This window comes from Nicotiana tomentosiformis, chromosome 7, assembly GCF_000390325.3.
Source record: "Nicotiana tomentosiformis chromosome 7, ASM39032v3, whole genome shotgun sequence".
NCBI classification, from domain to species: Eukaryota; Viridiplantae; Streptophyta; class Magnoliopsida; order Solanales; family Solanaceae; genus Nicotiana; species Nicotiana tomentosiformis.
The window spans coordinates 109,267,852-109,339,940 of NC_090818.1; the positions used below are offsets into that span (position 1 = coordinate 109,267,852).

General features: G+C 38.1%; 1 protein-coding gene and 1 long non-coding RNA gene across 2 annotated transcripts; both read right to left on the reverse strand.

Annotated features, from left to right (window-relative positions):
* Positions 1–30,463: 30,463 nt before the first annotated feature.
* On the reverse strand, positions 30,464–33,478 carry LOC104120370 (tropinone reductase 1-like). Its single transcript, XM_009632122.3, has 5 exons — positions 33,194–33,478; positions 32,861–33,068; positions 32,071–32,287; positions 31,229–31,341; positions 30,464–30,876 (listed from the first exon to the last, which is right to left on the reverse strand). The coding sequence occupies exons 1-5, from the start codon at positions 33,262–33,264 to the stop codon at positions 30,694–30,696; spliced, it is 792 nt and encodes a 263-aa protein (XP_009630417.1). The 5' UTR covers positions 33,265–33,478; the 3' UTR covers positions 30,464–30,693.
* Positions 33,479–37,223: 3,745 nt separating this feature from the next.
* On the reverse strand, positions 37,224–38,620 carry LOC104120371 (uncharacterized). The gene is made up of 3 exons (XR_691633.4): positions 38,444–38,620; positions 38,185–38,238; positions 37,224–37,468 (listed from the first exon to the last, which is right to left on the reverse strand). It is a non-coding gene; the product is annotated as an uncharacterized lncRNA (long non-coding RNA).
* Between the last annotated feature and the right edge of the window lie 33,469 nt (positions 38,621–72,089).

Consider the following 72,089-nt stretch of genomic DNA (forward strand, 5'->3'; position numbering starts at 1 on the left):
ACGTAGCAATTTGGTATAGGAATGAGACAATATAAGAAAAACAGAGAAACATGAAAAACAATTAAATTGGCGGCCCATAAGTACTCGTCACCTCACATATACGCCGCTCACATGAATTTTACTTAGCAAATAATCTAAGGTTCCTAATTCCTTCAAGTCAGGGTTAGACACAACACTTACCTCGCTCCGAAGGCCACTTAATTCTCAATCACAGCTTTCCCTTTGGAATTCACCTCCAAACCACTCGTATCTATTCAAAAATGACTCAATAATATCAAATATTGCTAAAGGAATCAATTATATTGAATAAATTAAATTTTCCAATTTTTTCCTCCAAAAAGTCGAAAAATCGACCCCAGGCCTGCTTGGTCAAAACCCGAGGTTTGGACCAAAATCTTTTTACCCATTCACCCCGAGCCCGAATATGTAATTAGTTTTGGAATCCGACCTCAAATTGAGGTCTAAATTCCCAAATTCCCGAAATTCCTATTTTCTACCCTAACCCCTAATTCTACCGTGAAAACTCTAGATTTTAGGTTAAAAATTCAAGAATGTAATGGGTAAATGAAAAACAATAGTTTAGAATCTCTTACCAATAATTTGGGTAAGGAATGACTCTTGAAAAATCGCCCCTCACCGTTTGGTTTTTGAGAAAAATGAGTTTTTGGCAAAAATCCCGTTTTGGATTCTGTTAAGTGCTGGGCGACAGTGTTCATCGCGTTCGCGGGAGCACTGTCACGTTCTCGAAGTGTATGGGCTGCCAAGCCTTCGCGTTCGCAAGGCAGTGCTCGTGTTCGAGTAGGCTACCCTTCCCTGGTCTTCACATTCGCGAGACATTGCTCGCGTTCGCGATGAATAAAAGGCTGACTCCCCCTCCCCCAGTGTCTAACACTACGCGTTCGCGATGGGCTTGTCGCGTTCGCGAAGGGTAACGCCCCCATCGCTTCGCGTTCGCGACCAAGCCTTCGCGTTCTCAAAGAAGAAATCCTCAGCTGCCCAGTTTACTCTTCGCGTTCACGAGATTAACTTCGCGAACACGAAGAAGGACATGCCAGAACACAGACTCTGCAGAAAAACCAGATTTCCAAAGTCCAAAACATCCTGTGGCCTATCCGAAACTCACCCGAGTCCTCGAGGCTCCAAACCAAACAGGCACACAAGTCTAAAAACATCATACAAATTTGCTCGCATGATCAAATCGCCAAAATAACACCTAGAATTCTAAATTTAGCACCAAATCAAATGAAATTCTCAAGAACACTTTAAAACTTCTAATTTCTCAACTGGACGTCCGAATCACGTCAAACCAACTCCATTTCTCACCACATTTCACAGACAAGTCTTAAATATCATAATGAACTTGTATCGGGTTCCGGAACCAGAATACGGACCCGGCACTAACAATGCCAACCATCAATAAATTCTTAAAAATAATTAATTTTCAAACTTTTAAATTTCATCAAAAATTCATAACTCAAGCTAGGGACCTCCAAATTTGATTCCGGCCATACGCCCATGTCCCATAATTTGATACGGACCTACTGGGACCGTCAAAGCACGGATCCAGACCCGTTTACCAAAAATGTTGACCGAAGTCAAATAAAATTAACTTTTTAGGCAAAAATTCTTATTTTTATTAGTTTTCAACATAAAAGCTTTCCAGAAACCTGCCCGGACTGTGCATGCAAATCAAGGAGGGTAAAAATGAGATTTTTAAGGCTGAAGAGCGCAGATTCGAGTTCTAAAACATAAAATGACATTTTGGGTCATCACACCAGTACTTGATGGGTGCAAAAGCTATTGTCCACACGGATTATGCGGTGCTTTGTTATTTTATGAGAAAAAGGACTCCAAATCTCGATTGATGAGATGGATACTCTTGTTGAAAGAATTGGATATTGACATCCAAGATAGGAAAGACAGTGAAAACCAAGTGGCGGACCACTTGTCTCGTTTGAAGAAGGACGGGAGGCCGCATGATGGCTTTGAAATCAATGACTCTTTCCCTGATGAGAAACTCTTGGCAATTTCAATTAAAGAGGTGCCATGGTTCGCGGATTTAACAAATTTTCTTGTGTTGAATCATTCTGGATGATTTTTCTTCAAGCTAAAGGAAGAAGCTCAAATGGTATTGTCAAGATTATTATTGGGATGAACTATACCTTTTCTGGATTTGTACGAATGGGGTGATTAGAAGATGTGTACCGGAAGAAGAGCAAGGTGAAATTCTTGGGGCTTGTCATTCTTCGCCATATGGTGGAGCAAGAATAATGGCCACAGTGCTTAGTTACAGTTTCTCTTGGCCTTCTCTTTATAAGGATGCATGTGAGTTAGTGAAAAGATGTGATGAATGTCAACGAGTAGGTGGAATCTCAAAGAAAAATGAAATGCCTCTCACAAACATTTTGGAGATTTATATCTTCGATGTGTAGGGTATTGACTTCATAGGGCCTTTTGCGAGCTCTTGTGGAAATACCTACATCTTGGTCGCGGTGGATTATGTGTCCAAATGGGTTGAGGCCGTTGCTCTATCCAACAATGAAGCAAGAAGTGTGGTGGATTTCTTGAATAAGAATACTTTCACAAGGTTTGGTACTCCACGTGCAATCATAAGCAATGGGGGGTCATACTTTTGCAATAAGGCTTTTGAAATTTTACTTAGCAGGTATGGTGTTACTCACAAAGTCACGACTCCCTATCAGCCACAAGCTAGTGGGCAAGTGAAAGTCTCTAACCGGGAGATAGAGAGTATCTTGTCCAAAAGAGTGAATGCTAATCGGACCGATTGGTCTAAGAAGATTGATGATAAATTATGGGCTTATCGTACGGCTCACAAAATGCCTATCGGAATGTCACCATACCGGTTGGTGTTCAGAAAATATTGTCATCTTCTGGTGGAACTAGAGCACAAGGCAATGTGGGCTCTAAAGAAGTTGAATCTTGATTGGGATATAGCCGCTAATTTAAGGGTTGCACATTTGAATGAATTGGACAAGTTCCGGTACCATGCTTATGCGAGTTCGTCTTTGTACAAAGAAAAGATGAAATATCTTCATGACAAATACATTTGGAACAAAGATTTGAAGGTGGGCGATCTTGTATTGTTATTTAACTCAAGGTTGAGGATGTTTCCCGGGAAGCTAAAATCCAAGTGGAGTGATCCTTTTGAAATTCTGGGTGTGACACATTTTAGTTAATTAGACTTGAAGAACAAAAATAATGCAGTAATTCGAGTCAATGGTCACCGGGTGAAGTACTACTTGGGAAAGTTTGGAGATAGTCATGTGGTGGCGGTCCTTCACTTCATTTGAAAGTTTTCTGCATCGTGCCGCAGCGTTAAATCAAGCGCTTCTTGTGAGGCAACCTGTGTTTCTTTTCCTTTTTCTTTTGTAGCTAGGTGTTATTTGTGTTCTAACTTGATTTGAAGTATGCTACAGGGATGAGTGTGACTTACAAGAATTGTTGACGAAAATATGGTTAAGTGTTCAAAAGAATATGGATCGCACATTTTTATGTGCCATAGCAGATGAGCATTGCGGTCGCACATTTCTCTTGCAGATCGCATATTTGAAACACCAAAAATACCAACACTCTTATTTTTAAGCTTGTCAGTGCAGAGGTCGATCTGCAATTGTATGTGAAATCTGCAGCCACACCTAAAAATGTGCGGACCGCAGATTAGGTTCTGAGAATTTTCATCCAGGTGGTAGGGTGCAGACTACACATGAAAATGTGCTGCCACACTAATCTTTTCTCCCTTCTCAAAATTGTTGGTATAAATAGAACAGTAGACCTCATTTTACCTTTTTTCCACTTTGAATAAAACACTATTACTCTATCAATTCTTCTTGGAGATTTCAACTGTCCACACACATAACCACCTAGGTTAATCACTCAGTGCAACACTCACTCTAACTGGTATGCTTTAATTTCATGATAACTTTTATGTTAGTTTAATTTGTAGATTTGTTTTGCTTGATTTTAGGCCACCTGTTATTAGAGTTCCATTATGTGTCCATGTGGGGTAGATATGAACTGGGTAAACTTCATACATGCTCTACTGGGATTGGGTTAGTGAAATTTCATGTTTTTACAATGTTGCCATGCCTATTTGTGCAAGAAATTGAAAAGTATTAGAATAAAATGTTATATGCTCGTAATTATTTGAATTCTATGGCTGCACATGAATTGCGGTCCGCAGATTCTGATATTTTGAAGCTTAAGTGAGGCGGCAATCTGCGGCCGCAGATCAAATTGTGCGGATCGCAGATTTCCTCTTGATGCCGCAGTTTGGCCATTTTTCTATCATAAGAGAGTTCACAATTTTGGGACTCAGAAGTGCAGTCGTGATATGAAATGTACGGACCACACTTCCCTTCTGTGGCCACACAACAGAAATGTGTGGACCGAAAGTTCCCATTTGCGGCTGTAGGTCAAATTGTGAGGACCTCAAATCCCTTACCCTGCAGGCATGAATCAACTTCATAACTCCACTGTATCCAATTGTTTCTCCCTTACCTATATGACTCATGTATGTGTTTGAACAATGAATTGCAACTAACAATCTTCTCTGCTTGATACAAATAATGGTTTGATCAAGAGGCCAAGGCAACACTTCAAAAGGACTAGGTGAATCTTCCCGGGGTCAAGGTAAAGGTTCCTTGCCCATTGGCCAGCCCAAGACAATCAGAAAGAAAACAACCGCCGGTAGAGGGAGAGGTGTAGACCTTTCCGAGTCTAGCTCCTATGTCCTGTCTAGGGAGGTGTCAGAGGGCAACCCAGCCTCTGTTCAGGAGGAGCAGACGACCACACAATCAAGGTTGCAGGGGAGATACTATCTAGTCAAGCTAGTCTTCATCTCACAGCACCTCCGAGGGATCGAAGAGTTCTAGTCAAGCTGCAGAGCCATCAACTACACTAGTCCCTGAGGCACATGTTACATATGACATCACCGATGATGGCAGAGGGGGAGATGCTGTAGTTATAGGGCTTGAAATATCAATGAAGAAAGAGGTTTGGGAGGATTGTTTTATCAGCTTGGCCGCCTTCACTAGCTTTCGTATGTGGTGGCGTATGTGGTGGTCAGTGAGATCATTGACTCTTGAGCGCTAGATCTTGTTGATAGATTTGGAGAAATACAACCCAGCTATTATGTGACAATTCAGGGCACGAAAGGGGTGGATTTGGTTCATCAGAGGGAATCTCATCCTCTATTCAGGAGGAGCGTACAACCACAGAATCGAGGCCGCAGAGGAGATACTAGCTCAGGTATGAGCTGTTTTCATCTCACAGCATCTCTGAGGGATCAAAGAGTCTAGTCAAGCTTATGAGCCATCAGCTACACTAGTCCCTGGGGCACATGTTACACATGACATCCCCGATGATGGCAGAGGGGAAAATGCTACAGTCATAGGGCTTGAGAGATCAAAGAATAAAGAGGTTTGGGAGGATTATTTTGTCAGCTTGGCCACCTTCACTAGCTTTTGTATGTGGTGGCCAGTGAGGTCATTGAATCTTGAGCTCCAGTTCTTGTTGATAGATTTGGAGAAATACAACCCAGCTTTTATGAGACAATTCAGGTCATGAAAGGGGTGGATTTGGTTCGTCTGAGAATTTTATGCCAATGTTTCTCATATTAAGAAAGGGACGTAGGTGACCAAAGTACGCAACCTCAATGTGAGGTTTGATCAACATATGGTAAATGCGTATTTGGGCTTCGAGGATGTTGAGCCAAAGGAGTATTTGGAGACGTGCGCACTGAAGGATGAAGTCCGACCTTGATTGGCTGAGATTCTAGCACCACCAAAGCCATCACCACTATAGATTACTATTGGGGTTCCCATTCAGTGGAGTACTTTGACCTTTGAGGCAAAAGTGTGGCAGACCTTTGTTTGTAGTAGGTTGGATCCATGCTAGAATGAGACTCGCCTTCCAATTCCTCGAGAAGTTCTTATGGCTTCCATTATGGTCGGGTACCCAATCAATGTCGGTGCTGTGATGTCGGCCAATATTTCAGTGATTGCACGATAGGACAGCTCGGCCTACCCTTATCCCAACACTATCACAGAGTACCTTAATGATGCAAAGGTAGAGCCGAGAGATTTTGATGCCAAGGTAAAGCCGAAGGATCTATTTGACTGGTATTCTCTGATGGAGACGAGCAACCCAAAGAAGAAAGTCCAGCCTTCTACCACTACAGGCCAGTCTGATGAGCCAATAGTGGTAGCTTCTGAGGCAGCTGATCTTCCATCCACATCTACTGAGCCTTCTACCAGTGCCACTGCTATGCCTCCACCATCATCTTTAGCTCCTACCACAACCCCTAGAGTTGATCTAAAGTCGGTGCCCGTACCCACAGTTCCTCTATCTGCTCTGTGAATCTCTTAGATATTGGCGAGTCTCAACAACTGGATGTAAACAACTACTTCTAAGCTGCCTGACTTGTCTAGTACTGTTGCAGCACAGTCCACTTTTCAGGCACCATAGGCTCATTCTTACATTGATAAGACACTGAAGAAGATTTTGGAGAACTAGAAGACGATCATGGACACCTTGGTACAACACAGGTCAGTTATTGAGGAGTTAGGAAAGGAAGTAAAGAAGATGAGGAAGTCCTAGGTAAGCAAGAAATCAGTGGACAAGCTCCGGCGGTAGGTGACTAGACTTGATACAATTGGAGATCTTCCTTTTGATATGCTGCTTGACCCGCACCAGTCCACCATAGATCCTTCAGCACCATCTGCACCGGTAGCACCAGTTGGCTAGTCTAACGAGCTAGACCTTCCAGCCGACACTGCTGAGGCATTGCGTGCGATGTTCGAAAACCCAGCTACGAATAGATTTGATGATGATGAGATTCAATTTGCTTACCCCGAGGGAGATGACATTACTGGTGACACTAAGAAGTCCAAGGATCTTTAGGGAGTTTTCTTCACCCTCTCCTCATTTACTCTTATTTTTCTAAGCTTTGGGGACAATGCTTACTTTTATTCGGGGGTGGAGTTTATTTGATACATTGGTACACTTTGATACATTTGGTTTGAAATAATTTGATGATACTCTTTCTTTTCTTATTTGTATTTATCTAGCTTATCTCTATTTTCTTATGTATATTTATATCTCTTTAGTAATTTTTGCTTATTAGCTTCTTTAATTTTTCCATATTATTTCTTGTTTTGTTAAGTAGCTTCTTTTTATGCTTTAGTTGACAGTAAGCCTTTGATTTTCTTAACGCCACGGTTCTTTCCAAAAGTAGTTGTTGTATGAACCGGGTGACTCGTCCCAACAATGGATGACATGACAACCTTCTTAAGGGAATGAGTCCGTTTTTGTGTTTAGGTAATAATAGTAGTAGTAATGAATAAAAATACCTAATCAAGTCATTCTCGAAGATTTAATCGTGCTTCAATTGGTACCAACATTCTTAATTATGTGTTTATGGTTAGAGACAAGGTTTTTGAAAGAAATAGCTCTAGTTAGTGACTTTGTGACTCTTGAGTTGACTTTGGTAATCATCAAGTGGTTTAATTGGACCGTAGTGATCTTTAAACTTGAATGTGGTCGTTGTAGGATCTCGACTCTATCCTCTTTTATAATATAGTTGCCTGAGGGGTGAGATGAATTGTTACTAGTCCAAGTATCCGTGCAAAGGGTCTAGAACTTGCCCAAAATGTGTTTCAAGGCGAAATCCTATGTTTTGCTTGGTTTGAGAGGTGATTGCATGCTTTCCTTGGCCCGTTTGAGCTTTCTATTGCCAACAAATGTCATTATCTCTAGTCAACCCTTTGAGCCGCCAGCTTTTCTCATTTGATAACCATGTTATAAGCCTTAACCCATTTTGTCGTGACCCTCGGTTGGCACCCGGACTTTCCTTAACACTCTTATGAAACAAGTAGCTTAAAACATAAGTTTGGGGGAGAGATAAAGAATTTGAAAAGGGCATTAAGGCACAAAATGAGAAAAGGAATGATCTTTATGAAAAAAGAAGGCAAGAAAAGAAAAGAACAAAAAGACAAATACAAAGCTTGAATAAGTTGAAGGGTTGATGGATTCAAAAAGAGGTAATGATCCCTAGCATGAGCAATTAAAAAGAGAGAACGAGAATGAAATAAACAAGAACAGAGTGATGTTAAGTCTCTCTAGTCCCCAATAAAAAGGAAATGCCTCTAAGGATTGGTAATTGTGAGCCGAGAAATAAAAATATGGAGTGCTTAAGGAAAGGTGTAACCACTTACCTATATGGTATCCTACCCTAATCCAAAAGCCTTCCTTATAACCCGAAAGAAGTCCTACTTGATTTTGAACCAAGTGAGCTTACATTAGTGGCGATCTACATGAGGGGCAAGCCTATGGTACTTGAAGCCGTACTTGTGACATTCTCTTATGAGAGATGAGTGGAAATTTCATGAATCTTAAGTTTGAGTGTTAATTTCTTAAATGAGCTTGGCAAATGAAAAGTAGGAGTGGAAGAGTTTGGAGTCCACCATGACCTATATGATAGAACAAGAGTCCTAAGTCAATTCTTGAAGCTCTAATGTCATATTAGAACTATGTATGCATGAATATTTGACTTGTCACCTTGTTGATAATATATGAGTAGTTGATAAGTGGGGATTTTGACTACTTATTAGCACATTTTTGGTTTTATTTTAGTCTGAAAGTATTGATTTACGTTCCCCAAACTAATGAAATTGTGCAAATTGCAGAAATGTTGGAAGTTTGGTATACCATGATGAAATCCGACTCAAAAAGGAGTGTTCCAAAACACAAGGCATTAAAGGGCGCAGAGGCAAAGAAATGCGGTCCGCAGAAGATGCGACTACAGAATTCCATATGCGACTGCAAACCAAGAAACAGAACCCAACAGGATTTTGACTAATGTGCGGCCGCAGAACAGGGCTTTCACTAACAAATAATTCAAAGTTCAGAGAATAAGCAAAAAGACCAAGTCCTGATGCCTTGCTAAAGTGCGGACCGCAGAAGAATAGTGAGGCCATAAAAGTTGCTTCGCAGCCGCAATCCAGATATGTGCGGCTGCAAAACCCACTCTCCTGTCAGCTGAAGAAATTTGCGGAGCACACATGGAATTGTGCGACCGCAGAACCTCCCAAGTGACATTTTTTATAGCAATTTTTGGCCCACTATAAATAGACAAGTTCCACAATTTTAGGTCAAGTTTTGAAGAAAAAAGTTGTTGTAGCTGTTACCTTTTTCCATTTTAGGAAATTTATGATTATTTTAGTATTTAAACATTATACTTCATCGATTTAACCTTTTATTATTGGTTTTATTTGTATTTCTTCTTTATTTTCTTCAATACCCACTATGGGTAGCTAGATTCTTGCTCTGGTTATGACCCAACCCTAGTATGTAAACCTTAAGGGTATTTAATTTAATGCTTATTTATGATTGAGTGTTGATTATTTAGCCTAGTTCATGCTTCAATTTTAGAATTAATGGTTGCAAACATTGATTCATGCATTTTTGACTTAGTCTCTACTTGAGAAAGAGAGACCTAGTCTAGGATAACTTGGCTAATAAGAAATTGGGTTAATTGAGAGTTCGATTAGACTAATTAAAGGGTTCAAACTAGAGATAGTAAGAACCCGACTTGAGCTCATATCAACTATTTTGTTTGATACCCATTTGGGCTTGAGAGAGCCAAATTGGGCAAAATCACTATTTGACCGAGAGGTATTGAGTGGGTAATGTAGAATTGAGAGCTATAATGCACCCCAATCAACAAAACAACTATTAACGTATTTAATAGAGTAATAGTATAAGTAGAAATCAAAATTCTTTGTGGAAGTGCAAATTTAGTTAATCCATTCGCTTTCTTCAAGTATATACTCCTAACACCCCTTATAACTCTCTGTGGATTCGACCCCGACTCATAGTTGGGTAATTTATATTGCACACGACCATATCATATCTCTTATTAAGGTGTGTTGTGGACGTCATCAATTTTTGGCGCCATTGTCGAGGAGTTAAAATGGTACAACGTTGGCGACAAACAATGATCTCGGAACCCGTTGAGGTACAACGTTAGCGCCATGTGTACGTCGAGGATGATCAAGTTGAGGAGGTACCTCTTGAACCTCAAGCCAACCGAAGAGGTTGTGTGCCTTAAGATAACGTACCCGCTCCACCCTCACTTCCTCCACGAGCGGCTTCACACTGGGTGTTACCCGATGAAGGATATGCTAGTGCAATAGCCCCTCCTATATTAGGGTGAGAAACTTCCAAATCACCAATGTGATGCTCACTTTGCTTGAGCAACGGGATTTCTTCACCGATGCTCCAACTCAAAATGTGTATAAACATTTGAGGGGGTTTGTGGATACTTGTTGGGGGAGAAAACAAGCAAATGTATCCGATGATGCATTGAGGCTAAGGCTTTTTCCCTTCTCTCTATGGGGGAAAGATTTAGATTGGTTGGAATGATTACCGAACCATTCCATTTATACTTGGGATGAGTTGGCGGAAATATTTATTGCTAAGTTATTCTCTCCCGGGCACATGGCTACACTTCGAGATGAGATTTAGGCATTCAAGCAAGATCTAAATGAACCACTACACGAAATATGGGAGCGATATAGAACTATGGTCAAGGAATGTCCCAACAACGATATGATGGAAAACGTGATTCAACAAACCTTCTATCGTGAGATTAACACAACCAACCAATGTGTAGTAAACCAACTTGCCGATGAGAACTTTATGATTATGCCTTATGCGAAGGCGTGTGAGATTTTGGTCAAGCCAATGCCGAATTGACTACAACCATGAATCAACTAGAAAAGGCTCAACTTCATCAAGTGCAAAATCCTAACCAAGTCAATACTATGGAATTAGCGAACATGATAGTGAACAAGAGAAGTACCAAGGATCCACAAGTGCAAAATCGAGTGGAGAACTATGTGCAAGAAAATAGTGGATTTGAGCAAGATGATTCCTATAATGAACAAGGAGAGGAAGTGCAATATATGAACAATTTTCAAGGGCAAAGAAACAACTTTCAAGGACCAAACCAACAACAATGGCGACCTCAAAACAATCAAGGCAATTTGAGTTCTAATAATTAAGGAAATTGGAGTGATAGCAATAATCAAGGGAATTGGTATAACAGCAATAATCAAGGAAATTAGAGTGGAAATAATTAAGGAAATTTAGGGGGGGGGGGGTAGAATGAAAACGAATGAAATAACAATCAAGGCAACCGGGGGTCGGGTTTTTAAAGGCCCCCGATGTATCAACAACCGAGCAACCCGCCTCCTTATACTTCCCATGGTTCAATTTCTTCAAATAATGAGATGGGGCGTATTGAAAATATGTTCAAGAAAATAATAGAAAAGAATGTTGATTCGGATGCCCAACTTGCCTCACACAACACATCAATCCGCAACTTTGAAATTCAAATAAGGCAAATCTCTCAAGCTCAAAATTCTCGTTCTAAGGGGGCACTACCAAGTGACACGGTAGTAAACCCAAAGGGTGGAAACAACACGGGACATGACATGGACGTTACCTCAATAAGTGAAAAAGGTGGGAATGCACCTGTCACGGCCCAAATCGAAGGGCCATGACTAGTGCCCGAGTCCTTCCTGTCGAACACCCCTAAGCATGCGTTTAAGATATAAACATGAATTAAGGGTAGGTCATAGACAATATCTGTCAATAAACTGTTGAATTACATGAATAACAAATGTGAGGAAAACATGTCCAAAATACATATATTCATATACATGCAGAATACAGTAGGGCGAGCCGGCAAGACTACTATAGACAACTACATACCCAAGACTGGAAGCCGACAAGGCCACATACTATCCAACTATACATAACTGCCAACAGACCTCTAATAGAGTGTACAACTGTACAAGGACGGGACTGGGCCCCGTCATACCCATATATATATATACAAACACATCATACCAAAACTCAAAGCAGGTTTGGATCAAATGGAGCATACCAACTCTCGCTGAGTCCTAAGAAGGGGGACCGTCAGCCTGTCTACCTGTACCTGCGGGCATGAAATGCAGGCCCCAGGAAATAGGGGCATCAGTACGAATAATGTACTGAGTATATAAGGCATGAAAATCATTACATAAAAGATATAAAAGAAACGTGGAGTAAAGAATACCACCTGTAAGTCTAAACAACTTTGTGAATCCTGAAACATTTATAATATCATGTACGAGCTTATAAATGTCGTATCATGCATAGGTATAGGTGTACATAACATCATCAAGCCTCTGAGATCATCCCATCATATCATCTCGGCCTCTGTGGGCGAAATCATCAACGTATACCAACTGATCAGGTGGTGGTGCGTATATAACGTTGTAACCTTTTCCCATATCCTATATACATATAATATATGTGTATATAACGCCATATGGTCATGGGTCAATGTACATGCATAAATTAGTGAAATGCATAAGATGTAAGTTAAAAAGAGTTCTCGGAATGTCATAAGATCAATATATCTTTAGATAAACTTTATCAACTACGTATTTTGCTGACACCCATGAACAGAAGATGTAATAATAAGACACATGAGAATCAAGAACATAGGCACCCCTAATGCTTATATGAATAGAGGTATTTATGAAAGTTGTGCATTTGCTCGTTTTGTGTGTATCGTATGAATCATGCCAAAAGGAAAGAAGGGATAGCCTTAACATCCCTGAGCCGATTCTCTTGGCAATCCCTCTAACACACGACAATCGCAACAAAACATGTGATAACAAGATTGAAGTAGGGAAAAATTCGTATGATATTCTTGAGAAAGGTTATACCGGGCTCCCTTAGAATTACAAATCTCATTGCTATTACGCTATGTAGTCTCGTATGAAATTTTGCTGAAGGTTTTTTTCCATTACTTTGTAGAGATACAAGCATCTCCCTTAAGCGAATTAGAGAGGTCTTTGGTTGTGGGTCCCACTTGATAAGAATTCCTTTGCCAAACTCCCCTAAATGTGACACCTAGCTACCTAAGCCAATGAGTTATTGTTTGGTTTTTATCAAATAACTCCTTGCTTCCACGCTGGGGGGTGATGTTCCCACCCAATACTTATCCCCCCAATTTCCAATTGATTTATTAATTTCCCACTTAAGTCAATAATTAACCTATTACCAACATAATTAGGTAATATCTTAATTTACTTAAAATACTAATTACTTTTAACATACTTTATACACCTTATTATCATGGTCATGTGGTACCTTGTATGGCACTAGTCCATAAATACAGGGTATTATAGCTTGGACCGTGTTTTATCCCAAATTGACGACCTACCAACTAAACTCATCTTCTTTGATTTATTTACCCTATAGCATTCACGACACTTACTTATCGCCTGTTATAAATAGCATAAATGCTTATAATCTTAAAATTAATCTCATTCCCGAGTCTACGTTGATTAACTTACGAGAAAACTTTAACGTACAAAATGCGGGATGTAACATCATTCCCCCCTTAGAAACATCCATCTTCGAATGTTTAACTCCCCAGGATCTATATAAATTTTGACAGAGTCGCCTTTGTAACAGTACTACTATCAACCCTTCCTGTAGAAAACTCAATAATTCTATGCCACATATTGCAATAATCATCAACCACGACAATGGTCTCAAACGACCAATGAAAATAATTAACACAAGAATCCATACTCGTACCTTAAGGTTGTGTTGTCTCAGTTGGATCCTTCTCTAGAAGAGCAAACAATTGAGGATATTTAGACTTCATGTCTTCTTCAGCTTCCCAAGTCATTTCTTCCACATTATTGTTTCTCCAGAGTGCTTTCACCGAAACTACGTCTTTAGTCCTCAATCTCTGAACATGTCTATCTGGTATAGCAATAGAAGCTTCCTCATATGAGAACTGCTCTGTGACCTGAACATCATCAAATGACACGATTCTAGAAGGATCTCCGATACATATACGGAGCATAGACACATGAAAGATTGGATGTACAGACTCCAACTTAGAAGGCAAGTCTAACTCATATGCTACCTGGCCTACCTTGCGTATGATATTATATGGTCCAATGTACCGATGGCTAAGTTTTCCTTTATTACCGAATCTCATAACGCCTTTCATCGGTGATACCTTTAGGAATACCTAGTTGCCAACCTGAAACTCTAAGTCTCATTTTCGATTATCCGCATAAGACTTCTGACGGCTTTGAGCTGCTAATAGCCTTTCCTGTATAAGCTTAATATTCTCGATTGCCCATTGTACCAACTCTAGTCCTACTAACTTAGTTTCCCCAATATCGAACCATCCTATAGGCGACCTACACTTCTGTCCATAAAAAGCTTCGTATGGAGCCATCTGAATACTGGAATGATAGTTATTATTATACGCAAACTCAATAAGCGAAAGATGATCATCCCATCTACCATTAAGGTCTATCACACAAGTCCGTAACATATCCTCCAGTGGATGAATAGTATGCTCAGCCTGTCCGTCTGTTTGGGGATGAAATGTTGTACTAAGACTTACCTGAGTCCCCAATTCTTTTTGAAAGGACCTCCAAAAATTAGCTGTAAACTGAGCACCTCTATTCGAGATAATAGATATAGGGACACCATGAAGTCGTACTATTTCCTTAATATAAAGCCTTGCATAATCCTCTGCGGAATATATAGTCCTATCGGGTAGAAAATGGGCTGATTTTGTAAGTCTATCAACAATCACCCATATAAAATTGAACTTACGCTGGGTACGAGGTAAACCTATGATGAAATCCATTTGATTACTTCCCACTTCCAAGTCGAAATTTCTATAGTCTGCAACAATCCACTGAGTTTTTGATGCTCAATCTTAACCTGCTGATAGTTAGGGAACTGAGCAACAAACTCCGCTATATCCTTTTTCATTCCGTTCCACCAATATATTTCCCTGATATCATGATACATCTTTGTTGCTCCTGAATGGATAGAATGACGAGAATAGTGAGTTTCTTCCATAACTTGCCGACGCAGCCCTACAACATTAGGGACACATAATCATCCTCGATATCTGAGGACCCTATCTCCTGTAATCTCAAATGGTGTCTTCTCCTTCTAAGGGGTTGTATCCCTATAATGAGCTAACACATGATCCTCGTACTGGCATTCCTTCACTTCAGTTACTAAAGAGGATATTGTCGTATCCTAAACAGTAATTCTAGTATCACATGAGTCCAGTAATCGAACTCTAAGACTAGCTAGCTGATAAATCTCATGGGCAATTCCACTCTTCCCTGGCTGTAAATATGACAGGCTACCCATAGATCTACGGTTGAGGGCGTCGGCTACTACATTCACCTTCCCCAGATGGTATAAAATATCAACGTCATAGTCTTTCAGTAGCTCCAACCATCTCCTTTGACATAAATTCAATTCCTTTTTCTTCAAGATATACTGAAGGCTTTTATGATCCGTATAGATATCAACATGAATGCCATACAAATAGTGCCTCCACATCTTTAGTGCATGAATCACCGTGACTAACTCTAAATCATGGGTTGGGTAATTATTCTCGTGCTTTCTTACTTGTCTAGAAGAATAAGCTACAACCTTACCATGCTGCATCAGTACACAACCCAATCCAACGCCCGAATCATCACAATAGATAGCATAAACATTGGTTCCCTCTGGAGTGTTAGAACTGGTGATGAAGTTAATTTGTCCTTCAATGCCTGGAAACTCTGTTTGCAAGCATCAATCCACTTAAACATAGCTCCCTTCTGAGTCAATTTGTCAATGGCGCTGAAAGAGAAGAAAATCCCTCTACAAATCTCCTGTAATAACCTGTCAAACCGAGAAAGCTACGAACCTCCGTTGGTGTCGTGGGTCTAGGACAAGTCTTTACTGCCTCAATCTTTTGTTTATCAACCCAGATACATTCACCCAAAATAATGTGCCTAAGGAAAGCTACATAATTCAACCAGAATTCACATTTAGAGAATTTTGCATACAACTTCCCTTTTTGTAAAACTCTGAGCACAATACGCAAATGATCTGCATGCCCAGTCTCTAAATGTGAATTCTGGTTGTGTGTCAACCCAGATACATTCACCCAAAATAATGTGCCCAAGGAAAGCTACATAATTCAACCAGAATTCACATTTAGAGAATTTTGCATACAACTTCCCTTTTTGTAAAACTCTGAGCACAATACACAAATGATCTGCATGCCCAGTCTATATATCATCGATAAATACAATCACGAATAGATCTAGAAAAGGTATGAACACACGGTTCATCAAATCCATGAATACTGCAGGGGCATTGGTCAAACCGAATGACATAACACGAAACTCAAAGTGTTTGTATATGGTCCTGAACGCTGTCTTCGAAATATCTTTCTCCTTAACCCTTACCTGATAGTACCCGGACCTTAAGTCTATCTTCGAGAAACATTTGGCACCTTGCAACTAATTAAATAAATCATCAATCATCGGGAGTGGGTACTTATTCTTGATCGTCACCTTATTCAACTGTCTATAGTCAATACACATCCACAAGGAACCATCTTTCTTCCTCACAAATAACACAGGTGCTCCCCACGGTGATGTACTAGGTCTGATAAACCATTTTTCAAGCAAGTCCCTTAGTTATTACTTCAACTCTCTCAGCTCTTAAGGTGCCATTCTATAGGGAGGAATAGATATTGGCTGAGTATATGGTAATAGGTCAATAGAAAACTCAATTTCTCGCTCTGGCAGAAGACCCAGAAGCTCATCAGGAAATTCGTTAACCACATGGATAGATTGAATGGTTGGTGACTATACTTTCACATCCTGAACCCAAACTAAGTGATAAATATAGCCCTTTCTGATCATCTTCCTTGCCTTGAGATAGAAAATAAATCTGCCTCTCGGCAATGCCGTATGTCCATTCCAAAACAGGATCCCTTGGAAATTGGAATCAGACCATATTTGATCTATAATCAATGTTGGCATAACAAGAAGCCAACCAATCCATACCCATTATAACATCAAATTCTACCATATCTAACTCGATTAGGTCTGCTACTGTAGATCGACTATGAACTACTACTATACAACCTCTATATACCTGCCTAACTATCACTGGATCCCCAACAGGTGTGGACACCTCAAAAGGTTTAACCAACTCAGGTTTTATTCCAAACTTACTAGCAACCAACAGAGTAACATATGATAAGGTGGAACTTGGGTCAATCAGTGCATATATATCATATGAGGAGACTGATAATATACCTGTAACAACATAAGGTGATGATTCCTGATCCTGTCGTCCTGCTAATGCATATATGCGGTTCTGAGGACCACTCAAGCTAAATGCTCTACCTTTGCCTCTACCACAGCCGATTGGTGCTTGTGAACCTTGCCTAGGGGGCCGTACTGATGTTGATGAACCAACTACAGATCCTGCTGGCTGAAATATACTTGCACCACCTCTCATCGGACAATCTCTCATAACGTGACCTGGATAACCACAAGTACAACAAACACCCAACCCCATACAGCATTGCCTGGCATGATGCTTACCATACTGAGCACATCGTGGCAAGGGAGGCCTCGTCTGACTTGACTCGCCCCAATACTGAGAACTTGAGGCCTTGGAATTTGGACTGGGCCCTGAATATGTGGAATAATCAAATCTCTTACCGGCAAACTGAGGGAGTGCGCTAGCCGATGGGTGGGTTGGATACCTCGGGTATTATTGTCTCTGACCAACTCAAAAATCACCAGAAGGGCCTGAAGTTCTCACTCTCTTACTGTGACCCCTATCATGCTCACGATCGGCCCTCTGCTTCTTCTTATGCTCCTCTACACCCTGAGCGTATGCATGAATATGAGAAATATCTATGCCTGGTTGAAGTTAGACCGGCATACAATCGTTAAGCAAGTGTGGCTCCAACCCCATCAGGAACCGGTGAACCCGATCCTCCATCTTAGATACAATAGTGGGAGCATACCTGGCCAACAAATCAAACTAAACACTGTACTCTCGAATGCTCATGTTACCCTGCCAAAGGGTCAAGAACCTATCAACTCTGGCCCTTCTAAGCTCTAGTGGCAGATAATGATGAATAAAAGCCTCTGTAAACTCTTGCTATGCCGCTGGAGGGGCATCCTCACCGCTGGACAACTCCCAAGACTCGTACCAATTAACTGCAACATCTTGAAGTCTATAGGAAGCTAGCTCAACTGACTCAGTCACAGTGGCCTTCATTACCCTCAAAGTCCTCTGCATCCTATCGATAAATACCTGAGGGTCCTCGTTTGGATCTGCTCCAGTGAATATCGAGGGTCTAAATTAATGAAATCATGAACCCACGCACTGATGGCCCTATCTGCATGACCAATACCTACTTCCTGGCACCAAGCTTGTGAATCTACTAATCAAGTTAATAGCTGAATAGCCTTTCTCATCTCCTGACCCGGTGCACCTGGCTGAGGAGCTAGATATACAGGGGCAGGCGCTGGAGCTGGTGTCCCTCGGAGCTCCTCTAGAGAGGGTAGGGTATGTGAAGTCTGAGATGGAATCTCACTTTGAGACTCTCACCGAGCCCTGGTAACTCGTGGTGCTCGACTAGTAGTCTCATCAGCCATAAACTTTCCCTTCTGGGTGTCTGTAGCTTTCTTAGGCATCGCTGAAAATATAACACATCGTTAAGAAAATGAATCCTCATATCGCATGATTTAAGATAAGAAGAGAGGATAACATCCTATATGTCATGCAGCCTCCTATTTATAAGTGTGGTGCACAAAACACCCATAAACAAGACTCTACTAGATACGATATGTAGACAACCCTAGGATAGAACTGCTCAGATACCACTTTTGTCATGACCCAAACCGAAGTGCCATGACGAGTACCTGAGTCCTACCCGTCGAACACCCCTAAACATGCATTTAAGATATAAACATGAATTAATGGTAGGTCATAGATAATATCTGTCAATAAACTGCTAAATTACGTGAATAACATACGTGAGGAAAACATGTCCAAAAGACATATATACATATACATACTGAATACAATAGGGCGAGCTGGCAAGGCTACTATAGACAACTACATACCCAAGACTGGAAGCCGACAAGGCCACATACTATCCAACTATACATAACTATCTACAGACCTATAATAGAGTGTACAGCTATATAAGGATAGGAATGGGCCCTGTCATACCCATATATGTATACAAACACATCATACCAAAACTCAAAGCAGCTCCGGATCAAATGGAGCACACCAACTCTCGCTGATCAATGATCCTAAGAAGGGGGACCGTCAGCATGTCTACCTACACCTGCGGGCATTAAACGCATGCCCCGAGAAATAGGGGCATCAGTACGAATAACGTACTGAGTATGTAAGGCATGAAAATTAGTACATAAAAAACATAAAAGAAACGTGGAGTAAAGAATACCACATGTAAGTCTAAACAACTTTGTGAATCCTGAAACATTTATAATATCATGCACGTGCATATAAATGTCGTATCATGCATAGGTATAGGTGTACATAACATCATCAAGCCTCCGAGGGCATCCCACCATATCATCTCGGCCTCTGTGGGCGAAATCATCAACGTATACCAACTGATCAGGTGGTGGTGCGTATATAACGCCGTAACCTTTTTCCATATCCCATATACATATAATATATATATATATATATATATATATATATATATAATGCCATCTAGTCATGGGCCAATGTACATGTATAAATGAATGAAATGCATAAGTAGTAAGTTAATGAGATTTCTCGGAATGTCATACGATCAATATGACTTCGGATAAACTTTATCAACTACGTATTTGTCTGAGACCCATGAATTGAAGATGTAATAATAAGACACATGGGGAATCAAGAACATAGGTACCCCTAGTTCTTCTATGAATAGAGGTATTTATGAAAGATGTGCGTTTTCTCGTTTTGTTTATATCGTATGAATCATGCCAAAAGGAAAGAAGGGATAGCCTTAACATACCTGAGCCGATTCTCTTGACAATCCCTCTAACACACAACAATCGCGACAAAACACGTGACGGCAAGATCGAAGTAGGAAAAAATCCGTATGATATTCTTGAGAAAGATTATACCGGGCTCCCTTAGAATTACAAATCTCGTTGCTATTATGTTATGTAGTCTCGTATGAAATTTTTCTGAAGCTTTTTTTCCAATTACTTTGTAGAGATACAAGCATCTCCCTTAAGTGAATTAGAGAGGTTTTTAGTGGTGGGTCCCACTTGATAAGAATGCCTTTGCCAACCTCCCCTAAATGTGACACCTAGATACCTAAGCCAAGGAGTCATTGTTTGGTTTTTATCAAATAACCCCTTGCTGCCACGTTGGGGGGTGATGTTCCCACCCAATAATTATCCCCCCAATTTCCAATTGATTTGTTAATTTCTCACTTAAATCAATAATTAATCCATTACCAACATAATTAGGTAACATCTTAATTTACTTAAAATACTAATCACTTTTAACATACTTTGTACACCTTATTATCATGGTCATGTGGTACCTTGTATATCACTAGTCCATAAATACGGGGTATTATAGCTTGGACCGTATTTTATCCCAAATTGACTACCTTCAACTAAACTCATCTTCTTTGAATTATTTACCCTCTAACCTTCACGACACTTACTTATCTCCTATTATAAATAGCATAAATTCTTTTAACCTCAAAAATAATCTCATTCCCAAGTCTACGTCGATTAACTTATGACGAAACTTTAACGTACGAAATGCGGGATGTAACAACACCCACCTCAAGTCAAAGGCAACTTGTTGATGATGATCAAGTGGTGCAAAAAGAAGAAATCTCGAACAATGTGGTGCAACCTAATGATGAAGTTCGGATTGATATTGATGATAGTGTGGAAGAGACTCAAGAGGAGGTGAACCCGTCTAGGGAACACATTATTGACATACCAGAGCCGGTAGTGCAAAAGGCTAAGGCACCATTGCCTAAGCCTCCACCTCCATACCTTCAAAGACTTGGCAAGCAAAATGGTGAGAATCAATTCAAGAAGTTCATTCAAATGATGAAGAGTCTCTCAATCATGTGACATTAGTTGAAGCTTTGGAACAAATACCCGGTTATGCAAAGTTTATAAAGGATCTTGTGACAAAGAAGCGGTAAATAAATTTTGAAACCATCAAAGTCACTCATTAAGTGAGTGAGGTTGTGCATTCAATGGTTCCTAAGTTGGAGAATTCCGGTGCTTTCACGATTCCTTGTACAATTGAAAGTGCCGAGTTTGCTAAAGCTCTTTGTGATCTTGGGACAAGTATCAATTTGATGCCCTATTAGGTTTTCAAGACTTTGGGAATAGGGCAACCAAGACCCACCTCTATGAGATTGCAAATAGCCGATGGTACCATGAAGAGGCCTTTGGGTGTGTTTGAAGATATCTTGGTTCGTGTTGATAAATTCATTCGTCCGACGGATTTTGTCATCCTAGATTGTGACGTTGATTATGAAGTCCGATTATTCTTGAGAGACCTTTCCTTGCTACGGGGAAGGCTCTTTGTGATATTGAAGCCGGAGAACTTACCTTTCGGGTTGGTGATGAAAAGGTGGTATTCCATGTGTGTAAGTCCATGCAGCAACCAAATAACAATGAGGTGTGCTCTTTTGTGGACTTGGTGACCGATGTTATTGTTGATAAAACAAGTTCTACAATTATTGTTGTTGATATATTGGAGGCCGTCTTTCTCAACTTTGATGATGACGGAATTGGTGGCTTCATGGAATGTGTGAACTCTTTTCAAGGAATGGTGTCGTACAATTATGCACCCCGAAAATTATCCTTGGATCTTGAAAATAGGACAACTCATCCTACAAAGCCTTCTATTGAAGAGCCTCTTACCTTGGAGTTGAATCCATTACCTCCACATATTCGGTATAAATTTCTTGGTCCTTGATATACTTTACCGGTTATTCTTTCCTCTTGTTTGACTAACGTGCAGGTAGATTCCACTTTGGCGGTGCAATAAAAGAGAAAGAAGGCTATTGGATGGACCTTGGTGGATATTCAGGGGATAAGCCTCGCATTTTGCATGCATAAGATCAATTTAGAGGATGGTGCCAAACCATCTATTGAACATCAAAGGAGACTCAATGAGTCTATGCAAGAAGTTATCAAAAAGGATATCATCAAGGGGTTGGATGCCGGTATGGTCTACCCCATATCCGATAGTTCGTGGACTTCTCCAGTTCAATGTGTCCCAAAGAAGGGGGGCATGCGGTGGTCACCAATGACAGGAATGAGTTTATTTCTACAAAAATGGTGACCAGTTGGAATGTGTGTATGGACTATCGCAAGCTCAACAAAGTCACAAGGAAGGATCACTTTCCACTTCCTTTATTAGATCAAATGCTCGATAGATTGGCCGCCCGTGCTTTCTATTGCTTTATTGATGGGGATTTGGGCTACAACTAAATTCTTATTGCTCCGGAAGATCAAGAGAAAATAACCTTTACATGTCCCTATGCCACTTTCGCAGTCAAGCGGATGGCATTTGGTTTGTATAATGCACCGGCGACTTTTCAAAGATGTATGATGGCTATTTTCATGGATATGGTAGAGGACTACCTTGAGGTTTTCATGGATGACTTCCTAGTGGTTGGAGATTCTTTTGGTGATTGTCTTGAAAATTTGGATAAAGTGTTGGCTAGATGTGAAGAAACAAATTTGGTGCTCCATTAGGAGAAATGTTATTTCATGGTCGAGGAAGGCATTGTCCTTGGCTACAAAATCTCAAAGAATGGAATTAAAGTTGATAAGGCAAAGATTGAGGTGATTTCTAAACTTCCACCTTCAACTTCGGTGAAGGGAGTGTGGCATCTCTTAGGCCACATAGGGTTTTACCGGCCATAGCTCCCACCACAACTCTGAGGCCAGTGCCCATGCCCACAGCCCTACTATCTGCGCTGCAAGTCTCAACAGCTGGATCCAAACAAATACTACAAAGTTGTCTGACTTGTCTAGTACTGTTACAACGCAGTCCACTTCTCAGGCACCTGAGGCTCCTTCTACCATTGATGAGACACTAAAGAAGATTTTGGAGAACCAGAAGACAATCATGGGCACTTTGGTACAACATGGGTCGGTGATTGAAGAGATGGGCAAGGAAATAAGGAAGATGAGCAAGTCCTAGGCCAGCAAAAAGTCAGTGGATAAGCTCCGGAGAGAGGTGAGCAGAATTACTACTACCGGAGATCTTCCCTTTGACATGCTGATTGACCCGCACCTCTTTGTCCCAGATCCTTCAGCCTCATTTGCACTAGTAGCACCAGGTGGCCAGTATAAAGAGCCAGACCTTGCTGCCTACACTGCTGAGGTAGTGCATGAGATGTTCTCCAACCCAGCCACACCTAGAGTCGAGGATGATGAGATCCAGTTGGTTGATCCGGAGGGCATGACATTGTTGGGGACACAAAAATGTCCAATGAGCAATAGAGAGTTTTCTTCACCCTTCCCTCCTTTACTCTTATTTTGCTAAGCATTGGGGAAAAGGCTTATTTTTATTTTGGGGGGGGGGAGGGGGAGTTTATTTGACACATTTGGTACACTTTGATTTGGTACACTTTGATACACTTGGCCTGTAATAATTTGATGATACTTTTTATTTTTCGTACTTGTATTTAACTATCTCCTCTCTTTCTTACTATGTATATTCTTTCTATCTTTAGTAGTTTTGCTCATTAACTTCTTTATCTTTATTTTTGTTTATTAGCTTCTTTATCTTTTCCATATTAGTTCTTATTTTGTTAAGTAGTTTTTTTTTTATGTTTTAGTAGGTAATAAGTCTTTGGTTTTCTTAACGTCACGGTTCTTTCCAAAGGTAGTTCTTGTGTGAACTGGGTGACTTGTCCCAATGATGGATGGCATGACAACCTTCTTAAAGGATTGAGTCAGTTTTTGTGTTTAAGTAATAATAGTAGTAGTAATGAATAAAAAGACCTAATTAAGTCATGCTCGAAGAGTCAACCATGCTTTAATTGGCACCAACACACTTAACTAGGTGCTTATGGTTAGAGACAATGTTTTTTTAAAAGGAATAGCTCTAGTTAGTGATTTTGTGACTCTTGAGTTGACTTTGGTAATCATCGAGTGGTTTAATTGGACAATAATGATCTTTAAACTTGAATGTGTTCGTTGTAGGCTCTCGACTCTATCCTCTTTTACAATCTAATTGTGTGAGGGGTGAGATGAATTGTTGCTAGTCCAAGTATCCATGCGGAGGGTCTAGAACTTGCCCCGAATGTGTTTCAAGGCAAAATCCTAAGTTTTGCTTGGTTTGAGAAGTGATTGTAGGCTTTCCTTTGCCCGTTTAAGCCCTCTATTGCCAACCAATGTCATTATCCCTAGTCAAACCCTTTGAGCCTCTAGCCTTTCTCATTTGATAACCATGTTACAAGCCTTTACCCGATTTGTCATGACCCTCTCTTGGCACCCGGACTTTCCTTAACACTCTTGTGAAACAAATGGCTTAAAACGTAAGTTTGGGGGAGAGGTGAGGAATTTCAAAAACGGTATCAAGGCATAAAAAAAAAAGAAATGATCTCTATGAAAAGAGAAGGCAAGAAAAGAAAAGAATAAAAAGAAAAATGAACAACATGAATAAGTGGAAGGGTTGATGGATTCAAAAAGAGGTAATGATCCCAAACATTGAGATATCAAAAAGGGAGAAAAAATAATGAAATGATCAAGAAAGAGTGATATAAGTCTCTCTAGTCTCCCAATAAAAAGAAGGTGCCTCTAAGAATTGGCAATTGTGAGACAAGAAATGAAAGTGTAGAATGATTAAGAAAAGGTGTAACCACTTACCCATATGATATCCTACTATAACCCAAAAGCCTTCATTATATCCCGAAAGAAGTCCTACTTGATGTCAAACCAAGTGAGCTTACATTAGTGGCGATCTACATGAGGGGCAAGCCTATAATACTTGAAGCCGTACTTGTGACATTCTCTTGTGAGAAATGAGTGAACCTTTCATGAATCTTCGGATTGAGAGCTAACTTTTTAAGTGAGCTTGGCAAATGGAAAGTAGAGGAGGAAGAGTTTGGAGTCCACCATGGCCTACATGATAGAACAAGAGTCCTTGATGAGTATAGTCAATTCTTGAAGCTCAAATGTCACATTAGAACTATATGTGCATGAATATTTAACTTGTCGCCTTGTTGATAATACATGAGTAGTGTGGGTAATTGTTGGTCCCAACTGATGTGTTAATGGCTCACCTTTGACTCATTGAAATGACCCTTAACTTTAGGAGGTGGAAACTGATGTATTTGCTTGAGGACAAGCAAAGACTTAAGTTTGGGGGAGTTGATAAGTGGGGATTTTGACTACTTATTAGCACCTTTTTGCTTTTGTTTGAGTCAGAAAGTATTGATTTACATTTCCGAAACTAATGAAATTATGAAAATTGCAGGAATGTTGGAAGTTTGGTCTACCATGATGAAATCCGACTCAAAAAGGAGTGTTCCGAAGCGCACGACATTAAAGGGTGTAGAGGCAAAGAAGTGCGGTCCGCAAAAGGATTTCTGCGGTCGCAGAAGAAATTGCGGACCGCAGAATTCCATATGCGGCCACAAACCAAGAAACAGAACCAAACAGGATTTTGAACAATGTGCAGACCGCACAAGAATTGTGCGGCCGCAGATGTTTCTTCGCAGCTGCAATCCAGATATGTGCGGATGTAAAACCCACTCTCCTGCCAGCTGAAGAAATATGTGGATGACACTTTGAATTGTACGGCCGCAGAACCTCCCGAGGGGCATTTTTGTCAGCGATTTTTGGCCCACTATAAATAAACGAGTTTCACAATTTTAGGTCAAGTTTTGAAGAAAAAAGTTGTTGTAGCCATTACCTTTTGCCATTTTAGGAAGTTTTTGATTATTTTAGTATTTAAAAATTATACTTCATCAATTTAATCTTTGATTATGGGTTTATTTTCCATTCTTGTTTATTTTCTTCAATATCCACTATGGGTAGCTAGATGTTTACTAGGGTTGTGACTCAACCCTAGTGTGTAAACCTTATGGTTATTTAATTTAATGCTTGTTTATGATTGGATGTTGATTATTTAGCCTAGTTCATACTTCAATTTTAGAATTAATGGTTGCAAATATTGATTCATGCCTTTTTGACTTAGTCTCTACTTGAGAAAGAGAGACCTAATTTAGGATAACTTGAATAACAAGGAATTGGGTTAATTAAGCGTTCAGTTAGCCTAATTAAAGGGTTCAAACTAAAGCTGTCTAGTGGGACAGGAGGGGACGGGACATGACATGATAAAACGGGACGGGATAAACGGGACGAAACGGTATGCCCATCCCATCCCGCTAACAAATAGAACGGGACGGAACGGAACGGGACGAGATGGGACGGTTTCGCGGGCCATACGTGGGCCGTTTTAAAAAAAATTATTTAAGCATTAAGTTTGGCAACGGCTAATTTTTTGACAATGACTAAGTTTTTAAAGTTTGCAACGGCTAGAATTTTGACTTATTTAATAAACTTAAAAGTTAAAACTTAATAAATTATAAGAAAATTAGGAAACTAAGTAAAGAATTATAAAATATTAAAATAAAAGACTTATAATGAAATATTCTAGTAGTTATAATAGAGTTATAGTTTATTTAATATAATTTTAAGCCATTAAGTAAATACGTAAGAGTGTAAGACAATTCATAAAAATAATTCAACGCTTAGAGCCTTTTATTTTATTAAAAGAACTTTCAAATCTCACATACAAATATAATTATTTTGAAGAGCACCTAATCTAAAGAGCCACCTTCTAGGAAGGGTTCTGTTTGAACTAGGCCTCTTAGTAACCAATTACAAATTATCATACTAATATTTGTAAGCTCTTATATAGCTTCGTTGTAACTTATCTATAATTTCTCTCGGATATTGTTCTGGATTTGGCAATGTTGATTGATGTTCCATGAGTTCCATGTCGTCATCGCTCCCAATGCTAAGTATCTCATTGTATTATTCTTCTCCTCCTCCTCCTCCTTCTTCTTCTTCTTCTTCTTCTTCTTCTTCTTCTTCTTCTTCTTCTTCCCTAGTGGTTAATTTTTCAAAATCAAAATTTCTTCTTTCTGAATTAATCCAATCTCAGAATAATACGGAAATCTCTAGGTTGTCTTCTGCTAATGATTGTCTATGATCTCTGATCTCTGATTTTATATCTTACCGAGATTGACTCTGAGTTGGAGCTTGTGTTGCGGGACTAGTGGGTGTTTTATCTAATTCTTCTTCCTCATTTTCTTCGTCAATAAAAATATCATTGTCAAATTATCTTTGTGAAGTTTCATGATCTAGTTGTTCTCTGAAATTAATATTATAACATGCGGGGGTTTGGAAAAATGAAGTTTCATCAACATGAGTCATTTCATCTATATGTTTTCTAATTCTAGGAGAAGGATTATGATTAGGACTCGGATTATGTTTACTACTACTATCACCTTTACTATTATTTTTATTACCTTTTTTAAATAGGCCAAATACATTTTTAGGTGCCATAATTTAAATACGAAATTAAATTTAAAAAGATAACACAAAAATTAAACACACAAATGAAATACGAAAATAGAACACGTAAAGTAAACACAAAAATTAAGCACTGAAATGATAAGCAAAAATTATAAATTAAAATTAAGAGATAGAACGAGTGCACCGTGATTAAATATTGAAACTGGACAAAATTGCCCAAAAAATTACTCCAAATACTTGACAAATTAATTTGAAGCCTGAAAGTTGCTCCAAAAATGTGCCAAAGTACTTGAAACTTAGTTGATCACTTGATTGTGAGAAAATTGAGAGAATAAAATAGATAGAATGTAAGAGATTTGAAGAGAATGATTGATTTTTATGGGAAAAAATAAAGAAGGATGGGGCATTTATAGTTTAAAAAAAAGGGCCAAAATATAATTTAATAAACTTAGGGGTTATATTAAAAAAATAATTTGGAGGGGGGGGGGGAGGGGGTGTTTGGGGGGAGAAAATATGGCCATTTTTGGCCATTGGGAATGGCAAAATTTGCAAATGAGGCCGTTGCCCAACGGCTATATTTCAAAAAAAAAATAAAACAATAAAGCGGGGCAGACGGGACGGGACGGGACGAAATGGTTATCCCGTCCCATCCCGTGTACCGTGAAAAATGGGCCCATCCCATTTAGAATTATGTGGGCCGGGCCGGGATACGGGTCGGGACTGGGACGGGACGGGACGGGACGGGATGGGATGGCCCGTCCCGTTGGACAGACAGAGTTCAAACTAGAGATAGTAAGAACCCGACTTGAGCTCATATCAACTATTTTGTTTGATACCCATTTGGGCTTGAGAAAGCCAAATTGGGTAAAATCACTCTTTGACCGAGAGGTATTGAGTGGGTAACGTATAGTTGAGAGATATAATACACCCCAATCAACAAAATAAGTATTAACGTATTTAACCTATTAGGCGAACACCTAGGTCATGGTCACATCCCTAAGCTTTTAAACTATTTGAAAAAACACGAAAAACATTCATTTCTAATTTATTTTCCTTAGCTCACAGTTGTTAGAGTAATAGTAGAAGTAGAAATCAAAACTTTGTGCGGAAGTGCAAATTTAGTCAATCCATTCGCTTTCTTTAATTATATACTCCTAACACCCCATATAACTCTCTGTGGATTCGACCCCGAATCATAGTTGGGTAATTTATATTGCATACGACCGTATCATATCTCTTATCGAAGTGTATTGTGGATGTCATTAGAAGTGTGAGTAATTGTTTGTCCCAACTGATGAGTGAATGGCTCACCATTGACTCGCTGAAACGATCTTAACTCTAACGAGGTGGGAACTAATTTATTTGCTTGAGAAAAAGCAAAGACTTAAGTTTGGGGGAGTTGATAAGTATTGATTTTGACTACTTATTAGCACAATTTTGCTTTTGTTTTAGTCTGAAAGTACTAATTTATGTTCCCGAAACTAATAAAAATGTGCAAATTGCAGTAATGTCGGTAGTTTGGGCTCCCATGATGAAATTCGGCTAAAAAAGGAGTGTTCCAAATTACAAGGCAAGAAGGGGCGCAAAACTTAAGAAGTGTGGTCCGTAGAAGAAAGTGCGGACCGCAAAATTCCATCTATGGCCGCAAGACAAGTGAAAGAGCCCAACAGAGTTCTAGCTAATGTGCGGCCGCGGAACAAGGTTTGCACTGACAAATGATTCAAGGTTCAGAGAGTGTGCAAATGACCAAGACCTGAGCCTGGCCTGAAATCTTTGCAGCCGCAGGCCAGAATTGTGCGGCAGCAGAATCCAAGACCTTGCTAGCTGAAGAAATATGCGGACCGCATATGGAATTGTGCGGCTGCAGAACCTCCCGAGAGGCATTTTTATCGGCGAATTTTGGGCCACTATAAATAGACGAGATTCACATTTTTAGGTCAAGTTTCGAAGTTTGAGCTGTTGTAGCCGTTATATTTTGCTATTTTAGGATGTTTGTGATTATTTTAGGTTTCAAACATCATATTTTATCATTTTAATCTTAGATTATGAGTTTAATTAGCATTTCTTCTTTGTTTTCTTCATTTCTCACTATGAGTAGATAGATTCTTACAAGGACCCAACCCTAGTGTGTAAACCTTATGGTTATTTAATTTAATGTTTGTTTATGATTGAGTGTTGATTATTTAGCTTAGTTTATGCTTCCATTTTAGAATTAATGGATGCAAATATTGATTCATGCCTTGTTGACTTAGTCTCTACTTGAGAAAGAGGGACCTAGTCTAGGATAACTTGGCTAACAAGGAATTGGGCTAATTGAGGATTTAATTAGCCTAATTAAAAGGTTCAAACTAGAGATAGTGAGAACCCGACTTGAGCTCATATAAACTATTTAGTTTGATACCCATTTAGGCTTGAGAAAACTAAATTGAGCAAAATCACTCTTTAATCGAGAGGTATTGAGTGGGTAACGTAGAGTTGAGAGCTATAATACGCCCCAATCAACAAAACAAGAGTTAACGTATTTAACCCATTATGCGAACACCTAGGTTACTGTCACATCCCTAGGCTATTTAACTATTTGAAAAAATACCAAAAATACGCATTCGCTTCTAGTTTCTTTTCTTTGCGTATAATTGCTAGGGTAAAATTAGAATTAGAAATCAAAACCTTTTGTTGGAAGCGCAATTTAGTTATTCCATTCGCTTTCGTCAAGTGTATACTTCTAACACCCATAGTAACTCCAACTGAAAATCGATCCTGACTCTTGTTGGGTACTATTCTTCCAACGACCGTTTTCACTCACTATTGAGTGCGGATTGGACGCGGATCACCAGAGAGAAACAGCGGAGGGATTTTACAATAATCATTAAATAGCAGTAAGAAAAATAACTACTAGAAACTATCACTGTTTCCGTAAGTGACAAAAATATAATTAGAATAAAGAATGCTGAATTGGGTGAATCATCTTATTGACAGGATCATTTTTATTTACTACAGTATTTATTATCGAATTACAATACATCGATCCACTAGCATGAACATTTTTATGCTAAGAATATATAGTAGTAATATTTTGTTGATAAGTGGCGATACGTGTTTGTTAAATTGTCATCTAAAAGCTTAATAATTAAATCGATGACACTTTTATTTGTTTATTTATTTAATGTGATACTGATTAATAAGATGCATTAATAGTTATTCCTCCATCAACACACATAATTTGGCCGGTGATGTATGAAGCACATGGGAAGCAAAGGAACGCAACCATAGCTGAGACTTCTTTTGGCTCTCCAACTCGCCCCCCAATTGGAGTCCGAATCGTTAATTTGTTGATATTTTCTTTGTGTACTGGATTTTGCTGCAAAGAAATAATGCGAGAGAAAGTTAATACAACGATTAATTTGAGACAAGACAAAATCTTTTAAGTGCTTAGTAGTTTTTGTTGATTGGTTTTTCCTTATGGCATTGTTTGAATAATTTACTATTGAAATAGATTTTTTTTTTATTCCGACGTATGTTTAATTTCATCTCAAAATGATAGTCACAGCTAGGTTCTTTTCCCAATCTAATCCCATAAACACCTACTCGTGCACGGGTATGTTTACACCAAATTAAGCAAGCTAACCGCAATTAAAAATTAAAATAAAATATTCAATTGTAGTTAAATATAATATATATACAAAAGCTAAGGACTAAATAGGTAAACTTACAGAAGCAACATCAATGAGAGAGGTTCTTATAATCCATGGTGCAACTGCATTAACTCGAATATTGTCCTTAGCCCATTCACATGCCAAACTCCTTGTTAATTGGTTCATTGCTCCTTAATATATAGCGAATGGTGAAAAGAGAAAAAGCAAGAATATAAGGCTGCTTCTTTGTCAAATACTAGTAGTACGTTTTAAGCTCAAAATTATTTAAACGAAGAACTTAAGTTATATATACTAATAGTGCTAAGTTTTTTTTTTTAACGCTATCAGAAGTTTAATATGTGATAGTAAATTATTTATCATAAAAATTTACTTGTAATTGTGTTATAAGTAACCTGATTATCATGTAAATATTCTTTTATACTGTCACTTAAAGTTAGAACAAAAGTTGACATGCTATGGTGGTCAGTGATCATCATTGTTCAATAACAACCCACTGGTTAGTGCACTAATTACCGTGTATAGTTTTTTTTCTCACAATCGGCTTAAAGTTATTTAGACCAAGAAACTGTCTATAGTAAAGCTAATTAAGTTGGTAATTTAGGAAATAAAGTAAATCAAATTCTTTAGTTGTTTAGAGTATACACAAATAGTGTATATAAGTTAAATTCAAAATTAAGATTATATAATAAATTAAAAATTAGCCTAAATAGCCGATCACTTAACTGATTAATCAATGAATGTCTAACAGTGTATGATCAATGTATAATTTATGCATATCGGTTAGGAAAAGTAAACTGTAAGTTCCATAGTGGATAAATATCTAATCGTGTATATCCAATATATAATCTATGTATATCGAGTTCCTTTATAGTATCTCGGGCTAGCTAACTAGTAACTACCTTTAGACGCAGAATAGATAGAACATAAGGGAAGAGAGACAAGGCCAGCGACAGAAGAGATGAAAACAATGCTTCCATTCCCTGAGGCCTGCAAGAAAGGATGTGCTAGCTGCGATAGGTGGTAAGAAGCCTCAAAATTTATGCCCATCATAGTGTTGTAATCTTCATGAGTGAACTCCGTTGTTAATTTAGCTATAGCTACACCAGCATTATTTATCTAACAAAAAAGAAAGTCAAGTTATATTACTATATATATGTCATGAAAATGAGCTAGCGTAAAATTATAAGCATGTACAAAAAAAAATTGTTTTCTTTTTATGATATTAACTGGTTCCACCACCAAGGTGTGTAACGGGACTGTTGCGATCTCTCCACCAATCGACAGAGCTAATTAAGTTTAATGAATAGGGTTTAATTGTATTCCTTCGTCAAACAATTTTAATGTGTAAAATATAATTTTTTAAATCCCCTTGTCTCAAGGAAATTCTTAAGTGTAGTAATAAATGTGGTTCAAAATTGATTTAGGTCACAAGTTTAAATCCTGTAATGCTCCTTCATTATTTTATGAATCCTCTTGTTATAATTTCTAGCTCCACTACTAGATCTCCACCCTTCATTACTGAATTCTTGTGTTCGAGCCATGTGAATGGAGAATCTTTTAATAGGATGGAGTGTCTTACTGATCTGTTAGTAGACCTATCTAGCCCAAATTGATCGACCAATAGGCTTCGAATACAGAATCATTAAAACTAAAAGGAAAAAGAAGATCTTTGTGCAACATTTAACTTACAAGAATGTTAATTTTTCCATCAAAATAGTTGCTAACGGTGTCCATGAACTTTTCTCTTTGAGATCTTGATAGTAAGTCACACACAGATCCTTCCACTTTAAAACCCTTAGTTTTCCATTGTCGAAGACACTCATCAAGCTCCATCTGGTTACGTGAACACGTATAAACATTTGCTCCAAAACTTGCCAATTCTTCTACAATTGCATGCCTAATTAATGTGCAGTCAAAAACAACAAACAATTAATGATAAATTTACTATATGTAATTTATATATATTCTGTATCATGACTTATTATAGATCGATTAAGAGTAGTAAACTGAAAATCGAATCACCCTATCCCTCGAGTGCCTCCAGTGACAATAGCAGTAGTGCCTTGAAGACTCCATCTACCATCATCTGTCATTGCTGATTCTGAGCGGATCGATCCCACGTTAGCCCCAAGATGTTGGTCTCTAACTAGAAAAGTAAATATTTGAGCTTGAGAAACTCTTGGTATAATAGGTCCGTAAAATTCACTAGAATAAGCAGTATTATTGAACCAGACAAAACAAGAAGCAAAAATCAAAGACGGATATATAAAGCCTTAAACTATAAGATAAGTAAGCCTCTTCTACAAAGTTATGATAAAAGCTACTCTAGAATTTATAAGAAAACTATTGAGTTTAATTTCTTGTGTTTTCCGACAAATAAAGTGACCATGACCAATATTATACAAAATAGGAAGAAGCGACAAATCATGGTGGTCCTCGATTTCTCCACAGTTTTAGCCTCAGATATCTTCACTTTCTAAACCACGGATATACCGGCAAAAAATCAGAAATAACCTGATTTAAGACTTTTATTTAAAAATTAATTATAATTTCAAAGATAATTAGAATTTAGTTATTTTTTCATGTAAAAATAAAATTAAAAAAAATATTTTTAAAATTCAGAAAAATTATGAATTTTTTACATATGAGATTGCAGTATAGCATGCTGGAATTTTATAATTAGCTGAAGTTTCAATATAATATACTGAAAGTTAATACGTAGGAACTCCAATCCAACATATTATGTTGGAACTTTCCATATTTCAATTAGGATATTTTTGTCCAGATTTTATATCCGCAAAAAATAGTGACTATTTTTCAATAACTTTATAAAGGCTGACTATTTTTTAATTACCAATCCGAAAACTGGTAACCCCGTGCTATTTTGACGGCTATACTTACAGTGGACAGGGTCTATTGCGAAATTCATACTAATTCCGAATTGTTTTATCTTAATTTCTTTTCTCTATTCTAACTATGAAAACTTTTGAATATAAGCGAGGACAAGTGTGATTTGGTTAATGATTTTTTTTTTGTCTCTCTTTTTTTGGTCCAAAGTACAAGCAATATTGGCCGGCTAATTACTTGTTTCCATCGCATCCAGAGTCTTAGACAAGTGTTTTTGTTGTGGTGACCCTTGTTGGCGATAACAACAAAACCATTGTTTGGTCGTAATTGTTTATAATTTTTAAATAATTTTTTCTTTTAAAAATAAAATGACTTCAATTAATTCCCAATACTGCAAAGACTTTTACCAATCCCTTAACGTTTAAATACTATTACTTCATGAACTTAGAAAAGTAAGATTACATTGGATTATTCGATTAAGAGAACCGAATATATTGGCCTTCATTACTGACATGCCGATCCTTTCGGGAAAGGTTACTGCTTCCGAATCTATTTATATCCGATAGCCGTAAAAATATATAAAATTTGTATATTTTTTTGTATATAACATGCATAATGTGTATATATATATATATATATATATATATATATATATATATATATATATATATATAAAAAATATATATTTTTCAACTATTATTTTGAAGAGCAATTTATACTAACTACCTACTCAAGTCAAAATAATTACCCGTTTATACCTATTTTAAAAATAATTACAATACATACCTATTCCACCAAAATTAATTACTCGTCCATCTATCTCTGCCTAAAAAAGGAGTTGTCATCACGGCCTTTTTAGTAGAACTCGTATTCAACAGAAGTGATTAAGCTGAAGGCAAAATAACATATCTAAATTTTAGTATAATCGATGACGCACAAAATTGAATTAATTAGATTATGTGACAATTGATATTATTTCAGTTCAATAATTGAATTAAAAAATCTTTTTAAAACTCTTTGCGTACAACTGTATACCCTGTTGGTATAGCTATATACTATACTGGTATCATATGTTAGTTGGAACCTTTTTTGGTTGTATTAGCTGCATTTAATTGGTACACTGATTGATTTTTCTTTAGTAATAGTAGAATAGTACAGTATCTTGAATTTTTTTAGTTTTCCTTTATGCATGTGTATTATGTAATCATTTTGATTTTTTCTTTATGCATTTATTTTATATAATAGTATTATAGTACAATATCTTAAAATATATTATTATATTAATATGTGGTACATTAATTTTTAATTTTTCTCTTTATATATGTATATTATGTTATAGTAGTATAGTCGTATATAGTTGCTTGGAATTAATTAGTAGAATTGTATACCCTATTGGTATAATTATATGTCATATTGGTATCATATGGTAGTTGAAATATTTTTTGGTTGTTTTAGCTGCATTTTTTGTGAATTCTATTATGAAATAATTTATATGATCACGTTTTGTTGTGTTGGATTTTCTTGTACCCATGGACATAGATTTTGTATATTATGTAATAGTTTTTATAGTTATATGCAGTTGTTGGAACGACCCCGTACAACTATATACCATATTAGTATAGCTATATACTATATTGGTATCATATATTAGTTGTATCCTTTTTTGGTTGTATTAGCTGCATTTAATTGGTACACTATTTGATTTACTTTTAATAATAGTAATACAGTACAATATCTTGAAATACTTTATTATATTAATATGTGGTACACTATTTTTTTATTTTTCTCTTTATGCATGTGTGTTATGTAATAGTAGTATAGTCATATAGTTGCTGAAAATTAACCAGTAAGACTGTATACCATGTTGGTATAGTTATATGTCATGTTAGTATAGTTATATACCATATTGGTATCATATGGTAGTTTGAACATTGATTGTTTTAGTTGCATTTTTAAGTGAATTCTATTCTGGAATTATTTATATGAACGTGATTTGCAGTGTTGGAATTTTTTTGTGCCGATGGACATAGATTATGTATATTATGTAATAATTTTTATAGTTATTGGCAATTGTTGGAACGACCTCATACAACTATATACCCTGTTAGTATACGTAATGAGCAAGTTGCTTTGCGAATATTTAGCTTGCAATGCGAGCATGTAATTTTCTCATACTTTTATTATATCCTTTAATATTTTGGTACAGTAGTATAGTCGCAGATAGTTGTAGCAATATTGTAGAGCAATCATATACTCTGTTGGTATACATGTATACCATATTTGTATCATATGGTACTAGAAGTCTTTTTTGCTACTTATATCTTTTATTGCATTTTTTAATATTTTATTATCATTTCTATTCTAACTACTATATATGGAGATTTGATGGTTGTAAATTGTGTTTTTTTTCTCCATAACTGGTTGTGTTATTGCTAATGGTAGAGTGTGTACTGATATTTGTAGGGAAGGAGATCAAGTTTTGCATGGCTATCACGTGTTGATTTTTAGAATCTGATTATGTAATTTATGGTGCTCAACAGAAGTCAGTGTAATATTCAGTGAATTAGATCAAGTGGCAACTGATATTATTTCAGTTTAATAATTGAATTAAAGAAATGAAAAAAAAAAGACAAAAGGTATATGATACTAGTTATATTAAAAAAGTGAACAAATATTTACTATATCAATTATTTTTTCTTATTATATAAAATAATTAAAAAAAAATAGTGAAAACAGTAAATAAAATTAGATTATGAAGAGAAAAAGAATATAAAAAAAGAAGTTAAATGAAATTAGAAAAGGAACAAGAAGTAAAAAAAGTAAACAACAGCAAAAAAAAAAAGGAGCCAAAATTGAGTGTAAATTAAATAATAATAATAATAATAATAATAATAATAATAATAATAATAATATGATTTGGACCAAAATAAATAAACAGAAAAATAAAAAAGAAGAAAAAGAAGAAGAAGAAAAGGAGAAAAAAGAAAATGAGAAAAGAAGGAAAAAAGACAAGAAGGTGAGAAATAAAAAAGAAAAGGAGAAAAAAGACAATAGGCAGGAAAGGTAATGTCATGCCTCAATCTAGATAGGACGTGATTGGCACCCCAACTCTATCTGACTGTTGAGTGAACCCTTAACTAGTTTTTGATGAGTGTTAATGTCATAAATTGAATAACTAAAATTGAATTAAATCAATAATCTGACAACTAAGTTATGTGATTTTAATGTAGCTGAATTGTGAACCATAACCCATCAAACAATCATGAGCCTCTAAAGATTAAATTGGAATACATAAACTTTGGGGCATTCCCCGAGAATAAATAATATGCCATGGAAAATAACATAAGCTGAAGATATTCGGCTACTGCTAGGAAACATCAACTGAGCTCACCAAGTGAGTCTGCAGAGTTTGTATCTAGCCACGTGTCTCTTCACCTACAATCTCAACACCTGCCACACGACGTGATATGCCCAAACAAGCTAAGTACCACTAAAGGATAGTAGGATATCCAATAAATCTCAAAAGCTACCTCCTAAAAAGGCGGAGCGAGACCTTCCGGAAAAGATCATAATATGAAAAGAAGTAGGTTCACAGGATATTACGCAAAAAGAAAAATAATTAAATCTATAAACAAGTAATGAGCTGAAAACTAAAACTACAAGCTGTACTATAAAACTGACAATTGAACCTGGTAATTGAAAATGAAGCTAAAAACTGAGTTATTTTTAAAGAGATAACTTTTCAAAATAATTACACATAGTGTCCCTGTATACGTGAGATATGGCAACACGCATGGGGGAGTGTCGGCCTATCTCCCCAACAAACAATAGCCCCTACGAGCATGGGGTAGCTATACCTGGCCCTAGTGGCACTCACGCAAGGGGAGGTCGGCTAGCTCTCCCTTTTGAATGTGATCACATTAACACATGAATGAATGCTGAAACTGAATACTGAATTGAATGTAAATATCACAAACAACGACACATAACAAGTGATAATACACGTAATCATGTAATTCTGTCATATGTAAAGTGGTACTAAGTAAGAACAAAGTAAATTGAGTAAAAAAGTACAAGAAGACAATGCTTTAAGAATTTCATCGAATACATGGAACACATGGGTTCTAATAAAATTTCTTATTAGGAGAGTAAGCCTTAAAACTTACCTCAAATTTACGCGCATATTCGCATGTTCAACTTCTACGAGTGTCCAGGGAGATCTATAAATATTAGGGCCAAATAAATCAAAATACAGTCAACTAGTTTAATTTATCAAAATTGAGTTATTACCCTCAGACATGAATTACCCAATTCTCAACTGGGCGAATTCTCATCTTCGGGTTTGATTTTAATGTGTGTAACTTATCTTTCTTAACCATGTCATATCTCAGAGGGTAGTAATCATAAAGTATGATCAGTTAATACCTTGTACGCGACAGCGCTGAAAATACCAGTGTATGAGTTTCTTGATTTTTGTTCTTTCTGAGAAAAACAAATCCATGCGCTTTCTATCTCTTATTCAATTTTCTAAACCCCTCTAGCATTGATGAACCAGTTGGCAGAAAACTTACGTAGCCTCTCTGTAGCATTTTTCCTTTGGAAGCAATTATTCCCTTCTAATTCATTTGATCATTCTTAGGTCATTTACAAAGTGGGCTGGCCCAACTATTTAATTAACTTATAATCCATTCTATTGGACTTGAACAATTGGCCCACTGATTTATGTCTCACAAGAATCTTTCATTGTGCTTGTAACTTATTTAATTGCTATCCTATTTAATGCTTTTAATAGATCTTCCAAGTATATTCATATACATACACACACCTTTCATCTATATATATATATATATATATATATATATATATATATATATATATATATATATATATATATATATATATTTCCATAATCAAGAAAGACTATACTTAAGAAACAAAAATAAAAACTGAATGGACTCTTTTAATTCATACTATGAACATATTGGCGTATTTCCAAACACTTCATTTAAATCAAGAAAATCTTTTTACCCCTTGGGGCATATTAATTTCATAATTAAGTCTCTAATTATCAAAATTTTAAGCCTAATAACTGCAGGACCTTACATGTAATTAGTTTGATGGGTAGAAAAGTAAATTGGTAGGTAATGATAAATGATAATTGTATCGTTCACCCTATTTTAAAAGCGACTATACATTGTCATTTTCCCAATTCTTTTGGACTTAATTTCTGAAACTTGGCAGTCATTGTCTTGTTGGACTAACGATCCACTAGGGCCAATAAATAGTCCCATTAAGCACAATGCTACAAGGTTCGGAAGATCGTTGTAGTAAAAAATTCCAAATAAAGTAAGATATATGGTAGAATCAAGCCAAAAGAATTAGTACAATTAATATACCAAAATATGAAAGCAACAAAACAAAAAAGATAAAGAGAGATAAAGAGATAGAGAGCTTTTCTTATTTTTCTTATTTTTTTCAAGTATTTTTCAAATGTATATAATATAACTTCTCATCTTCTATTTATAGTATTACATAGATGTATACAAAAAAATACCTTAAACATAACATTAATTAAGCAATTGAGATCACGGAGAAGATGAAAGTTATAAACAATTAAACATAGTGGAAATGAGTAGTGAGAGTTATGGATATTTCATTAAGAGTTATGGACATCTACCTCACACGACCACAAATCTAACTAGTTGTGATAACACCTAACCCAACCCGCTAGGTAAGCCAATTAACAACTATCCAATTCCAATGAAACCTAATGAGACAAATAAATAAGAGAAAATATCTAAATCTTATACATTTTCCAAGGACTAGTAGTACAAATCATGAGCTTCTAAGATTAGAATTTACAAAGATTGTATGAAATAAATACATCATCTGTTTGTAATGTACACAAACAGATTTTTTATAAATCTAAGGCTACCATGAATAGGAGGCAACTACGACTGGAACACATGAATGTCTTCAAATTCAGCTCACGTCGATCACAACAACATTAGCATCCAATATCTATACGCAAGGTGCAGAAGTGTAGTATGAGTATAACCGACCCCATGTACTCAGTAAGTAACAAACCTAACCTTAGGTTAAAAGTAATGACGAGCTGGAACAAAGGTCGATGTCCAACACCAATAGCCAATAGCAGTTCATAACAACATAATGAAAGTAATAAAAGAAGTAGCTTAGAGATAAAATGCTCAGCTCGTTCACAATTCCAAAAACATAGTTCTGCTTTTCATTGAAAACCCAAATCCTTTACCAAAATCACCAATTTATGAGTAAGTTTGAAAATTGTGATTTTTTCCAAAACTTTCAACAGGTAAATATTTTATTTTTAAATAGTATGAGAAAAATACATCTCTATGCATATATGTCAACATGTAGGAGAAGTCATGAATGGCGTAATATCGTACAACATGAGGAAAAATGCATCTTTATGCATGTATGCCAAATGTGCATGTCAATGCGATGCAACTCAGTAATAAAACCATATGCATACTCTCAGAGTATCATTTCACTCAGTCCTCCCAGTCACTCAGTCCTCACAGTGACTCAATCCACCCAATCGCTCGGCACTCGCACTCAGTAGGTACCTGCGCTCACTGGAGGTGTGTACAGACTCCAGAGGGTCTCCTTCAGCCCAAGCGCTATATCAAGCCAATCATGGCATAAATCAATAAAACATGCTGCGGCGTGTAGCTCGATCCCATCATAAATCAATATATATAAAGCCAATTGATTCAGCTTGTAACATAACTCTTTGAATTCCTTCCACGCATTCGTATGCGCACATGAGCGCTCGATATCAGCTGTGCATCGCCGGCTTGTGATTATATGGACGAGGTTCAAGATATGTATTCTGTGTTTTGGTGATGGGTCAATCTGTAGGACTTGAGGCTAGGTTTAGACCACAGCTTAGGCTGGGTAGCTTCAGTTGTAACCTGTACACTTGGACTCATATGTCCGACAATGTCCCTATAAGTGGAATTTGTGGCTCGATGAGCGGTATAATGGCTTTATGATGAGTATGATGTAACTGCGGAATGTGTTAAGATGATTTGAATGTGACGATAAGGGATTCCTTGAAATGTAAAAGAAGGCCATTGGGTACTTTATTTTCATTTTGATGTGACATACAATCTCTAGTGTCAATGTTTTGAAAGATCTTTCACGTTGTTAAATTTTGGGGCAAATTAATTCTCATGTTTTGTCAATGAATTTGGACTCAAGAAGAGTAAGTGATTGTGTAGTAATTGTGGTTGCGAATGGGTATTTCTGATGATGATGGCTCGAGAAAGATAATCTTCTAAGAGACTTAGATTCGGTAACATTCTGTTAGTTCTGGTACGAAATAGATGCGTTTTGAGTTGATGCAGCAATTGGGCAGCAAAGTATGAGCGAAGACATGACGAGAAGCGTTTTGCAGTGGTTGAAATACTAGCAGGTCAAGTAGGGGAAGTGGAGTTTGAGAAGTTACTTAAATGAAATGGTTAACCGAAGGAAGGGTAGCAGATTATCTTATGGATTCTGTGGTAGGGTAGTCGCGCGCCTTGAGAAAGAGTAAAACAGTTTGGAATCGAGATAAAATGTGATTTGGCCTACAAACTATATTTGGAGTGATGGTTACTGTACGGAGAAAGATTTGATTATCGTTTCAGGCACAATATGACTTGAGTTGAGAAGGTATTGTTAAACTTTCAGTTTATGTCAAAAGGGAAAGTGCAGACTTATACAAATGGTGGGCGAGCATGAGCTTAGGAGAATTTACTGATTGCGTGGTCATTGCACCCAGTGCAGTGTCGTTGAGAGATGCCGGTAAAGAATTCCACAGGTGGGTTATCTCTTATGAGCAGTTAGAGGTGGCGTGATGTTGATGAAGCTTTTGCGAGGAATATTACTTGCTACTCAGTAAGAGGTCGAGTGTGTGACTATGGCTGTCGATTCAAAATATTCATGAAAAGCTTAACAAAAGACTTTGAGAAATTTGGTGGGTTAACGGTGTGAGATCTTGGTAATTGAAAAGGAGAAATCCTTACAGGTTCTAATTTTATATAATAGCAGCTTAAGGCTAAGTGGTGGAGTCTGCTATTGACAGTTCGATTTCATGGTTATGTGCTAAATTTTAGTTTTGGTACAAGGCATATTTGTGGTTTAGTTATAACTTACAGAGGAGGAGATCGAGGATGACTCGGGTAAGTAAACTCCTGGATACGGGATATATTGCACTTTATGAAAATATGATGTTATTTTGAAGGATTTAGTGCACACGAAGTATGAATTTGATTGGTCGTGATAAGGCAGGGTTACTTATTTGAGTGTTGATTGTGCTAAAGGAGCATATGTCTTTCGGCCCGTGTGGGGCGGAGTAAATTATATTTGAGCAGAGTGGATGACTCTCGAGAGGGTTCTAATGGATTCAAAACGTATATGTGAAAATTGAAAATTTTTCAAACTTGTATATCACTAGAATCAATTATTTACATTGGATGGTATCAGGACGTGCGGTAATTCTGTTTGACTAAGGATTCTACATTTCAGTATAAGAAAGGAAAGAGGAACAATTTTAAATTCATATAAGGTATTTTTAGAGTGAGTGTTATGGTTGGGGTATTTATGGAGGTGCTTAAGAAGAATACAGTGGCTTATGGGCCTTAGGACGATGTGGTTCTATGTTAGGATGTCTTGTAGGGAGCTTTGGGTAAGGATAGAAGTGTTATGACAAGGAGAAATGTCAACTTGAGGGTAATTCAGAAGAAACTCGGAGAAAATAGGACAAATGAGTAACATGTTGGATCGATATGGTAATGGTATGCTCGATTCTTTTGGTTCTTATGATGAGGTGAGGCTTTACGGGTGTTTTATGGCAATACTCTCGGATTTGGCAACATGTGTGGTTTGGTCGAGTTAGAGGAGTTCAGTTCTGATAGCTTGGTTATGTGCAAATGGATTTCAAAGTGTTCATGATGGTTTCTACCATGGTTTGTTTTCTACCGGTGTGGGAAACGTGTTATGCCGGATATTGATTTACATGTACAAGGTGGCAGTTCATTATTAAAAGGAAAATCACAAATTTTGGACATAAGGGTCAGTTTTAGATATTTAGATGAATGTTATAACTGCTTGATAATCCCCGAGAAGGGTGTGCATTTCAAAAGGCGCATTGTGTTTCAACTTACGGACATTAATTTGTATTGTAATGCTCACTTGGTTGATAGACTGTTGATATTCTAATTATTGTTGTGTGGCACGAAAGAATTATGAAAGTATTCCTCATGGGAAGATCGTGAATGGAAGATGTGTTAGTCATTCTAGTGCTGTAGTTGGGATAAGTTACGGTGATTTATGTGTTTGATGAATTTGGAGACTAGGAGTCCTCAAAAGTATATTGTTTCGGGTTGCGGCCTATTTGAGGTGAGTATTTTATTTTAATTCAGTGGAGGCACTAGTTGCGTTAATTATTTATGATAGTTGCGGGCTATAAGTATGCATATATGTGAGGTTTGAGACAATGTTCAAGCATCAGGGCAAGTATTCATACTCGAAAGAATGCTTAGGCTATGATATGCCTAGAGAGTTAAGCATAAATTTATAACATTTTTCATGTTTGTACCTTTGTTGAAAACTATCTGGGCTACACTTGAGTTTACAAAGAGGCTAATTCCCTGAATAAACGGGGTAGTTACTATTTCCGCGTTAAATTGCCAATTTGAAGTGTGATAGCAGACTTTGCACATGCTTACATTATGACGTGTATTTATACCAGTCCAGGAACATGATAATCTTATTTTATTATCACATACAAGTGTCCTTGTCTAATTGCTCCTGTATGATATGTTGGGACTGGAGGCCTGTGACCATGCCAGGCGATTCATATTATTGGCATGTGAGTTGTCCGTGCCATTTGTGGGAATTCTATTTCTATAACAATTTATCTTATTCATTAATTCCCTTCTTCTATAATTTTGCACATGCGTCTACAATTATCCTCTTCACAAAATTTGAGGAGTTGGTTGTAACATTGTGGTTGTGGTGGTGCTTGTTGAAGTTGCAATACGGTTCTCTTCTTTGAGACATCTCCCATGTTTGGGTACACGGATTGCCCAGTTGTGACTTGAGTTATATTGATGTGGCGTGTCCGTGGGATGGTTGTGTTTAATAAAATAAGGTCATTGGACCTAGAATAGGTACTATCAGTCTTGATTATCGTATATTCGGGAGGATAATATTGAAAGTCGGCTTAGGAGAGGATTGTGGTTATGGTGGGAGCGAGAGAGCTCCATGGCTAGTTGATCTGATGAGTGGTTATGAGTTTTTGATTGTTTCTTTCATCATTGGCAGTGTACGAAGGATTCAGAATGAAGTTCTATTGAATGCGGGGTTTTATACTAGTACTTGGTTTGTTTGAAGTAGTTACTATGATCAAGAATGGTGCTATGAGCGGGCAAGCTGTGTAATATGCTAGGTGATTATATCCGTGATTATAGTTATATCTCGATGTAACTTGTTCAGACTCATACAATGTGTAAATGTAAGATTCATGTCTTGAAAAAAAATTCTGAAGGTTGGGAATTGAATTTCGAAGGTTTTTGGGCTAAGGTTAAATTAAATATTTTCAGTTGTATTGTGTTGTCAGGCCTATGTGGAATAGGGTGGCATGGGATCACCCCCGGGTATGTGCGTGGTAAGATGGAATAGAGATTTGAAGGTTAAGAACAACTCTTGGCGCGTTCGAGGACGAACGTATATTTAAGTGGGGGAGAATGTAACGACCCGCCTGGTCATTTTGAGTATCATGGTCATGTTCCCCATTTACTGCTCAATTTATGCTTTATAGTTATTTTATGACTTACCGTATTAGTGAGTTCGGGTCCGGAAGGAATTCAGAGTGAAATGAGACACTTAGTCTCATAATTGAAAATTTAAGTTAGAAAAGTGGACCGGATATGAACCTAAGTGTAAACGGCCTCAGATTTGAATTTTGATGATTCCAATAGCTCTGTATGGTGATTTTGGGCTTAGGAGTGTGTCCAGAATATTATGTGGAGGTCCTTAGTGGAATTGGGCTTGAAATGCCGAAAGTTAAATTTTTGGGAAGTTTGACCGGGGGTTGACTTTTTGATATCGGGGTCGGAATCCGATTATGAAAATTTGAGTACCTCTGTTATGTAATTTATGACTTGTGTGCAAAATTTGAGGTCAATCGGACGTGATTTGATAGGTTCCGGAGTCGTTTGCAGAAATTAGAATTTCAAAGTTCATTAGGCTTGAATTGGGTTGTAATTTATGGTTTTAGCGTTGTTTTAGGTGATTTGAGGGTTTGACTAAGTTCGTATGATATTTTAGGACTTGTTGGTATATTTGGTTGAGGTCCCGAGGGGCTCGGGTGAGTTTCAGATGGTTAACAAGTTGGATTATGGACTTGGAACTCTGCTGGAATTTTTCCGATGCACCATCTGGTTTCCTTCATCGCGTTCGCGAGTGGAGCTTCGCGTTCGTGAAGAGGAAGTGAGAGGCTGGAAATATTTGCTCTTCACATTCGCGAAGGGAAGAACGCGTTCACGAAGGGTGGACTGGGTGTGCATCGCGAACGCGAGAGGTGTTACGCGTTCGCGAAGACGAGAGGAAGCTGCTGAGGACCCCAAGCAATTGGTCTACGCGTTCGCGTAGGGGACATCGCGTTCGCAATGGGTTGAACGCATTCGCGTAAAAGGCATTGAGACAGAGGCATTTGTGCTTCGCGAACACGAGGGTGATGTCGCGTTCGCGAAGGAGGAATTTGGACGGGAGCTATTTTGTGCTTCGCGAATGCGAGGCACTGACCGCGTTCGCGAAGAAGAAAAGCTTGGGCAGTGAGTTTAAGTTCTAAAAATGGGACTTAGTCCCATTTTCAGTTTTTGACGATTTGGAGCTCGGATTGAGGTGAATTTTGGGTGATTTTCAGAGGAAACAACTGGGTAAGTGTTGTTAATTCAATATTGGTTAAACTACCCGAATCCACAGTTATTTTTATCATTTAATTGGAGAATTAAGTTGGAAAAGTTTGAAAACCCTCTTAGTTTAAATTGAAGATTTGAGGGTCGAGTTGGGGTTGGATTTTGATAAAATTGGTATGGTTAGACTCATAGTTGAATGGACTTTCGGATTTTGTACTTTTGTCAAGTTCCGAGACATGGGCTCCACATGCAATTTTTGAGCTAAAATTCAGATTTTTTGGAAAATTAGCATTTTCTTTTGAAGTTAATTCCAATAAATATTATTGACTGAAACGAATTATTTGCGACTAGATTCGAGGCATTCGGAAGTCGATTTGCGAGGCAAGGCATAGCAGAGTAAAAAAAATTCACACTCTGAGGTAAGTAACATTTTTAAATCTAGTCTTGAGGGAATTAAACCCCGTATTGTGGTATCATGTGATTATTTTGGAGGTGACGCATATGCTAGGTGACAGGCGTGTGGGCGTGCACCGAGGGGATTGTGACTTGATCTCTCCCGGTAAACTATAAAGCTGAATAATTTGTTGTTAGCTATATGCTCTCTATGTGTTGATAATTTGACTGTAAATCATATTAGAAATCATGCTTAGGCTATGTAATAGTATTGTTGGGACCCACAGAGGTCGTATACTTGTTGAATTGCCTGCTAAATGCTATATGTACTCAGTCTCAGTTTTTACTTGCACATTTTATCTCAGTCTCTGTTATTATTATTGATACATCATATCATTATTGTTTGGGCTGATTTCATGATTAATGAGAGCCTGAGAGACTGGAGAGATTTATGACTGAGAGAGGCCGAGGTCCTGATTGTGAGATATTGATATCATAGCACGTGAGTTGGCCGTGAAGATCCTTATATTATACTATAGCACGTGAGTTGGCCGTGCAGATCCTTATATTATACTATAGCACGTGAGATGGCCGTGCAGATCCTTATATTATACTATAGCACGTGAGTTGGCCGTCTAACACGTGAGTTGTCCGTGCAGTTTATACCGCTTGGGCTGTAGGAGCCCCTCCGGAGTCTGTACACCCCCAATAAGCACGGGTACCCATTGAGAGTGAGTGATGAGGGCTGGGAGCCTAGGGAGTGATGAGGGCTGGGAGCCCAGTGAGTGGTTGTTGTCCTAAGAGGTTGTACTTAATTTTCATTTATTGTTTCACTTAGTTGCTATCTGTCATTGTTGTGAAATATCTGAAAGATTGTTGATATACAGATTACATGGACAAGAACTGTATAAAAATTGATTTGACATTAAACTGTTAGATTTGATAGCATGTCTATTCTTTGCTGGAATTATTAGAAATGAACCATAACTGTGTAGATCGTTACTATCTTCAGTTCCTTATTTATTATGGTTACTTTCTGAGTTGGTTGTACTCATACTATACCCTGCACTTCGTGTGCAAATCCAGGTATTTTCGGACATAGCGGGTGTTGATCCTTTTGCGCGGTTGATTTTTCGGAGATTTTGAGGTAGCTGTCATGTTCCGCAGACCTTGTCTCCCCTTCTCTATCTATTTGTTTACTGTATTTGGTCTCAGACTATTATGGACTATATTTTCCAGACTTGTATTCATATTAAATGCTCATGTACTCAGTGATACCAGGTTTTGGGGGAGTGTTTGTATTGCATTTAAATATTATATTTTCAACCTTAAAGAGAAGTTTTAGTTTATTGAGATTATCGGCTTGCCTAGTATCGAGATAGGTGCCATCACGACAGGTTGGGATTTTGGGTCGTGACACTCCTTCAACCCAAGCTCTATATCAAGCCAATCATGACATAAATCAATAAAACATGCTGCGGCGTGCAACCCGATCCCATCATAAATCATATATATAAAGCCAATATGGCCTACTGCAGCGTGCAACTCGATCCCATAAACATCCTCACCATCAGGCCCTCGGCCTCACTCAGTCATCAATCTCTCCAGTCTCTCGGACTCTCAGTGTCATGAAAATCAGCCCAAAAATGATGATGTGATGTATCAATAAATGGTGATAGAGACTGAGATATGATATGCAAATACATGCGTATGACTGAGTATGTAATTGCAATGTAAGCAAATAATTCAACAGCAGCAATGACCTCGGTGGGTCCCAACAGAATAAGCATGTGGCCTATACATGGTTTCTAGCATGAATCACAACTCAATAGCTCTAGTACGTAGAGATTTCATGGTTATAGATAAGATCAGGTAATTACACAGTACCACAGAAGTAACAGAGTTACAATTCAAACGGTGCACGCCCACACGCCCGTTACCTAGCATGTGCGAAACTAGACAAACAACGTGCAAACTAATCAAAATATACTCCAATAGTTATAATTTAACAATTTATAAAAATTCTCAACTCCACTCGAAAGGTCGACGGTGGAGCCCATGTCTCGGAATCCGACGAAACTCACAGAATCTGACAACCCATTCAATTACGAGTTCAACCATACTAATTTCACTCAAATCAGACTCGGAATCGATGTTCAAATCTTGAAAATTCATTTTATGAAATTGTAGAAAATTCCTCTGATTTCTCTTGAAAAATCATTATCTAACGACGAAAACGAAGATTAATTCATGGAATATAATCACAATGGAGTCAAGAACACTTACCCTAAGTTGTATGGTGAAATTTGCATATAAAAATCGCCCAAACCGAACTCCCAACTATTTTTATGTCAAAAATGGCGAAATCCCCTGTTTATACGAGTTTAATGCTTGGAGCGCCGCAGGTGGCGTGAGGCACTTCCTATGGCGCTGTTTCCAGAATCTCTAAAACATCCCAGCGCCAGGGCTAGCGCCCTACGCTACCCTGGGCGCTGGTGGCGAGATTTATTTTTTTACGACACGGAAATGGGCATAACTCTCTCATACGATGTCCGAATTCGACGATTCTCTTTGCTATGACTCCGTAATTTCAATACGAATTTAATGATTCAATCAAAACTGAATTTGGAGTATATTTTATTAATGTGATACCACGTATTCTTGAAGAAACGACGTCGATACATTCTAGAAATATCCAAATTAAATTTCGTTATCTATCCAAAATCCACCCGAGGCCCTCGGGACCTCAACCAAATATACCAACAAGTCCTAAAATATTATACAAACTTAGTCGATGCCTCAAATCACATCAAACAATACTAAAAACATGAATCACAACCCAATTGAAGCTTAATGAAACTAAGAATTTTTAACTTCTACAGTCGATGCCGAAACCTATCAAATTATGTATGATTGACCTCAAATTTTGCACACAAGTCATAAATGACATAACAGGCCTATTCCAATTTCTAGAATCGAATCCCGACCCCAATATCAAGAAGTCAACTCCCGGTCAAACTTCCAAACTTTCAATTTTCTATTTTTGCCATTTCAAGCCTAATTTAACTATGGACTTTCAAATAATTTTTCGACACACCCCTAAGTCCAAAATCGCCAGACAGAGCTATTGGAATCATCAAAACTCAATTTAGAAGTCGTTTGCAGAAAAAGTCAAACTCCGGTCAACCCTTTTCATTTAAGCTTCCAACATGAATTTCATTCATCCGAACTAATACCGAAAAACCTACAAATCAAAACTGACAATTCACACACGTCATAATATATCATATAAAGCTATTCAAGACTTCAAATAGTTGAAAGGAGCATAGATATTCAAAAACGACAAGTCGGGTCGTTACACTACCATTAGATAATTATTTATAACATGATAAATATGGGGCAAATATCACTTTATATATATATATATATATATATATATATATATATATATATATATATATATATATATATATATATATATATATATATATATATATATTCACTTTTTAATAGCCCGTTTGGATTAGAGCCCGTTTTGCTAATTTGCCAAAAACTGTTTATTTTTTTGAAGACTTTTGTTCAAAAGTGATTTTTAAAAAAGTACTTTTGCAAAGTAGTAGTTTATGCTTGGCCAATTCATTGCAAGCAAATTGTGTTTGACCAATCATTCCAAAAAGTACTTTTGATTATCAAAATTGCGAAAAAGGACCGTAAAGGTTTAGTTTACAATTAGTATTATTTTAAAAAGATAAATGAATTTAAGTATTTATTATAATAAAAATAGAATTTAAAGATTTTAATTAATATAAAATATTATTATTCCAAAGTAATAATGCTGGGGCATTTAGTATTACTTATTGTTTACATGATGACTTAAATATATCAAAATACATCACTCAATATAAATTAAAAATCTATTATGATAAATCACTATATAAAAGAAGAGATCAATTTATAGTAGAGAAAATATTCCAGAGAGAAATATGATAAAGATAATAAAAATACAATAGCATTAAAAAAGAGAAGAAATGTATGGTAAATAAAGAAAAAGAAAATAGAAATATTAAATTAATGAGGGATAATTTAAAAAATATAAATTTAATATAAGAATATTTTTGTCTTGAATAAATTAGTTTTCTACTTCTGCTTTTATTTTTTGAAAGAAACTAGAATTTGTAGTTTCTCCCAAAAAGTAGAAAAACTCCTTCTCCTATTGCTCAAAAATAATTTTTTTATTTTTGTCAAACAATTCAAAATTTTCAAAATGTACTATTTTGACAAAAAAAGTACTTTTTTGCTTTTTAGAAGCTTGGCCAAACAGGTACTATCTTTGTTATGTTGCACGCTCGTGTGTGACAAAATAGATAAAAGCGTGAACCATTTAAAAATAATTTCCAATCTATTTAAGTGACACGTGTCAAAATTTATTTATTTTCTTCTTCTTTTTCTTCTTTTAATTAATAGCCCCTTAACCCCACCATTTCCCTTCACTTTAACCCACCCCCTCCCCGTTCTTCTTCTCTAGGACCCCTCCCCTTTGAGTTTGTTGTTGTCCTTTTCCTATTCTTTCCCACCATTTTTCTTAACTTCTCTCTCCACAATTTTAAGACTAATAATAATGTAAAATAGTTAAAAGGAATCTATATCTAAGAGAATTCTATAAATATGGGGTTGAATCATAATAAGTAGTTATAATTTAGGAATACAAATATAATGTGGTAGAGTATTAATTTGATGGTTGAGGGACATCAGAGATGAGCCTAAAGAAACCGAGATTTGACTGACTCTTAATTCGTTACTTACAGACCATTTTTGTAAAGTCGTTCTTTGTTTGCTTGCGCTTTCAACACATGGTTTGGTTGCTTATTTTCATTGAATAATGCCATGGATTCTGGCCATAATCAACTGTCAAAACACCAAGATCTTTTTTATTTAACGGAGAAAATAGAGAACTGAGCAACCATGGATCTGTCCATAACCAACTTTAATGGAGTTTGGACTTTTGCATTCTATTTCACTTGTTATATTGAATCTAGACTCGAAAACTTGTGACTAATATACTAGGGTTCCTAATTTTGGTTTGTAATCGGAAGATGATAATAGTAGGTTGTTTTATGGTGGTGGGCGTCAATGGATAAGGTGGAGAAGAGAAAGAGTTGGAAGGGAGAACAAGTGCGTGACATACCTCACTTTTTCTGAGATGCTTAAATATAAAGGTGGTATGTATTAGACACATTATAGAAAGGTCGAGTGTGTAAGGTTATTTTTGTTCACAAAAAGCAGGGATTTAGTCCATAATTGAGGTGGTAACTTATGTATTTTACCTTTTTGTTAAAATGACGACTTAAATAATGTTTGAATAAAATGAAAAAGTTGATAAGCTCTTTTTTTATGTTACCTGCACCCTTTGATATTCACCCTCCCATACTTCTTTGGTATACACACTTTGTCCCAAGATACAAATGAAAGTTTTCTGTGATCACCAGTACCACCCTAGTCCCTCCATATTTTATCCACCTCTTTGAGAATACTCTAAGCCAGAATGAACACCCCCTCCCCCTCCAGAAGTTTTAGATTAAGAACAATACAACATTTATAATTTGTAATCTCTCGGCATATGATAAGCATCTTGAGTAGGCATTTATGACCCTGTTAGTTATCTTCCCTAGTAGTTCATGGCACTCCATTTTGCTCCATTTCTTGGAAGACAAAGGCAGTCCAAGATACTTGATAGTGTCACAATACCGTACAACATGAGAAAATGCATCTCTATGACTACATGCAAAGTATTATGTCAAGTGTAATGCACCACAATGATAAACTCATGTGCTCATGCTCTCGGAGCAATCAACCTCACTTAGCACACTGAATTACTCAGTCCTCCCAGTCACTCAATACTCCCAGTCACTCAGTCTTCACAATCACCGAGTCCTCCCAGTCATTCAGTCCTCCCAATCATTCGGCACTCGCACTCATTAGGTACCTGTGCTCACTGCTGGTATGTCAGACTTCGGAGGGGCAGATCCTGCCCAAGTGCTAATATAAGCCAATCATTGCATGAATCAATAATGCATGTTGCGCCGTGCAACCTGATCTCATAAATATCACTCACAATCAGGCCCTCAGCCTCAATCAGTCATCATCCTCTCCAGTCTCTCGTCCTCACAAATCTCATGCCAATCAACCTAACAATGATAAGATGATATGACAACGAATGATAATAGAGATTGAGATATGATGTGCAAATGAACGAATATGAATGAGTATGTAATTGCAATTTAAGCAAATAACTGAACAACATAAATGACCTCAGTGGGTCTTAACAAGATAAGCATATTGCCTAACATGGTTTCTAGCATAGCTCACATCTCAATTACTCTAGCACGTAGAAATTTCATGGATAGAAACAAGATTAGGTCACTACATAGTACCACAGAATCAACCGAGTCATTATTCACCCAGTGTATGCCCACACGCCCGTCACCTAACATGTGCGTCACCTCAACACCAAACACATAACACATATATTCAGGGATTTATACCCTCAACACCAAGTTTAGAAGTGTTACTTACCTCGAACATGCCGAATCCAATACCAAGCAAGACAAACAATACTCTAGAAAATTCCATCACGTACGTACCGACCTCCGAACGGCTTGAAACTAGCCAAAAACACTCAAGAACATCAAATAATACCAAAGAAAACAAACCAAATCGATAAAGGTTGAATCTCTAATCAAAAGTCCAAAGTTAACTAAAAAGCCAAACATGGGTCCGCAGCTCGAAATCCGACGAAACTCACAAAATCCAATAACCCATCCAGATTCGAGTCCAACCATACTAGTTTTACTGAAATCCGACTCTGAATCAATGTTCAAAACTCAAAAATATATTTTATGAAATTTTAGACAAAACACCCCAAATTTCACTCTTGAAATCATCAATCAAATGCCAAAAATGAAGATAGATTCATGAAATATAATCAAAATCGAGTATAGAACACTTACCCCAGTCCATGCAGTGAAAATCGCCTAATAAATCGTCTCAATCCGAGCTCCAAATATCAAAAAATGATAGAAGAATCAAAACCTCGAATTAAATAGAATTTGCCCAGCCATTTTTGCATCTGCAACGTCGCTTTTGCGACCAAAAACCTCGCCTCTGCAGAACCCGCTAACCAGTCGACCACTCGCACCTAAGGACACTGTTCCAATTCTGCGCAATCACAGGTGCGATGCAACATCCCGTTTCTGCGCTGTAACACCCCGAAAAATTTTGAAGAACTTAAGTGTAAAGCCCGGTAAAATATGAAAAGAAAATAATGTTTCATGGTGCCGTACTAGGCTTATGTGTTTGAGAATTGTAGAAATTCTTCGGCTCGGACGTTTTGGGTTGCACAATACATCGGAAAGTAAAAGCAAAATTTTGGCGGAAATGTGCATTTCTACGGTCCATTATGCGACCGCAAAATCACTCTGCGGACCGTATAATGGCCGCAGAGTGATACACTTAATTGGGTCAGTTGGAAGCAATTATGCGGTCGACTATGTGACCGCATAACTGTTATGTGGTGCATTATGCGACCACATAACTATTATGCGGTGTGTTATGCGACCGCATAATAGTTATGTGGACCGCATAGTGACCGCATACGCAGACAACCTTTTTGATCATTTTGTCAGCAATTATGCGACCGGTATGCGGTCCGCATAACCACTATGCGGTCGCATATGCGACCGTAGAACCTGTTCCGGAGCTTCATTTTTGGGTTTTTAAAACTCGACCCTATTTCATTAAATACACTTTTTGGGCCATTTTTGAGACATAATCTGATATTTTAGAGTGAGAGAGAGTGCCCTAGAGTGAGAAGGTGTTTTTCAATAATTTTTCTTCAATTCTTGCTCAAGTTTTGGAAGATTAAGAAGGGAAGCTCACTAGGTCTTCATCCTAGAGGTAAGATTCTACACCCTAAACCCTAATTTCGAAATCTTCTGAAAATGGGTAACTAGCAAGATATGTTTTGGGCATGAGAGTTGTTTATTTTACATGCATGTGTTATCAAAGGGTGTAAGAATATTTTTGAGCTAAAAATGATAAAGATTAGGTTGTGGGATGATGGAATCCTTCATAAAAAGGACATTGAAACCTTATGCACACCTACTGTTTGATAAATGCCCAAGTGAGCTAGAACCATGATCATCTTCCAAATTTTGATTCAATTTGTTATACTTCTACAATAGATTGAGGTTGCTAAGAATTCCGGAACGTTTTAGAGTTTAAGGAAGCTCAAGTGAGGTATGTTGGCTAAACTCTTCTCTTAGAATTGAATCCCACGATATTCATGTAAATTATGTAAGTCCCGTGTGATTCATTATAAAACTGGCTATTTCGAGTAAGATTGAGTTGACAGATATATGTTCAACAAGCATCCCAAATGCTTTATTCATGTTATGTTACCAATTGAAGATGTGTTAAAATATGGGTTGTGCATTAATAATGTTTCGACTTTAAGTCAAGTTCAAATAAAGGCTATTATGCCAAATTTTGTGAAATATCTCTATATGCCTTAGACTCTAAATTGCTCACATGTGTACTACACACCTTGATTTGAATTGTATTTGTTGTTGATGATGATAATGATAATTGAAATTGATAAGGTAAGCATGAAATACTAAATATGGCCAACCTGCCAAGAATGATCTTATAATTATGGCCATTAGTGCCAATGAGATGAAAAGATGTGAAAGTAATACGAAATGCGATGATTGATATAAAAAGGTTGATGTCTCAAATAAGACAGCCTAGTCGGTCGGGTCGTGATCGGACACCATGCCGCACACATGGTGGCTATTGTGTTGGAAATTTGTAATTTGAAATTGTGATTGTGGTCGATGTCCCTAACGGATAGCCTAGCCGATCGGGTCGTGATCGGACTTCGTGTTAAAGATGGTGGTATTGATATTGAGAGAAATTGTGGTTGATATCTCTAATGAGATGGCCTAGCCGATCGGGTCGTGATCAGACTCCGTGCTAAGAGTACGGTGGTACTGGTTTTGTGAATAATGGTATTGTGGACAACAGTATATCGATACTAAAAATCTCCCAATGTGAGATATGAGAATTAATTTGAACATGTTCTTGATCCTAAATTGAGGTTTAATGTTAATTAAGGCTTTCATTGATATTATGATAATCTTGTTTGTATTATTTGTCATTCTATTGAGAGACTGTTTAGTTATACATACTAGTGCTATTCGACGGTACTAACGTCCCTTTTGCTGGGGGCGCTGCATCTTTAAATGGATGTAGGTGGTTCCACAACATAAGATATTGATCAGTGATAGCGGTACACCTTCTTCCCAGCCGACTTGGTGAGCCCCACTTCATTCCGGGGTTATGTATCTTTTGTACTTTGTGTATTCGATTTGAGGTATAGCCGGAGCCTTGTTGTCGGCATTATCACTGTACTCTTCTTTATCTATAGAGGCTCCGTAGACATAGTGTGGGTTGTGTATTGGTTCTGGGGAAAGACAAACTATGTTATGTTGTGATTGTATTATTTGTCCATTTGAAACTTTAAAAACGATGAAACTATTGGAAATGAATTGGTTTTGTAGACATGAACACATTTTCGTCTAATTAATGATAATATGTATTATCTCTATTCGTGTATGAGTTTGGGTAGAATGAAATCTAATAGGATTGCTCGGTCGGGTTCACTCGGTTGAGCGCCGGTCGCGCTCCTCAATTTTGGGGCGTGACATGCGCCCAAGGACATCGCTTCTGCAAGGCCACAGATGCGCCCCAAGCTCCGCATCTGCGATGAATCCAAACTCAGCCCATTTTTGTAGGTGCGGTCACCTTTCTTCTTCTGCGACCACCGTACCTGCGTAAAGTCAACCACAAGTGTGCAACATCAGCACCAACAACCACTAGCAACCACATATGAATGAAAAATGATCTGAAACACGTACGTAACTCACCCGAGCGACTCGGGACCCTGTCCGAATATACCAATAAGTTTCATAGAATAACATGGACCTACTCGAGACCTCAAATCACGCGTAATAACATCGAAACGATGAATTACACTTCACATCAAATCTAATGAACTTTTGAACTTTCAACTTCTAAAACTCGTGCCGAACCATATCAAATCAACTCGGAATGAACTCAAATTTTACACACAAGTCCCAAATGGCATAACGAAGCTTTCCATTTCTCGGAACCACAATCCGAACCCGATTTCATCAAAGTCAACTCCCGGTCAAACTTACGAGCATTCCGAACCTTCAAATTTTCAACTTTTGCCAATTAGAGCCTAAACCTTCTAGAAATATCCAAATGCAAATCTGGGCATACACCCAAGTCCAAAATCACCATCTGGATCTAACGAAACCATAAAAACTCCGGTCTGAGGTCAAATACTAAAAAAGGTCAAACTTGGTCAACTCTTCCAATTTAAAGCTTCCTAGTTGAGAATCATCCTTCCAAATCATTCCCGAATCACCTGAAAACCAGACCCGACGATACACACAAGTCATAATACATCATATGGAGCTACTCATGCCCTCAAACCACCGAGCGAATTGTAATGCTCAAAACGACCAATCGGGTCATTACATTCTCCCAAACTTAAACATACGTTCGTCCTCGAATGTGCCCAGAGTTGTTCCAAATCCATTAAATCGATGTGTAACCTTACCATGCACACAACCGGGGGTGATCCCACATCACGCTATTCCATATAAGCCTGACAACACAACATAACTGAAGATCATTACTTTAACCTTAGTCCATGCCTTAGAACCTAATTTCCAACATCTGGAATCCCTTACAAGACCCAAATCTCGTATTTATACACTGTATAAGTCTGAACAAGCTATATCAAGCCATAACCATAACCCAAGATGTAATCACATGATATACCACATAAATCGCATACTCGTAGCAATAATTTCCGGCCACAATAACTGCTCAAACGAAACCCGGTACCGGTAAAAATTCACATATCAAACAAAATCTCGTTCTAAAACCTTTGTACACTGCCAATGATAAACGAAACACGCATAATCTTATAACCACTCATCAGATCAACAAGTCATGGAGCCCTCTTTCATCCGACAAGAACCAAAGCCAAATCCTAAGTCGACTTACGATATTCTTCCTCCATACATACTGTAATCAAATACGATAGTACACATTCTAGGTCCAATGAACTCATCTCATCAAACAAAACTATTATATAGACATGTCATACCAATATAACCCTAAGCCACAACCCGTGCAACCCGTGCACCAATAAGCAACAATTCGAATGCACCCAAAAATGGAAAATGATTCAAATGAGAGAACCGTTCTACCAGCTCAACAAGTACCACCACAACCGCAATGCTATGAACCCATCATACATAGTAGAAACAAGACTCATGAATCTAACACAAAGGATAATATCCCAACATAGCCCCGCTGCAATGCATGACCCATACAAACACCGGTCCATATGAAATACCTTAAGCCACAATGCTCAAAATTAACAACTACATGCAATTCGACATCAAGTACACGAAGTGCATGACCATAACTATGGAGAAGCTAATAATAAAATATACCATAGCCCGGAAAGAACATAACCAAGGTGCAATCAACCATTCGACACCCTAATAACCATCTCGCTCGAATTCTGTTGCAAGGCTCAAATAGAACCGCATTATGTGTGCATATAACCAACGAATCACCATCCCTCATAGCATAAAAGAGTAACACATAGAACACATTAGAGCATGAACAAGCTCAACTCCTACCGAGTGACTCACCCCTCAACACTAATAGTTTTGAGTCAACAATCCGACCCGGTGTGGAATATACATCCTCATTGGGCCTACCAATGGGCCCCCAAATTAACTTCGATCATTCCCAAATGGATAAATGTCCTTCCAAAAGTCTACAATGACCTAACCATAACACGTGCCACCATCTGGCTAACTTTGGCCACATCTGCACGGTCATCAACCCCGAAACAATCTGCTTCTGAGAACTTCTAGTCTCCAAATCCATAGAATAAATGAATCACCATAGTCGATCCAAACTCCATCACTTGAATGACTAGCACATATCTCATACACAATCATCCAATGCGAAATACCTCTATCATTCTTTCGTGCCACATCGCAAAATCTGAACATCCGTAGTCGATCAACCAGGCGAGTACCGCCATACCAATAAAGCATATGTATGTCAAAATACAGTACGCCTTCTAAAATGCGCACCCTTCTCAGGCAATACCAAGTAGTAATAGCATTCATCTAATCATCTGAACCGCCCCATGCAGTTCAAAATTCCTGACCACCCTTCTAAAACTGAACCGCCCACTTTGTATATGCAGATCACAATCCCACACGAAGTACTGCATCTATCATACCATCATATGAAAACACGAGAACCCTGTTGTTAACTCTGAGTCACAAGCAGAATACATACTCCATTATCCAGGAACCTTTCACTTGATCCCATCTAAGAGAGAATCATAATACGCAACATGCTCCTCACGCCGGTAGGAAATATCCATCTCAAATCGTGGTAGAAACCATTGAGAATTCTTCAAAACTCATTTGCACATAACCAAGCCATCAGATCTGAATCTCTCTAATTCTGCCAAGCCACACATGTCGCCAAACCCAAGAGTATTGCCACAAAACACATGTAGAGACTCACCACATCATAAGTACCCAAATAACCGATCATATTCATTACTGTGCTGATCCAACATACTACCAAGCTATCCTATTTCTTCGAGTTCCTTCCGAATTAACCTCAATTGACACTTCTCCTTGATAGAACACCATGATCCTTACCCAAAGCTCACCACAATAGATCCTAGTATAAGACCGCACATCCCTAAGGCCTATAAGCCGTTGTATTCCCTCTTACGCACCCCAAAAGTACCACAACCGAGACACCCAGTCTAAAGAGACTTTTTGTGAATCTAAAGTCGTTTCCTTTTCCTTCCTACTACTAAAATGTAGAATCCATAATGATATAGAAATACCGCGAGTCTCGACACTATCCAATATAAATCTCAGATTCTAGCCATATACAAATTCGAAAAAATTCTCAATTGCCACATATAAATATTGAATCCATTAGAACCCTCTCGAGAGTCATCCACTCTACTCAATCTAAATTTCACCACCTAAGAGGGCCGAACGACATGTGCCCCAATAGCACAAAAACACCCAAAGAAGTAATCTCGCCTTAATGCAACAGAGTAAATTCCTACTCCATGAGTACTACATCCGTCATGAATAACAACTCAAATCATTCCATGATTTCCATATACCCATGAAGTGTAATATAACTTATATTCAGAAATTCCCTTACTCGAGTCATCCTCGATCTCAACCTGTGCAAGTTATAACTGATTCACAAGTATGCCTCAAACTGAAACCAGTACAACACATAACCATGCAATCAAATCGTCGATAGTAGACTCCCCCACTTGGCTCAAAGCCATAGAAAAAAATATTCAATAACTCACAATACCCATATTCTATTACTGCCATAATCCTGCACTGAAATTCAACTAAATCCTTCATAAGATCATGTAACACAAACCATATAATACCTCAAATCATCTGCTAAGCTCGCATTCATCCTCATAACGGCCATGCCAACTTTCTCACTCAAATCGCAACACCTATAATCTACTGGTAGAAAAGAAACCCTCCACACAACATCATAAGGATCACACATCCATAGATTACCCCGCAGGTGACAACCCTCATGCTTAGCCTCAAAAAAATATCTCTGTATACCCTTTCACAGCCACAACTACTATCCAATCACTTAATCTTCCTGAGTCAGAACTCATCAACAAGATATGAAAATCTACTTCGTTCCACAAGTGAAATAACACGAAAGAATCTCTCAAAAACCTTCATAACTCAAGACTGTATGACACATCTACAGAAATCGAGCATCCACTAGTCCTTTTCACATCTCAAGCAAACGTTTCTCGTCATATTCAAACCATATGAACACATCCCGCAGTCACATCATACTCATCATATAGCCATCCAACCACTCACCGAGCCACCAGTCCCACTCATAGGGACACCACTGGACATAGAAGTCCAAAAGTACATGCTCACACAACTGAACTACCGAGCCTAAGCTGTGGTCCAAACCGAGCTTCAAGTCCTCCAGACTAGCCCATCACCAAAATATAGAAAATACTTCTCGCACCTCATCCGTGGAATCCACAAGCCGTTGATGTACATCTGATACCAAGTGCTCACATGCGCATACGAGTGAGTGGAAGGAATTCAAATAGATACGCTTCAAGTTGAATCAATGTCGCATGATAAGGAAATAAAGATGGAAAGTTTATCCTAAATGCTCTGTTGCCTTTCAAAGATAGGTATGGACATCCTCATACCGATCCGTAAGACTCTACTAGACACTTGCTCATAACTCGTAGAACCTATGAACCTAGAGCTCTGATACCATTTTGTCACAACCCAAAATCCAACTAGTCGTGATGGCACCTAACACCAACCTGCTAGGTAAGCCAATTTAACAATAATCCAATTTCAAATGAGATTTACTGAGAAAATAAATAATGATAATATATATAAACTTTTATACAAATAATCCCCAATGGCTGGTAGTACAAATCACGAGCTTCTAAGATTTTGAGCTTACAAAGCTGGTATAAAATAAATATATCATCTATTCGAAATATACATAAACATATTTAATAATCTAAAGCTATCGGGAACAAGAGGCAGCTATAACCAGAATGTAGGTACATCTTCAATGCTAGCTTTCACCATATACAGCAACATCAACTCTAAAATCTGTATGCAAGGTGCATAAGTGTAGTGTGAGTACAACCGACCCCATGTACTCAATAAGTAACAAACCTAACCTTAGGTTGAAAGTAGGGATAAGCTTGGACAATGGTCAGAGTCCGACACCAACAACCAAGAACAACACGTAATAGTATAATGAAAATAGTACAAGTAATACTCAAAGATATGGTACTCAATTCGTTCATAGTTACGGAAAATAGTCATGCTTTTCAGGTATAACAGCAAAACCCAAATGTTTTGCAGAAAACCCCAAAATGTGAGTATATCAGAAAAAACTGAGATTTTTCCCAAAACTTTCAACAACAGATAAGATGTTTCATTATCATATGGCATGAGGAAAGTACATCTCTATGCCTATATGTCAATGTGCATGTGAAGTCATGAATGTTACAATACCGTACAACATGAGGAAATGCATCTATATGCCTACATGCCAAGTATGCATGTCAAGTGTAATGCAACACAATGATAAACTTATGTGCTCATGCTCTCAGAGCAGTCAACCTCACTCAACATGCTCAATTACTTAGTCCTCCCAGTCACTCAATCCTCCCAGTCACTCAGTCCTCCCAATCACTCAGTCCTCCCAATCACTCGACACTCACGCTCGGCACTCAGTAGGTACATGCGCTCACTGCTGGTATGTTAGACTCCAGAGGGACGGATCCTGCCCAAGCGCTAATATACGCCAATCATGGCATGAATCAATAATACTTGCTGCGCTGTGCAGTCCGATCCCATAAATATTACTCACAATCAGGCCCTCGGCCTCAATCAGTCATCATCCTATCTAGTGTCTCAGCCTAAAAAATCTCATGCCAATCATCCTAACAATGATAACATGATGTGACAACGAATGATAACAGAGACTGAGATATGATGTGCAAATGAATGAGTATGTAATTGCAATTTAGTCAAATAACTCAACAACAGAAACGACCTTAGTGGGTCTCAACATCATAAGCATATAGCCTAACATGGTTTCTAGCATGGCTCACAGCTCAATTACTCTAGCACGTAGAAATTTAATGGATAGAAACAAGATTAGGTCACTACATAGTACCACAGAATCAATTGAGTCATAATTCACCTGGTGTACGTCCGTCACCTAGCATGTGCGTCACCTCAACACCAAATACATAACACGTATATTCAGGGGTTCATACCCTCAACACCAAGTTTAGAAGTGTTATTTACCTCGAACAAGCCAAACAATACTCTAGAAATGCCATCTCACGCGTATCGACCTCTGAACGACTCGAAACTAGCCAAAAGCAACTCAAGAACATCAAACAATGCTAAAAATACAAACCAAATCAATAAAGGCCGAATCTTTAATCAAAGACCAAAAGTCAACTAAAAAGTCAAACCCTAGCCCGCACCTCAAAATCTGATGAAACTCATAAAATCCGACAACCTATTCAATTATAAGTCCATCCATACTAGTTTAACTCCAATCCGACTCCGAATCGATGTTAAAAACTCAAAAATTCACTTCATAAAATTTTAGACAAAACTCCCAAATTTCACTCTTGAAATCATCAATCAAATGTCAAAAATGAAGATAGATTCATGAAATATAATCAAAACCGATTATAGAACACTTACCCTAGTCTATGCGGTGAAAATCGCCTCAAAAACATCTCAATCCGAGCTCCAAATCTCAAAATATGATAGAAAAACCTAAACCTCGAATTAAAAAGAATCTGCCCAGGCATTTCCGCATCTGCGAAACAATAGACGCTTCGGCGGCATCGCTTTTGCGACCAAAAACCACGCCTTTGCGGAAACCACTAACCAGTCGACCACTCGCACCTGCGGACACTGTTCCGCTTTTGTGGAATCGCTGGTGCGATGCAACATCCCACTTCTGCGTCCAAGGACATCGCTTCTGCGATGCACAGATGCGCCCCAAGCTCCACATTTGCGATGACTCCACAGTCAGATACTTTTCACAGGTGTGATCACCTTTCTGCTTCTGCAACCACCGCACCTGCACAAAATCAACCGCATGTGCGCACATCAGCACCAACAGCCACCAGTAACCACATATGAATGAAAAATGGTCCGAAAGACGTCCGTAACTCACTTGAGCCACTCGGGACGCCGTCCGAATATACCAACAAGTTCCATCTCATAACAGTGACCTACTCGAGGCCTCAAATCATGCGTAATAACATCGAAACGGCGAATCGCACCTCAAATCAAATCTAACGAACTTTTGAACTTTCAATTTCTAAAACGCATGCCGAACCATATCAAATCAACTCGGAATGAACTCAAATTTTTCACACAAGTCCCAAATGGCATAATAAAGCTTTTGAATTCCTGGAACCACAATCCGAACCCGATTTCATCAAAGTAAACTCCCGGTCAAACTTATGAACATTTCAAACCTTCAAATTTTTAACTTTTGCCAATTAGAGCCGAAACCTTCTAAAAATATCCAAATTCAAATCCGGGTATACGCCCAAGTAAAAAATCACCATCCGGACTTAACAGAACCATCAAAACTCCAGTCCGAGGTCAAATACTAAAAAAGTCAAACTTGGTCAACTCTTCCAACTTAAAACTTCCTAGTTGAGAATCATTCTTCCAAATCAATCCCAAATCATCTGAAAACCAAAAATGACAATAAACAGAAGTCATAATACATCATACAGAGCTACTCATACTGTCAAACCATCGAGAAAAGTGTAAATACTCAAAACGACCGGTTGGATCGTTACAACTTCAAATCTCATTTCTTGGCTCACACTTTCCAAACCCTTAGAGGCATTTCTTTTTCTTGGGGGCTAGAAAGACTTGCCATCACTCTTTATTGTCCATTTTGTTCTTTCTCCCTTGATGTTTATACTAGAGGTATTTGCCTCATTTCAATTTCATCAATCTCTTTTTTTGTGCTTTCTTTTTGTTCTTTCTTTTCTTACTTTATCTTTCATGGAGATAATTTCATTTCTCTCTTTTTAATGCCTCGATACCTCATTTAGATTCCTCAACCTTTCTCCAAAACTTATGGTTTGATCCACTCACTACATATGAGTGCTAAGGAAGGTTCGGGTTCCAATAGAGGATTATGATAAAAAATGGGTAAAGGCTTATAGCGTGTTTATCAACCGAGAATGGTTAAAGACTCAAAGGGATTGTATAGGGATAACAATCATAGGGTGGTAATAGAAAGCTCAAACGGTCTAAGAAAATCCTACAATCATCTTTCAAATCAAAAAAACTTAGAATTTTGCCTTGAAGCACATTCGGGACAAGTTCTAGACTACTCACTCAAGTGCTTGAACTAGCAGCAAAATTTCATCTCACATCTCATGCAACTAGACCGTAAAAGAGGATAAAGCTTAAAATCTACAACAATCATAGTCAAGTTCAAGATTACTATGGTACACTCAACCACCTAATGATTATCAAAGACAACTCAATAACCTCAAAGTCACTTTTACTAGAGTTATTTCTTCCAAAAGCCTTGTCTCAAACCATAAGCATGCAGTTAAGTATGTTGGTGCCACATGAAGCATAAATAACTTCTTTTTTATAGACTAACTTGATTAAGGCTTTTATTCATTACTACATACTACTACTATTATCTAAACATGAAACAGATTTATTCCGTTAAGAAAGTTGTCACACTATCCATCCTTGGGAAGAGTCACTTAGTTCACACAATAAACCACCTTTGGAAAGAACCGTAGCATTAATAAAACCAAAGGCTTATTATCAACAACAAATTGAAAAACATAAAATTTAATGCAACCGAGTAGTTTGAGCAACTTCATTAACAAGGTCTTGTCTAGGGTGTTACATGACAGATTGGAGAGTGTTTTGCCATCTCTAAACAGCTCCTAATCAATCCGGAATTGTAAAGGGTAGGAGTATATTTGAGAACATCTTATTGACTCAAGAAATTGTCACTAACATAAGTTTAAGGGGAAAGCCAGCTAATGTGGTGATCAAGCTTGATATGGCTAAGGCCTATGATAGGGTTTCATGGAAGTACTTATTGCATATGCTAAGGAAGATGGGATTTTCTGAACACTTCATCAACATGGTATGGAACTTTATGCCAAATAACTGGTATTCAGTATTGGTGAATGAGCAGTCCTCGGGGTTCTTTAAGTCGACAAGGGGTGTGAAACAAGAGGATCCCCTATCTCCAACATTGTTCATTTTGTCAGCTGAGGTACTTTCTAGGTCTTTGAATAAGCTTTTTGAAGATAAGTCATTTGTGGGATTTGGAATGCCTAAGTGGTCTGATCCTTTAAACCACTTGGCATGTGCTGATGATACGATAATCTTTGCATCTGCTCATCGTCCCTCTTTGAGAAAGATTATGGCAGTGTTGGGGAACTATGAGAAGATATCAGGTCAGATGATCAACAAAGATAAGAGTTCATACTACATGCATTCAAAGGTTGCTAATGGATTGTTTCAGGAAGTTGGAGCTATTACAAGATTTGCAAAAAGTAAATTCCCCTTCACATATCTAGGGTGTCCTATTTTTTACACTAGAAGGAGAAAGGACTATTATGAGGATCTTATCAAGAAGGTGAAGGCTAAATTGCATTCATGGAAAGGAAAGTTGCTGTCATTTGGAGGAAGGGCAACTCTCATCTCTAGTGTGTTGCAAAGTATGCCAGTTCAAATATTATCAGTCCTTGATCCACCAAACAATATCATGTGGCATCTACATAAGACTTTTGCTAGGTTCTTTTGGAGCACAAAGGAAGAAGGGAGAAGCAAACACTAGGCTTCATGGAAAAATCTTTGTCTTCCTAAAGAGGAAGGGCAGCTAGGTTTTAGGTCTTTAAATGATGTCTCAAGGGCACTGTTTGCTAAACTATGGAGGAGGTTTAGGACCATAAAATTTTTGTGGTCTAATTTCATGTGGAAGAAGTATTGCAAGAAGGAGCTAATTTTAGGGGAGGGTCTCATGTTTGGAGACAAATGTTGAATGTTGGGGAAGAAGTAGAACATGAGATCGTATGGGAATTGAAGAGTGGAACAACTAATATTTGGCATGAAATTGGACTGGATTGGGTGCACTTTATCATATATTACCTGAAGAATTTCCAATCAATGAAGGTCTTCAGGAGGTGGCAGAACTGTGGCAAGGGGAAGCATGGGATGATCAGCTACTAGATCAAACTTTCAATGAGGAAATTGTAGAACATATAAGGCTAAATGTGCACTATGAAGGAAGTGAGGGATATTGGGATAGGCCATACTGGATGTCAACTCCTTCAAGCAAGTTCAGTATTAGAAGTGCTTGGCAAATATTAAGGCATAAGGCTGATCCTAATCAGGAATTCAAGTTAATGTGGATTAAAGGTTTGCCATTCAAGATATCCTTCTTCTTGTGGAGATTGTGGAGGCAGAAAATAGCCACCGATGACATGTGGAAGAGGCAATGGAAAATGGTGTTGTCTAGGTGTTGGTGTTGTCAGCAGCCCCAAGAGGAATCCATTGAGCATATATTTGTCACAAGTCCTACTGCCTCTAAGGTATGGAACTTGTTCACGGGGGCTGCTGGAATTTCTGTGCAATTGATTCAATTGAAGCAGATTATAAGGCATTGGTGGTATGCTCAGTGTTGTCCAAAATTAAAGCCACTATTTCAAGAAGTACCAACTATCATCACTTGGGAGCTTTGGAAGAGAAGAAATGCAGGTAAACATGGTGGTTCAGTGTCCACAAATAGGGTGATCCATGAGATAAATAGGACATTGCATCAACTGGCAAGGGTGAGGTATGCTTGGATCCCTAATATTCCATTGTTATGGCCAGACATGATTCAATACTTTGAAGGATATAAACCTATATTGATCACTACAAGAGTAACATGGCAGATTGCTCTTCATGGTTGGTACAAATGTAATACTGAAGGAGCTTCAAAGAGCAATTCTGGACCTAGCTCCCTAGGCTTTTGTCTGAGGGATGATAAAGGTGATGTGGTGTATGCTAGGGCAGTAGACCTGGGAGTAACAACTAATGTGGTGGCTGAAGCTAAGGCTATTCTTCAAGGGTTGGAATATTGTGTGGAGCATGATCTTTACCCTCTCATACTGGAGACTGATTTTTTGGTGATGAAGAAGGCGATAGAAGGGGCATGGGATCCTCCTTGGGTAATTGCACTGGATGTGAATAAAATTATAGAGATAAAGGACAACTTCAATGTGATCTTTCAACATGTGTTCAGAGAAGGCAACTCAATGGCGGATTTTATAGCTAACATTGTGTTTTCTTTTGCAGGTACATCTGAGTTTCATTCATTCTCTGAACTGCCTAGTGCAGGGAGGAGGTTGATCAATCTAGACAAATCTCAATCACCTAACCTTAGGGTTAGGATAGCAAAGAGAAGAACCCCAAACTGATGGCTTCACAGGATTGGACTCTACACAAATTGATATGTCCAAATGCTAAGGAAAATGCTGAACCCATCATATGGTATTTTTGGAGATTGTTGAATCGTTTCTCAGTGGTATTAGCATGCTTTAATGCTCAATCTGAGGATGATTTAGCAATGTTTAGAATGATGTCTACATTAAAGGTTCTAGTAGGGAAGGATCTGAGCTTACAAGATCACAAAAAGGCATAATTTCAAAGGCTGGCCTTTGCCTTGCAAAGCCTGCTTAATTCCTGGCTTTTGCCTTGCAAATCCATCCTAAAGCCAGATCACACATGGCTTTTGCCTTGTAAAGCCTGGCTAAAGCCATCTCATGCCTGGCCTTTGCCTTGTAAAGCCTGCCTAAAGCCAGCTCTAGCCTGAGTTTTGCCCTGCAAAGCCTGCCTAAAGCCAGCTCAAGCCTGGCTTTTGCCTTGTAAAGCCTGGCTAAAGCCAGCTCATGCCAGGCTTTTGCCTTGTAAAGCCTGCCTAAAGCCAGCTCTAGCCTGGCTTTTGCCCTGCAAAGCCTGCCTAAAGCCAGCTCAAGCCTGGCTTTTGCCTTGCAAAGCCTGCCTAAAGCCAGCTCATGCCTGGCCTTTGCCTTGCAAAGCCTGCCTAAAGCCAGCTCAAGCCTGGCTTTTGCCTTGCAAAGCCTACCTAAAGTCAGGCTCCTCTTCTACACATTATTTTTGATGAGTGAGCACATGATTAATACTTGAACAAAATCAGTCCACTGCATATGGAAATCATATAGTAGCTACACTTGGAAGAATATGTTGGCTTCAACTCTGTGGTGGAGATGTTTGGAATTCATTTTAGCCTATGGACAATATACCCTGGCACCTGGTGAGAGCTTGATAGGTGTTGCTTGGTATTTTCCAATGATAATTGGATTCACACACACTAATAGGAGAAGGAAGCATTCAACTTATCATGTTGTAATAGCTAGTTCATTAGATTTTAGCTTTTTCTATCTTTTTAATAGCTAGTAGCTTCATGCAACTTCTATTTTGATTTGGACATCTTGTAAGCTTTGGACCCATTTTGGAATTTTATTTATATATTAGCCACTAGGCAAGTGCTGCCGAGTGGTATAGTTGCTTTAAAAAGACACAAAAAAAATTAAAGATACTACTAAATGTAACAAACTACTAAAGATAAACAAATTAGAATCATCCAATTATTACATCCCAATATCATCAAATGTGTCAAATCATAAAATATAGAATTATCCACCCCCAAATAAAAAGAAGCATTACCCCTAATGCTTAGTAAAATAAGATCAAAGAGCAGAGAAGGCGAAGAAACTCTCTAAGTGTCCTCTGTCATCACAGTGTCACCAGCAACATTAGTCCTGCTCGACTCAACTAACTGAATCATGTCATCATCCTGTGCGGGAGTTGCCTAGGAGCTGAAGATGTCACACACTGCCTCAAAATTTCTAGATGCAAGGAAATGCTCCTCAATCTAAGGCGGATCTAGGTGAGGCTGGGTGGGGTCTAGTAGTATATCAAACGACAAGTCATTGGCCTCAGCTATCCTAGTCACCTCAGCTCGAAGTGCATCAACCGGCTTCATGCTGGCATGTGTCTATCTCATATTCTTTACTTGCCTGGTCAACCGCTCAATCACTGCACCATGTTGTACCCGTTTATCCATGATCACTTCCTGGTTGTCCAAGACCTTGGTGAGCTTCTTGTCTATATCAGAAGAGTCCTGCTGCGTATGTGAATATATATGCCTTGTAACTGTACTAGCAATCTCGGACAACTTTGAAGTAGTTGTCTACATCCAGCTGTTAAGGCTCACTAATATCTGAGATATCCGCAAGACAGACAATGGGCATGTAGGCAAAGGCACCGGCCTCGGGGCTGGTGAAGGCAAAAGAGCAGGGGCGGAGGATGATGGCTCAGGAATGGAAACTCTGGCACTGGTGGAAGGCTCAACTAAAGTGGAAGGGATCTCAAAGGGACTAGGGGCTACGACTACCGGCTTATTAGATTGTCCAACAGAAGTAGAAGGCTGAATGCTCTTCTTTGGGTTCCTCAGATCTTGTAACTTATACCACTCAAAAGGACCAGTTGGCTTGACCTTCGTATCAAATGGCCTAGGGGCGTCAGTCAGGTACTCAATGATGGTGCTGGGGTAGGGGTAGGAATGTTACCTTGCTGAGCCACAAGGGAGATATTTGTCAACATCATAGTACCCACATTGATTGGGTATCCTACCAATATTGCTCTTGCCAATGACAAATTGTTCTCATTTAGGCATTGGTTAAGTCTGTTGCACACAAAGGTCTGCCACCCTTTTGCCTCAAAACTCAAAGTGTTGCAGAGGATCGTTACTCCAGCACCTATCCAAGGTGGAGTAGGCCCAGGTACAAGAATCCTTGCCAGCCATGGTCTGGCTTCCTCTTTCTCTGCCAACTTAGCCAAATACTCCTTTGGCACCACATCCTCAAATTCGAGGTAAACATTCAAAGTGTGCTGATTAAACTTGACTTTAAGGTCACACACTTTGGTGATCTTTGTCTCTTTGAGAATATGCTTCGTGTTGGCATAGAATTTTCGGACAAGATGTTCCTTCACATCCACCAGCTTATCGGTAAACTGCATCCACCCTTTTCTCTTTGTAAACTGCTGCAAGATAGCGGGGTTGTATTTGTCTAAGTCCTTAAAGAGGAATTGCCATTCATGGGCCAGCGATATTTCTTTCCACCACATACAGAAGTCTGTGTAAGCTTGCAGGCTCAAACTGACTTTGGACTTGATCCCCCTGTTCCGATATTTCTTTGCACCACCTTCTTCTTAGTTCTTGCAATGTCTGACTTTGCACTTGATCCCCCTGTTCCGTCATCTCGGACATCATCAGAATCAGAGCCCGGAGCAGCTGCATTGGACTCATGACTGGTACTAGCTGAGCCCTGGTGTCACGACCCAAAATCCCAACCCATCGTGATGGCGCCTAACGCACTCGCTAGGCAAGCCAGACATAAAAATAAAGATCCAAAATAACTGATTGTATAGGAATAACATAAGTCTGAAATCTCAATATAGAAAAATATTGCTAATACATGATAAATTCCCTAGAAATTGGATATTACAGAGTCATGAGCCCTAATACAGAAATACAAGTCTGAAATGACCAAATACAATACTATTTGAAATAAAGACAACAACACATAAGAAACGAGACGCCAAGAATGCGGGAGAGAACGCAACTCTACCTCGTCTCTCGATACTTAGCTCAACCAGCAACTCTGTTACTGATAACTGGTCCCAACACTTGAATCTATACAATTAAGTGCGGAGTTTAGCATTAGTACAACCGACCCAATGTACTCAGCATGTATCGTAACTAACCACATCGAGGTAAAAGAAGCGAGAATTATAAATGATACTTGCTATAACCTGTACAGTTTTATCAATTTAACAAGTACAGAACAATAATGTAATCAAGCCATAAAACACATAAATCACCCTCTGTGTGTGTATGTAATTACTCAAGTTCTCTGTTTAATCAATGATACAACATATAAAGATTATATGCAAATAAATCAGGTAATTAGCCATGGAAATTTCAAGTAGAGATGAAATGCAAAATCTAAAACAAACACTGGATAGATTTTCCTCAATGATTTCATATCCGTACCAAACTACTGATCAGTTTTCTCAAATCCGTATGTACACCATCAAGAGAGAAATATGAGAGGGTGACCCAAGGGGGTGGATCCATATCAAGCACGACCAATTCAACGTGCTATCAGCCGGGTGTGATCACATGCTTAATATCATAATCTGTCTGGTGTAGTCACATGCATAAAAGTACAATCAGTCTAGCATGGTCACAGGCACAATAACACAATCCGCCCGGCGTGGTCATAGGCATAACAACACAATCCGCCTGGTGTGTCCACAAGCATAACAACATAATCTTCCCAGTGTGGTCACAATCATAACAACACAATCCGCCCAGCATGGTCACAAGCATAAAAACAAAATCCTCCTGGCGTGATCACAGGCATCCAATCCAAATAATATCACACATAAGCAAATATAGAAGAATACATATACATGGTGAATGAATAACAGATCTCATGCTCCTGGACTGGTATAAATGACATGCTAAAGAGTAGACATGTGTAAAGTGTGCTATCATGGCTCAAATCAGCAATTTCATCACAGAAATAGCAATTACCAAGTTTATTCAAGAATTTAGCCTTTATGTAACCTCAAACATGGATCAAATACTTCACAACATGGTTACAATTATGTGAATCATCACATCTTAAAGCTTAACAGTCAATATAAGGCATGTTTTAGCCTAAGCACTACCCCGAGCATAGACAAATACCCAGGTGCTCGTACATGGGTTAAAACCCCACACGTGTAAACCCATATCACGTAGCTAACCCATAGCACATAACTATCACAAATAACTCAGGCAACTAGTGCATCAACCAAGTTTAG

Bases quoted from the DNA above. Each gene is read 5' to 3' on its own strand.
- LOC104120370 (XM_009632122.3), bottom strand. From the start codon at position 33,264: ATGACAGATGATGGTAGATGGAGTCTTCAAGGCACTACTGCTATTGTC. The intron at 33,069-33,193 runs GTGATTCGATTT...CACATTAATTAG, and splicing joins GGAGGCACTCGAGGGATAGG to GCATGCAATTGTAGAAGAAT. The intron at 30,877-31,228 runs GTAAGTTTACCT...ATTTCTTTGCAG, and splicing joins CTCTCATTGATGTTGCTTCT to CAAAATCCAGTACACAAAGA.